The sequence below is a fragment of the Salvelinus sp. IW2-2015 genome, linkage group LG13 (assembly GCF_002910315.2).
Source record: "Salvelinus sp. IW2-2015 linkage group LG13, ASM291031v2, whole genome shotgun sequence".
In the NCBI taxonomy this organism is placed as follows: Eukaryota; Metazoa; Chordata; class Actinopteri; order Salmoniformes; family Salmonidae; genus Salvelinus; species Salvelinus sp. IW2-2015.
The window spans coordinates 4,428,268-4,482,873 of NC_036853.1; the positions used below are offsets into that span (position 1 = coordinate 4,428,268).

Below are 54,606 nucleotides of genomic sequence, written 5' to 3' on the forward strand. Positions count from 1 at the left end.
ATGACCAGGTTTGCACACACTGCGAGCAGGGATTTTGGCCCACTCCTCATACCCAGACCTTCTCCAGATCCTTCAGGTTTCGGCGCTGTCGCTGGGCAATACGGAACTTCTAGCTCCCTCCAAAGATTTCTATGGGTTCAGGTCTGAGACTTGGTTAGGCCACTTCCAGGACTTGAGATACTTCTTACGGAGCCACTCCTTAGTTGCCCTGGCTGTGGGTTTCGGGTCGTTGTTCAGCTGGAAGACCCAGCCACGACCCATCATCAATGCTCTTACTGACGGGAAGGAGGTTTGTTGGCTAAGATCTCGCAATACATGCCCATCCATCCTCCCCTCAATACGGTGCAGCGTTCCTGTCCCCTTTGCAGAAAGGCATCCCCAAAGAATGATTTTTCCACCTCCATGCTTCACGGTTTGGGATGGTGTTCTTTGGGGTGTACTCTCCTTCTTTCTCCTCCAAACACGGCGAGGTGGAGTTTAGACCAAAAACTCTATTTTTGAATTCCATCAGACCAACATGACCTTCTCCCATTCCTCCTCTGGATCATCCAGATGGTCATTGGCAAACTGACGGGCCCTGGACATGCGCCCTGCTTGAGCAGGGGATCTTGTTGCGTGGCAGGATGTTAATCCATGACGCGTAGTGTGTTACTAATGCGTGTTCTTTGAACTGTGGTCCCAGCTCTCTTCAGTCATTGACCAGGTCCTGCCGTTAGTTTTGGCTGATCCCTCCACCTTCCTCATGATCATTGATGCCCACGAGGTGAGATCTTGCATGGAGCCCCAGACCGAGGTATTGACCATCATCTGAACTTCTGGTCTATTTCTTTTATGTTTCTGCCTAGAATTTTGCGGCTCACTAACAGTTGTTGGCCTTTCACCCCAAGCTGCTTGCCCTTATTGGTGTCCGGTAGGCCCATCCCGCCGAGCCTTTGCAGGTCTTCACATTTATTCTCTGATGTCCTTACAACAGCTCTCCTTGTTCTCTGGCCATTGTGTGAGGGTTGGACGTGCTGTTTGATTGAGTGTGGTTGTGGTACAGGTGTTCTTTTATACAGCGTAACGATGTATTTCCCAACAGTGCAGTTAATATACAGGCTAGCTGCAGTGTGAGAACTACGGAGGTCTTTCTTTCAAAGGAAACAATAACAGGTTCTTGAGAGCCGGAATTCCCTTATACTGGTGGTAGGTGAATTCAAATACTTATGTCATGCAATAAAAAGCAAATGAATTACTCTAAAAATCAGTCAATGTGATTTTCCTGGATTTTTGTTTTAGATTCCGTCTCTCACAGTTGAAGTGTACCTATGATAAAAATTACAGACCTCTACATGCTTTGTAAGTAGGGAAAAATCCTGCAAAATCGGCGGTAATCAAATACTTGTTCTCCCCACTGTACATATGTATGAAATAGTATTTGCAGGGGACCAAAGGTATTGAAATCCATCAAGGAAGGTGAGCTATAAATGAGTGGACAAGAAAATCTTACCTCTCCCACAGAGGAAGGGATGCTGTATGGTGGAAGAGAATGGTTGTGAGCAGTACATCTTGTCCATACTGATGAGAAAGGCCATGATGTTACCCTGGAAAAATACTTCAATAGTTTGGAACTAACAAGACAGATGTTCTATAGTAGGTCTAGTCTTCAAGTCACATAATCTGACCACCAAAAAATATATTTTAAATAATCATACTGTGCATGATACATTTTCCCAGATCTGAGCACAAACACAATAGTGATACACTAACAATCCTAGCAGTAGCAGGACTCAACCACTTAGGTTGTGTTTAGACAGGCAGCCCAAATATTATATGTTTTCCACTAATTGGTCTTTCTTGACAATCACATCAGCTCTGAAAAAGATCTGATGTGAAAAGGTCTGATGTGATTTTTCAAAAGACCAATTACTGGAAATAATATCAGAACTGGCTGCTGCCTGTCTAAATAATATCAGAACTGGGCTGCCTGTCTCTATAATTATCAGAACTGGGCTGCCTGTCTAAATAATATCAGAACTGGGCTGCCTGTCTAAATAATAATCAGAACTGGGCTGCCTGTCTAATAATATCAGAACTGGGCTGCCTGTCAAATAATATCAGAACTGGGCTGCCTGTCTAATAATATCAGAACTGGGCTGCCTGTCTAATAATATCAGAACTGGGCTGCCTGTCTAATAATATCAGAACTGGGCTGCCTGTCTAATAATATCAGAACTGGGCTGCTGTCTAATAATATCAGAACTGGGCTGCCTGTCTAAATACAGCCTTAGAAGCCCCTGCAATTGCTCCTCAGATCTAATAGAGAGGAACAAAGAAAGTACTCACCTTGGTCTGGAGTGGCATGAAGCAGAAGATGGACCAGCACCTCAGAGAGAATGTAGGGTCCCTCTCTGGTCGTCTTATGTATCCCTGGACGTTATTGACCCCCTTCACAGAACCGACGCCAGTGATGGCAACCGCCCGCTTCACATTCAGACTGACCCCCTTTGCCCGTCTGACACATATCTATTTATTGTCGTTCATATTTGCTGATGTAATTAAATCTCTGTTATTCGTGTTCTAATCAGGGCATGATGGTCCTGTTTGTGTTACTTTGTTTAATAGAGACAATCACATTGCCGGTCTCACTTCCTTAATTGGTTGAACTGCTGCAGATTGCTACTATTGGCGTGTCACATGGGTGTTTTCACATGATGAAATCAGAGAAAAAAATCTATGTCAGAGAACTGATTGCTTGACATACATTAGACACCTAGGAGTGAATCCCAGATTAATACGTGTTTAGTTTGCCTCATTGGCACTGAAAACGGACACGTCAATGTGGCAGATGATCAATACAAAGTACTGTGTAAGAGTCTCGACGCAGTTTAAGTCTTTTGACAGCCATCATTTTAAGATTCAATCAGCAAATGCCTCTATGAGTGTGAATGGTGTGTGATTGCCTAACTATATCTGGAGGGTCATCAGTCCACAACCTGATCATGCTGGATCTTTGCCGATTATTTCTATATTGTATCTGCAACAATGTAATACTGTTTGGGAACAAAAAACAACCTAGATGGCAGCATGGAGCCACCATAGAGCCAGAATCATCCATGCAGGCTGAACATATACATACCAGTCAAAAGTTTGGGCAAACCAACTCATTCAAGGGTTTTCTTTATTTTTACAATTTTCTACATTGTAGAATAATAGTGAAGACACTAAACTATGAAATAACAATATGGAATCATTGTAGTAACCAAAAAGTGTGAAACAAATCAAAATATATTTATATTGAGATTCTTTCAAAGTAGCCACCCTTTGCCTTGATGACAGTTTTCCACTCTTGGCATTCTCTCAACCAGTCTTCATGAGGAGTCACCTGGATATGCTTTTCCAACACTCTAGAAGGAGTTCCACACATATGCTGAGCACTTGTTGCTGCTTTTACTTCACTCTGCGGTCCACTCATCCAAACCATCTCAATTGGGATGAGGTCATGTGATTTGTGGAGGCCAGGGTCATCTGATGCAGCCCTCCATCACTCTCCTTCTGGTCAAATAGCTCTTACACAGCCTGGAGGTGTGTTTGGCTCATTGTCCTGTTGAAAAGTCCACTAAGCTAGTCCCACTAAGCGGCAAACCAGATGGGACGGCGTATTGCTGCAGATGCTTGTAGCCATGCTGCTTAAGGTGCCTGAGTTCTAAATAATCACATTCAGGTCATCAGCAAGCAATGGTCTGGGAAGCCAATTTGATTAGATGTTCAGGATCTTATGGCTTGGAGTAGGGGCACTCCGTTGCCAGTAGCGAGAGAACAGTCTATGACTAGGGTGCTGGAGTCTTTGACAATTTTAGGGCCTTCCTCTGACACCGCCTGGTATAGAGGTCTGGTGCAGGAAGCTTGGCCGCGTGATGTCCTGGGCCGTAGCGCATTACCTTTGTAGTGCCTTGCTGTCGGGCCGAGCAAGTGCCATACAAGGCAGTGATGCACCAGTCAGATGCTCTCGATGGTGCAGATGTAGGATCTTTTGAGGATCTGAGGACCATGCCAAATCTTTCAGTGTCCTGAGGGGGAATAGGTTTTTCGTGCCCTCTTCACGAATGTCTTGGTGTGCTTGGACCATGTTAGGTTGGTGTATGTGGACACCAAGGAACTTTAAACTCTCAATATATGGCCGATCTAGACGTTATTGCCTCTGTAACCATTCAAGACAGAGAGAGTAATTATAAGGTATTTAGAGCTGCTTCCAGTAACATCTTCTCTCTCTCTGTGTATGTACACTACCGTTCAAAAGTTTGGTGTCATTTAGAAATGTCCTTGTTTTCCATTAAAACATACATGAAATTATTGCAAAAGATAGGAAATATAATCAAGACATTGACATGGTTATAAATAATGCATTGGGAGGGGATCATCAGGAGGGAGATCAGTCATTTAAACACCCAGTCCCTGTTCGCCAGGAACTATGTGGATGCCCTAGTTGAGGCCAGACTGAGGTAGRTTACACAGAAGCCCCATCCATGCTCCTCTTAAAAAACAATTTCTCTCACTATGGGGGCTTATATATATGTGTGACATATACAGTGCCTTGCAAAGGTATTCATCCCCCTGTGCGTTTTTCCTATTGTTGTTGCATTACAACCTGTAATTTAAATGGATTTCATGTAATGGACATACACAAAATAGCAAAAGTGAAATGCAAAAAAATTACTTATTTCAAAAAATGCTAAAAAATCTAAAACGGAAAAGTGGTGTGTGCATATGTATTCACCCCCTTTGCTTTGAAGCCCCTAAATAAGATCTGGTGCAACCAATTACCTTCAGAAGTCACATAATTAGTTAAATAAAGTCCACCTGTGTACAATCTAAGTGTCACATGATCTGTCACATGATCTCAGTATATATACACCTGTTCTGAAAGGCCCCAGAGTCTTCAACACCACTAAGCAAGGGGCAAACACCAAGCAAGCGGCACCATGAAGACCAAGRAGCTCTCCAAACAGGTCAGGGACAAAGTTGTGGAGAAGTACAGATCAGGGTTGGGTTATAAAAAAATATCAAAAACTTTGAACATCCCATGGAGCACCATTAAATMCATTATTMAAAAATKTAAAACATATGGCATCACAACAAACCTKCCAARAGACAGCCACCCACCAAAACTCACGGACCAGGCAAGGACGGCATTAAATAGAGAGGCAACAAAGAGACCAAAGATTACCCTGAAGGAGCTGCAAAGCTCCACAGCRGAGATTGGAGTATCTGTCCATAGAACCACTTTAAGCCGTGCACTCCACAGAGCTGGGCTTTATGGAAGAGTGGCCAGAAAAAAAGCCATTGCTTAAAGAAAACAATGAGCAAACACGTTTGGTGTTCGCCAAAAGGCATGTGGGAGACTCCCCAAACATATGGACGAAGGAACTCTGGTCAGATGAGACAAAAGTTTACTTGTTGGCCATCAAGGAAAACGCTATGTCTGGCAACACCAACACCTCTCATCACCCCGAGAACCTCATCCCAACCAGTATCATGCTGTGGGGATGTTTTTTATCGGCAGGGACTGGGAAACTGGTTCAGAATTGAAGGAATGATGGATGGCGCTAAATACAGAGAAATTCTTGAGGGAAACCTGTTCAGTCTTCCAGAGATTTGAGACCGCTTTCCAGCAGGACAATGACTAAGCATACTGCTAAAGCAACACTCGAGGGGTTAAGGGGAAACGTTTAAATGTCTTGGAATGGCTTAATCAAAGCCCAGACCACAATCCAATTGAGAATCTGTGTATGACTTAAAGATTGCTGTACACCAGCGGAACCCATCCAACTTGAAGGAGCTAGAGCAGTTTTGCCTTGAAAAATGGGCGAATCCCAGTGGCTAGATGTGCCAAGCTTATAGAGTACCCAAGAGACTTGCAGCTGTAATTGCTGCAAAAGGTGTCTCTACAAAGTATTGATTAGGGGGTGAATGATATGTTTTTTGTCTTATTTTTTGTGTTTCACAATAAATCATATTTTGCATCTTCAAAGTGGTAGGCTGTTGTGTAAATCAAATGATACATACCCCCCAAAAATCTATTTTAATTCCAGGTTGTAAGGCAACAAAATAGGAAAAATGCCAAGGGGTGAATACTTTTGCATGCCACTGTAACTGCATTGGTTAATATTCTAATGAGACCATATCAAGATAAGCACTAGTACTAATGTTCTACCACTTCATTGATCTGCCTACTATTCCAGTCAATCTAGAAGATCAGGCCCACAGACGAGACAGTTGGGATATCGAGTTCTCCAACCGATACGCTGAGTACCTGAGGACCAAAGCAAAGCACAGCTCAATCTGCGCCTTCCTCCAACGCATGCCGAGTGTTAAGAAAAGGTTAATGTCACTCATAGAAATATAATTACTATCACGTAACGTTGACTTGAATGTGGATGTCTGTTTTATACATCTATTTTTTTATGACATCACCAGGGTCATCATATTCTCTCTCTCTTCTCTCTCTCTCTCTCTCTCTCTCTCTCTCTCTCCTCTCTCTCTCTCTCTCTTCTCTCTCTCTCTCTCTTCTCTCTCTCTTCTCTCTCTCTCTCTCTCTCTCTCTCTCTCTCTCTCTCAATTCAATTACATTGACTTTATTGACATGGCAAGTTCATTATTACTTACATTGTCAAAGTATACATATCGAAAAATAAAAATCAAATATATATGTATATATATACAAAATATATTATATATTTATATATAAATAAATGGTGGAACCAACAGTAATAATAATAGTAGTAGTGGACATGGGATTACCATTAACAGCAACTACAACAACAATATTAATCAGAACAACAATACATTAAATCAATGGTAGTAGACCAGTGTCAACATGACTTGAGAAGACATATGACCTGGTATGAAAGACAAAACAAACTAAGCTAAATGGGAATATTTATCAACATTACTTTGCATTTTTCACTGGCTGTCCCTCAGTTGTGGCAGGAGGACACATATTGGCTGCTTTTCACCCAATAAATATTTGATTTTTTTCTCATCTTTATATAGTTTCAAATTCTTTGTATTGAGTTATAAATTTTGGGGAAAGAAATATGCTCTTAGGTCTGAGTATTTGTCACAGTGTAGTAGGAAATGCACCTCTGTCTCTACTCTCTCTCTCTCTCTTCTCTCTCTCGCTCTCGCTCTCTCTCTCTCTTTCTCTCTATCTCTCTCTTTCTCTCTCTCTTTCTCTCCATCTCTCTCTCTCTTTCTCTTCTTTCTCTCTCCATCTCTCTCTCTCCCTCTCTTCTCTGTCTCTCTCTCTCTCTCTCTTCTCTCTGTGTAACAGAACATAACAGAGTAAAAACATATTAATTCCATATGTGTTGGTGTTTCCTGCTGTACGTGTCAAAACTCATAATAATTTCATATATCAATGTATCACTGCATGCTTGTCCACAGTGGGTTAGGAGCAGATACAGAGGTCAACCTGCTGTTAAAGCAGTACATGTGTCCCAATGTCTACCACTGGGCAGACTGAGTTATAACTGAGTTGTAACTGGAGGACAACAGGGATGGAAATGCGGGAAACGACTGACGTCTCTCCAACTGGACTRCCATGGAAGACTGACTACCTAATGTTACAGTAGTAAACAATGGATTGTTTAGACATTTTAAGATACTATTCTATTAGATGTGATGTTTAATCAATCATATGCTATTTAGAGGTCTCAGGGTGTAATAAATATATTTTGTGAGTATGAATTAGGCTAATCTGTAGTTATTTATAAGTTGTCATAGTGATTTAGATATCTAGTTTCCCACCTGTATCACCAGTGTCTGTACCACTTTACAATAGCACAGTAACTTTCATGATTAAGCATTAACAAACTATTTATCAATATGTACATTTAAAAACATTTATAAACATTACAAGTAATGAGCATTTATAAAATCTTAAGTAATGGCCAGTTTATTAACGTTATTATAAAGTGTTACCCAAGTATCTGCAGTGGTGTAAAGTACTTAAGTAAAAATACTTTAAAGTACTACTTAAGTCGTTTTTTTGGGTATTTGTACTTTACATTACTATTCACATTTTTTAAACTATTACTTTTACTTCACTACATTCCTAAAGAAAATGATGTACTTTTTACTGCATACTTTTTTCCTGACACCCCAAAGGAACTCGTTACATTTTGAATGCTTAGCAGGACAGAAAAGGGTCCAATTCGCACACTTATCAAGAGAACATCCCTGGTCATCCCAACAGCCTCTGATCTGGCGGACCGCCTAAACACAAATGCTTTGTTGGCTATCTGTAAACAAAACAAACAAGAAAATTGTGCCGTCTGGTTTGCTTAATGTAAGGAATTTTTAATTAATCATACTTTTATTTTTTACTTTTGATACTTTAGTATATTTTAGCGATTACATTTTCTTTGATACTTAAGTGTATTTAAAACCAAATACTTTTAGACTTTTACTCAAGTTGTATTTCACTGGACTTTCACTTTTACTTGAGTCCTTTTCTATGAAGGTATCGTTACTTTTACTCAAGTATGAGAATTGAGTACTTTTTTCACCACTGAGTATCTGTAGACTGGGTGTGTAAAATGATACCTGATACTATATAAAGACTGTCATGGACTGATACCTGATAACATATAAAGACTGTCATGGACTAACCTCTTTTCTTTGCACATTGATCTGATAACAAGTTCCCTGCTTTAAGTGTTGGTTTAAAGTGTCTCAATGGTTATTTTTCCAGTCATCCATCAATGAGCTGCAGGTTCTTTTTTATTGTTGTGAATCGATGTGCTTGGTGACAACAGTCTTCCTCAGGCCAAATGACCAGGGTCAACTAATCTACACCATGCATATAATGAACATGAACATAATGCGCGGAACTGCGAAGGGACTTATGAGTTAAACGTGTACTTGAAGCAACACACATACAGACATCCTGACATGCATAACACAGAGTTGGTTATCAGAGGTCTCACCTGTACTCTGAGTACTTTGCATATAGGYCAGTGGATACTCCTCAGAGGAGGAAGGGGAGGACTATCCTGCTCAGTGAATTTCATAAAAATAGAAATCCTGAAACATTTAAAAAGTTATCCTTTTTAGATAAAACTATACGAAATATATTCACGTCACCAAATAATTGATTAAAACACAGTTTTGAAATGAAAGTCTACAGTTGCCTCAACAGCACTCTGTAGGGTTGCATCATGGTGTAGCCAGACAACAGCTAGCTTCCATTCTCCTCTGGGTACATTGACTTCAATACAAAACCTAGGAGGCTCATGGTCCTCACCCCCTTTCATAGACTTACACAGTAATTATGACAACTTCTGGAGGATGTCCTCCAACCTATCAGAGCTCTTGCAGCATGAACTGACATGTTGTCCATCCAATCAGAGGATCAGAGAATGAATTTAGTACTGAAAGCAAAAGCTTCAGTTAGCTAGCACTGCAGTGCATAAAATGTGGTGAGTAGTTGACTCAAAGAGAGAGACAGACAATAGTTGAACAGTTTKGAACAAATTAATTTCWTCAAAAATTAAGGAGAAGCAAGAGAGAGAAGAGATATACATTTTAAAATGTTTTCTTTCACTTATCTAGCAAATGCAGCTATCTAGTTTAGCCTACTCAAACACCTGGCTCAAACAGAGGGATGCTATATTAGCTAGCTGGCTACGATTATCCAACACAACACTGGAACTCTTCCAAGTCAAGGTAAGCCTTTTACCTAGTATTGTGACAATGATATAGGCTGTGTGTAGCGGTTATGATATGGTTTGGCATGGAAAGATTTTTTGGACCTGGTCACATACAGCTGATGTGTTGTGCATTGAAGTCCACAAGTGAAGGGAAAAGGTAAGAGGAGGAGAGCATGTAGATGCAAGAAGGAATACAACGTAGCTGCTATGAACGTGAACTGTGTTTACGTGTGATCAGGGGTGTATTTATTACGCCGATTCAATTGAAAAAGAAATGGAGATAAACATGCTTGAATTTGTCCAATAGAAACTCTCGTTTGCAACTGTTGGACTAATTATTACACCCTAGATCAGCTAGATGCAGGCAAGAGTGAGCAAGGCAGTATCTGTCACTGTYTGACCATGTGTTACTGTCCATCACCTCAAATTTTTCTCTCGAGCTGTGTGCACCTACTGTGTAAACTTTCATTTATAGGCTGTAGCAACCTCATGATAGGTATTGGGAAAATTTGAGAATCATGTTGTAGCCTAAACCTGTCGCTGTTACATTGAAACAGGCGAATGGAATATTAATGACATCCAAAATGCTGTAATAGAAAAAAAGGCCATGCTCTTGAGAAGAAAACAAATTGTCCTTCCTCATCTTAAACGGCACCGACCGCCGCTAGTATAGGCATACTGGGTTTCTTCTTGCCACTATCTGGTCAGAGTCAGTCCACACACCCGGCCTACATAACTACATAAAACGACATAAAAACAAATAATGAAAATCATCCTAGTATGACAGTGGCACTTGGTGGGTGGAGTTGAATAGTCTTGTGGTGTAGTCACAGATGAGCACATTGAGACTGAACAGGAGTAAAATGATCTCTGAAACTAGGTTATATCCTATAGTATACGCCCTTGTGTTCCACCCATTCAAAGGTCCTCCAGCATTTTTCATCGAAACGATGAAACAATCTTCTCCTAATCATTTCCTTATTATTGTCATGCCCTGATATGTTTCACCTGTCCTTGTGCTTGCCTCCACCCCCCTCCAGGTGTTGCCCATCTTCCCCACTTATYCCCTGGGTATTTATACCTGTATTTTCAATCAGTCTGTGCCAGTTCGTCTTGTTTGTTCAAGTCAACCAGTGGTTTTCTCAGCTCCTGTTTTTCCCCTGTCTCTCTTTTTCTCGTCCTCCTGGTTTTGACCTTTGCCTGTCCTGACTCTGAGCCCGCCTGCTTGACCACTCTGCCTGACCCTGAGCCTGAGCCTGCCTGCCGTCCTGTACCTTTTCCGCTACTCTGGATTATCGACCCCTGCCTGCCTTGACCTGTCGTTTGYCTGCCCCTGTTGAAACCTGATAATTAATCTGATGCCGTTTTGAATTCTGCCTTACGGTGTTTGGCCCAAGTCTTAAATACATTTATGGATGTCATATGGATCTAATTCTCCCCAAATCATTAAAGTAGTGTCTGCAGTAGGTAACRTTGATATTTGGATAGTCAGTAATATGGGCCTTTGTAACTCCTGATATTTGTTGTCCTCATGTGGATGGTTGTTGTACATTTACAGCATACAGTCATGAAGTTTGTTGCTACTGACAAAAGRCCATCACACATTCCTGTTTTCATTGTCATTCAGACCCGGTGGCCGAGTAGTTCCATAATAGAAAATATGACAAATATATCAAATAATTTTTACATGGGCTTAATCCTCCAAGTTTAGGGAGGTCATCATGCCTCACATGATTTCTTCTTACAGGTTATTCACTATACTTTACAACAGTTGTGTTCTATTCTCTGGACACTATAGCTTATAGGACAAAAAGGTCCATCCCTTTCKCCCATACTGCCCTCAAAACAGATAACGTGCAATTTCTCATATAATGATCAGACAAATAGATCTCATCTCAACCTCAAAAACAGATCCGCTTTCATGTAGGAGTGAAACACGAGTCGTGTGGCTCTTATTATTGTATGATTTCTCCACAACAGATTTGTATCTTTATGAGGGTGGAAAGTCCAYCAGAGACATGCTCCTCTCCTCTGATCATAAAACAGCAGATACGCCTTATAGTCACAAAGGTGGAGACTAAAGTCAGTCCTCTCTCCTCAGGCCATATAGTCACTGCTTTATGCGGACAAGTACAAGTCGGTACAAAAGCCCTGCTATTCCTACCTTATTTCATTAGGATTGATCGGACAATTGAACAGGGCAATGGAGAAGAAATATCCACACTTTACTTTGAGGACCTTGTTGAGCTTTCTGCTTGTGTTTTTGCTTCACAGATCAACTGAAGCGCAACAGAGTAAGTATTTCTAAACTGAAATTATTATTGGACATTGACAGRGACACAGCTTCAGGGTCTGCAGCTTTTGAAATATGTTACAGATTGGTTGTCCAATGACTTTTTTACACTTCGAATTTGGAATTCTAATTTTGGAATTGGAATTTGTTCCAAATAAACAGTTCTGATAAAAATATAGCATTTTCTCAGTCCTTAAACACCAATGAAACTAAGGCTATATGTGTATTACCTGTATTTTCTTGTTATTTAATTACACAAACCGTAAGGCTATCCACTTGGCACAAACTGGTTGTTTCAACGTAATTTGCCAATTTATTGTGACGTGGAATCTACGTGGGAAATACATTGGATTTGAAAAAAGTTATCAACGTAAACTGGTGTTTTGAGGGTAAAATTTAAACCACAGGATTATGTCATCCCGGTAACGAATTTTCAACATAGACAAACCTTGTATAAAATATGTTGAATTTGTACATTGGAAACAACATCTGATCTTCAACATAATATCCACTGTAGTTGATCTATCTACAGCTATCCCGAGTTTTAACCAAGTTTTAACCCATCCAGAGTTGTAACCAAGCACGGCTTAGCTTTGATATTTGTTACTGACTATAACCAACGTGCTATCATGAGAATGATTGTTGAGAAATCTTAACTTAATRGATTCACTGTTGCTATCAAAGTCATTCCAAAGGCTAGATTCAACAGAGGGACCGAGCTCCCTGCCATCCAGGACCTCTATACCAGGTGGTGTGTGTTAAAGAATAGAATTAAATCCAAATCCAACTGTATTTAAAGTGCATTTAAAGTTTGATTTGATGTTGTCCTATTCTTTAACTTTGATTTTTGGTTAAAATGAAGATGTGAATCCAACATTTCAGTTACTAATTTGTAGACAAACTGGARTAAAAGGCAGACTCAGTGTCACAGATAGAGCTATCCAAGCAGAAGAAACAACTCCTTCAAATGTTGATATTTGGTTGCATTGACAACCAAACACAATTCAGTATCACTTTTATTTTTTWWWWTTTATTTCACCTTTATTTAACCAGGTAGGCTAGTTGAGAACAAGTTCCCATTTGCAACAGTGACCTGGCCAAGATAAAGCAAAGCAGTTCRACACATACAACAACATAGAGTTACACATGGAATAAACAAACAAACAATCAATAGTACAGTAGAAAAGTCTATATACAGCATGTGCAAATGAGGTAGGATAAGAGGCAATAAATAGGCCATGGTGGCGAAGTAATTACAATATAGCAATTAAACACTGAAATGGTAGAATGTGCAGAAGATGAATGTGCAAGTAAAGATACTGGGGTGCAAAGGAGCAAGATAAATCAAATAAATACAGTATGGGGATGAGGTAGTTGGATGGGCTGTTTACAGATGAGCTATGTACAGGTGCAGTGATCTGTGAGCTGCTCTGACAGCTGGTGCTTAAAGCTAGTGATGGAGGTAAGAGTCTCCAGCTTCAGTGATTTTTGCAGTTCGTTCCAGTCATTGGCAGCAGAGAACTGGAAGGAGAGGCGGCCAAAGGAAGAACTGGCTTTGGGGGTGACCAGTGAGATATACCTGCTGGAGCGCGTGCTACGGGTGGGTGCTGCTATGGTGACCAGTGAGCTGAGATAAGGCGGGGCTTTACCTAGCAGAGACTTGTAGATGACCTGGAGCCAGTGGGTTTGGCGACGAATATGAAGCGAGGGCCAGCCAACGAGAGCGTACAGGTCGCAGTGGTGGGTAGTATATGGGGCTTTGGTGACAAAACGGATGGCACTGTGATAGACTGCAATCCAATTGTTTGTTGAGTAGAGTGTTGAGGCTATTTTGTAAATGACATCGCCGAGTCGAGGATCGGTAGGATGGTCAGTTTTTACGAGGGTACGTTTGGCAGCATGAGTGAAGGTTTTTGTTTGCAAAATAGGAAGCCGATTCTAGATGTAATTTTGTATTGGAGAATGTTTAATGTGAGTCTGGAAGGAGAGTTACAGTCTAAACCAGACACCTAAGGAATTTGTAGTTGTCCACACATTCTATGTCAGAACCGTCCAGACGTGTGATGCTGGACGGGCGGGCAGGTGGGCAGCGATCGGTTGAAGAGCATGCATTTAGTTTTACTTACATTAAAGATCAGTTGTAGGCCACGGAAGGAGTGTTGTAATGGCATTGAAGTTCGTCTGGAGGTTAGTTAACACAGTGTCCAAAGAAGGGCCAGAGGTATACAGAAATGGTGGTTGTCTGCGTAGAGGTGGATCAAGTAATCACCAGCAGCAAAGAGCAAATCATTGATGTATACAGAGAAGAGAGTCGGCCCGAGAATTGAACCCCTGTGGCACCCCCATAGAGACTGCCAGAGGTCCGGACAAACAGCCCCTCCGATTTGACACACCTGAACTCTATCAGAGAAGTAGTTGGTGAACCAGGCAGGCAATCATTTGAGAAACCAAGGCTGTCGAGTCTGCCAATAAGAATGTTGTGATTGACAGAGTCAAAAGCCTTAACCAGGTCGATGAATACGGCTGCACAGTATGTCTCTTATCGATGGCGGTTTTGATATTGTTTAGGAACCTTGGGCGTGGCTGAAGTTGCACCCATGACCAGCTCTGAAACCAGATTGCATAGCGGAGAAGCTACGGTGGGATTCGAAATGGTCGGTAATCTGTTTGTTAACTTGGCATCGAATACCTTAGAAAGGCAGGGTAGAATAGATATAGGTCTGTAGCAGTTTGGCTCTAGAGTGTCTCCCCTTTGAAGAGGGGATGTCCGCGGCAACTTTCCAATCTTTTGGGAATCTCAGACGATACGAAAGAGGTTGAACAGGCTAGCATAGGCGGTTGCAAACAATTTCGGCAGATAATTTTAGAAGAAGAGAGGGTCCAGATTGTCTAGCCCGGCTGATTTGTAGGGTCCAGATTTTGGCAGCTCTTTCAGACATCAGCTATCTGGATTTAGGTGAAGGAGAAGTGGGGGAGGTTTGGGCGAGTTGCTGCGGGGGGTGGAGGGCTGTTTGATCGGGGTAGGGGCAGCCAGGTGGAAAGCAATGGCCAGCCGTAGAAAAAAGTTATTTGAAATTCTCAATTTAGTGGATTTTATCGGTGGTGAAACAGTGTTTCCTAGCCTCAGTGCAGTGGGCAGCTGGGAGGAGGTGCTCTTATTCTCCATGGACTTTACAGTGTCCCAGAACTTTTTTGAGTTTGTGCTACAAGATGCAAATTTCTGCTTGAAAAAGCTAGCCTTAGCTTTCCTAACTGCCTGTGTATATTTGTTCCTAACTTCCCTGAAAAGTTACATATCACGGGGGCTGTTCGATGCTAATGCAGAATGCCACAGGAGGTTTTTGTGCTAGTCAAGGGCAGTCAGGTCTGGATRGAACCAAGGGCTATATCTATTCCTGGTTTTAATGGGGCATGCTTATTTAAGATGGTGAGGAAGGCACTTTAAAGAATAACCAGGCATCCTCTACTGACAGGATGAGGTCAATATCCTTCCAGGATACCCGGGCCAGGTCGAAGTATTTTAGGGAGCGTTTGACAGTGATGAGGGGTGGTCGTTTGACCGCAGACCCATTACGGATGCAGGCAATGAGGCAGTGATCGCTGAGATCTTGGTTGAAAACAGCATAGGTGTATTTGGAGGGCAAGTTGGTTAGGATGATATCTATGAGGGTGCCTGTGTTTACGGATTTGCGGTTGTACCTGGTGGGTTCATTGATAATTTGTGTGAGATTGAGGGCATCAAGCTTAGATTGTAGGATGGCCGGGGTGTTAAGCATGTCACAGTTTAGGTCACCTAGCAGCACGAGCTCTGAAGATAGATGGGGGGCAATCAATTCACATATGGTGTCCAGGGCACAGCTGGGGGCAGAGGGTGGTCTATAGCAAGCGACAACGGTGAGAGACTTGTTTCTGGAAAGTTGGATTTTTAAAAGTAGAAGTTCGAATTGTTTGGGTATATACCTGGATAGTAAGACAGAACTCTGCAGGCTATCTCTGCAGTAGATTGCAACACCGCCCCCTTTGGCAGTTCTATCTTGTCGGAAAATGTTATAGTTAGGGATGGAGATTTCAGGGTTTTTGGTGGACTTCCTAAGCCAGGATTCAGACACGGCTAGGATATCCAGGTTGGCAGAGTGTGCTAAAGCAGTGAATAAAACAAACTTAGGGAGGAGGCTTCTAMTGTTAACATGCATGAAACCAAGGCTTTTACGGTTACAGAAGTCAACAAATGAGAGCACCTGGTGAGTAGGAGTGGRGTTAGGCACTGCAAGGCCTAAATTAACCTCTACATCACCAGAGGAACAGARGARGAGTAGGATGAGGGTACGGCTAAAGGCTATCAGGACTGGTCGTCTAGTGCGTTCAGAGCAGAGAGTAAAAGGAGCAGGTTTCTGGGCGTGAGAGAATAGATTCAAGGCATAATGTACAGACAGAGGTATGGTAGGATGTGAGTACATTGGAGGTAAACCTAGGCATTGAGTRATGATGAGAGAGATATWGTCTCTAGAGATGTTTAAACCAGGTGATGTCAYYGCATATGTRGGAGGTGGAACTAAATGGTAGGTTAAGGCATATTGAGCAGGGCTAGAGGCTCTACAGTGAAATAAGACAGTAATCACTAACCAGGACAGTAATGGACAAGGCATATTGATATTAGTGAGAGGCATGCGTAGCYGGGTGATCAATAGGGGTCCAGTGAGTGGTTGGGCTGGCTGGAGACACAGCTASSAGGCYGGGGCTAGCAAGCTAGCAGACTGGGGMTAGCAAGCTAGCAGAAGGGCCTTAGAGGGACGTCTTGATGGAGGAAAGTCTGTTTTAGCCTCCGCGTGCGGTGACGTCGATAKACCAGTCGTGATGGATTAGTAGGGTTCCGAGTAGCAGAGGGGTCCAAGTCCAATTGGCAAAATAGGTATAGTTGCCCAAGAAATTGTCCGATGGATCTAWACAGCTAACAGTCAAATATGCTCTAGACAGCCAGCGGTCCGCGGCTAGCAGCTAGTGGACCGCGGCTAGCGGATGGGCATTCAGGGGACGTYGCGATGTAGAGGCCAGTTGAGTACCCCCTCGAGCAGATTACGTCATAGTCCAGTCGTGAAGGATCGGCGGGGTTCCGTGCCCTGTACCGGCAGTAGAAGGTGTCCGGTTATTGTAGCCCACTAGTGGCTGATGGGCCTCTTTAGCTAGCCGGGAGAAGGGGCCTAGCATGGGCTAGCTCCAGGCTAATTGGTGCTACTGACTACTGACGTTAGCCAGTAGTCACTCAGATAGCAGCTAGCTAGCGATGATCCATGTTCAGAGCTTACGGTAGGAATCCGGGGATATGGAGAGAAAATAGGTCCGGTATGCTCTGGTTTGAGTCGGGTTGTACAAACTGGCRACAGMTTTCTGAGCTAAAGKTTAGCTGATGACCGCTAGCAGTGGTTAGCTGACTACTAGCTAGTAGCTGGTGAGCTGGCTAGCTTCTGTTGGGGGATTCCGGGTTCGAGGTGAATAAAAATACTTTACAAAAAAACAGATCCGCACCATATTGGGTGAGGCGGGTTGCAGGAGAGTGTTTTGAAGTTGAGGTTTAGAAAAAAATATTAAAAAGATATGCGAAGAAAAATATATAAAGGGATATATACACGGGACACGACAAGACGAGGACAAAAGACGTCTGACTGCTACGTCATCTTGGATTCAGGATTTTTGCAATACATTAAATAGCCTTTTAACTTTTCTACAGGTTAACAAATTATATGTTGGATTCATGTCTCCATCTCAACCTAAAATAAAAGTTAAATACATAAAATAATAGGATTAAGCCAGTGGCCCAGATCTAACTATCCAAGCAGTAGATAAATCTCCTTTAAATGTTGATTTTTGGTTGCGTTGTCAACCAAACACAATTCAATATTACTTTTGTACAGCAGTAAATAGCCTAATGTTAAGGATATCTCACAAACTAATGTAATAGTATTTATTCAACCTTAAAATGAGTAACACATCCATGGCCACATGTTGAGGTTACCGTAATGTAACTATAAATGTCTTCCTATGTAATCATAGAAAGCATGCTTGTTCAGGGTCGCAGGTATGTGGAAATCTTCACAATTGCTGTAATAATCTGCACAGAATCTCGAACAGCATTGATCACTTACAATATGTACTTTAATGTAACACATTAAGTTGTTTTATGAATACAAAAGATCTGACATTGTATTACCATTTGAACTTTGTTGTGCTTTTAAATGGTTGAAAGTGCTGTGATAACACATTGAGACAGTGGGATAATATCCATAGAGTTCAAACACATTTTGCTTGAATGATACTTTCATTGAAAACAGACAATTATTACATAATTTGGGTAGTATTCATTCATTGTTATGCGTGTTTTCTCTCTCCCATTGCAGTATGCTCCAGGCCTGGGGCTACGCCTCCCACTATTAAAGAGAACAACGTTGTTGGTGCTGTTGTGACCACAATCACCACAGAAGAAGGAGTGACCCTAACTATTGCCAGTAATCCTGCAGACTCTTTCGGTCTGAGTGGCAATGATCTTACAGCGGTCAAAGTTTTGGACTATGAGGTATGTTCTCACTATTTAGCATAAATATGTTTTCATTCTTGGATCTAGATTAAGCTAAGAAAGGCACATGCTTTGTTGGGTACACTTAATTCCCTTGGCTCTGTTGGTGCCTTTTCCACATTAATTAGCCCTTTTCTTGCAGTTGATTATGAATATAGTCAATTGTATAATGCAGATGAGACGTTGATGTGTAATTTTGTTTATTTCACAGACTAAAACGTCTTTCACCGTTGACCTTCTTTGTAGCAAAGGTGACCAATTTGTAAGTGCACTTTCTTGTACTTTTAATCATCGATATGTTATGGGAGTGGCTACAGTATGGGCAAGCTGGACCAATAAATAAATAATTTAGAAAAATTATTACAATAAAAAGTAGTGCCCATAATACAATGATCGACATTATAATAAAAATAATTTGGATTTGAGATTCATTCAGTCATAACTGGGGGTTTTGGCTACACACTTGTGTATGGTCATTTTATGGAATAGACATACAGATCTACATTTACACTGTACATTTAGTTTACTATCAAAGTGTAAATGGACAAATATTCCAAACTGCATTCCATGACATTTTCACGTGTAAATAGCACTTGATTTCGATTATACAGTATACCTGTAGTGCTCAAGGGACAACACTCCTTTAGAGCAAAATTAGTTATAAAAGATATATTCAAAGCTACTGTGACCTTTTTTGAGGTAAATCCTTAAATATCGTTAGATTTATAACAGATGGCATGCAATATTAAACCTGAGTTAAACCTAGTTTTACTTGTATACCTCTATGGAGTCAGTAATTCAAATGTGATCTTCATTCCAGCTTACTCTAATAGTAGTGGTACTTATTGAGAATGTGAATGACAACCCGCCAGTATTTGCAGAAAGCCAGTACACTCTCAATGTCGAKGAGGTGAGTGCATATTTCTTTCTCAGTTAGTGTACTTCATTATCAGTCATAGGGCAGTCATATCACGTTTTTAGCTAGTCAGTCAAACAGTGAAGCAGATAAACAGTCTAGCAGTTGGTATACTAGCCATGAGTACTTTACCATATTTCTAGAATCCTGTTAAGGTTTCATGGTAGAATGTCTGATTCCATTTACTCTATTCTATATATAAAAAATATATAAAAAAACTACTCATAGGACAGTGACAGAAATAAATACTGTATGTGTTATTTTCTTTGGACCAGTTGTCACCTGTAGGCAAAAGTGTCGGTGCAATTGTAGCAACAGATGCAGATAAGGATCGACTCTATTACAGCCTAGTGCCAGATACAGTAAGTCTCCATCCTCATCCTGTCTAAATATGAGAGCGAATACTAAAAGAAAATGCTCCTCCCAGCCATACATAACTTATCTTAAGTAAAATAACGTCCTTTTAAATTCTCACAGGATGGTTTTATACTACAAGAAAACAGCCCAATTATACTAGTGCAACAAGTTCTTGACTATGACGCAGTGAGAAGTGTGACACTTATATTATCTGCTCAGGTGAGTGCTTGTTCTGTTTTTATAGTTCTTGTAATGAAAGTGATTGATTGTTTGGGGCCKTGGAATAATAAACTGTATTGGTTGAAACCATCATCTATTTGACGGCATCCAAGCTTTAGATCTTCACCGAGTCCTTTGTTGTGTTTTTTTTTAGGATACCCCCACATCCACACCACCTTCATTCACTGCCACAGCCACTATCCAGGTCAACATCTTGGACATTGACAACCGTCCACCATGGTTCCAGCCCTGCACAGAAACCRTAGTTGACATGTCCAAAATCTGCCTCAGCTCTGGATATACAGGAACAGTCAACCTAACAGAGCAAGAGGTGCGTCCACCATCCTCTCCCCTCAAAAAACAACAACGTTGTTAGAATCTTATAATACATCTGTCTAATATTCACAATCTACTCAGTACAGCTAGCCATCATTATGTGTTTAGCTTAGCCCATGATTTAAATATTATTAACAGTATCCACAGTAAGTAATGCAAAGTCTCATTTACGTCCCAGGTTGGTGCATTGCCATTGCTGCCAGGTCCGGTGCATGCCATTGATGGTGACAAAGGCTTAAATGTRCCGATAATGTACAGATTTCCAACTGGTAAGCATCATGAATATTCAAAATTTTACATGTAAGTACTCTCAGAAATATYACGATCATTGATACTGACAGACTCGGCTATCATTCACAGAGCAACTATCTCACCTATAGGCCTGGCCAACAACACATTTCTTCTCCAATGAAAATACCTCTACTAACAGGGCTCTCACGTTTCTTTTTTTCTCTTTTTAAGGGTCTGAATCTGGCTTTTTTCAGATCAATCMAAACACTGGGGACATCACCATGTCGAAAGCGGCGGATGTAGCGGGTCCACTGACCTTAACAGTTCTGGTAATTAAAAGTTTCTCTGAAATAGTTCATGAATCCATAATGTCCATATAGACCTCTGCCAACCATATAGTCTATACACGCTTAGAAAAAAAGGTGCCATCTAKAATTGAAAAGGGGTTTTCAGTTGTCCCCATAGGAGAACCCTTTGAAGAACTCCTTTTGGTTCGAGGTGGAACCCTTTTGGATTCCCTGTAGAACCCATTTCACAGAGGGTTCTACATGGAACCCAAAATAGTTCTACCTCGAACCTAAAAGGGTTCTCCTATGGGGACAGAAGCAGAACCCTTTTGGAACCCTTTTTTCCTACGAGTGTATAGTTAATAACCTCTTATTGCAATTAATATAATTATGCAGTTGACATCACAGGATTATGTTTTTGCGGCACAGATACAATCATTGATAGCAAATGTTAACACGGTTTTTATTCTCAGGCTTTACAGCTGTCCAACAGAGACCAGTTCGCGACCACAACGGTCACTATYGTTGTTGTGAAAAAGAGTGTGAACCCGCCGCAGTTTGAGAGGATGGAGTATGAGGGCTTCATCTCTGCAGACGCGGGCGTAGACASCATGGTTCTGGAGAGCAAAGCCTCCAACAGGCCACTCAGGGTCCAGGCCAAGGACACAGACTTTGCTAATGTAAGGTCTATCGGTCTATTCCCTTGTGTCGGTAGCAGTGAAAACATATTGCACATGTAAAGTACAGATCTCTGACAAAAGGTTGCTATTAATGTGTGACTTCGATATTTATTGGAGATATTTTATTTTTTATAGAGACCCCAAATATGCTACAGATGATATTGATATTGATCACACTAACTCTAAATATGATCTTTAGTTATCTTACATTTCCCATTTCAGGAACCTTATTGCATGGTTCCCCTATCTAACATTATGGATAACCAATCCTTCTCTACAGGGCTTCAACCCTGATGTGAGATATGAGGTTCAGGGAAGCAATGAATTCTCCATTACCCAGCAAGGCTTCATCCTTATGACTAAAAACGTTATGCCAGGCACTGTTTCCTTGAATGTGAGTGTGTTCTGTTCCCTTTAAGCCAAAACAACAACCTACAAATAAACTGGAGTAAAGTCTACTGTAGGTGTTTGAGTAAGATGTAAAAAAAAAATATATCTTGTACTTAGACTTTCAATGTTTAACTTTTTGTTTGTTTGCTCAGTTGCATGCCATCGACTCATCCAATGCAGAATCAACTACAGCATCTCTCAAGGTGGAGGTCATGCCAGGTAAAACACATTAATGTAGCTAATATACTTACATAGTTATAAATAACGCTGGTTGCCCATTACCCTCCCCGCTCTCCATTAATTACACGCAAATCACGTGCTATTGCGCGCCCTATGTCATTCTCCATGCTGTGCTATTAATAACCATGGTGAGGGACAGGGATGGGGAGGGGGTCCATGATGAACAGCTGCTGACACTGCTCTCCTCCCAGGGATTACAACCATGGCCCCAACCACCACTGACATGGCCACCACTGTTATGGCCACAACTGACATGGCCACCACTGACATGGCCACAACTGACATGGCCACCACTGTTATGGCCACCACTGACATGGGCACCACTGTTATGGCCACAACTGACATGGCCACCACTGACATGGCTACTGCCACCCATGCCGCCATCAACTCCACAACAGGTACCCACATGGAAAAATACTACAGTTTACTGTAGAATATTATAGTATTTACTATAGAATTCTCTAGTAAACTGTAGTAAATGGTAGTATACTGTAGAATACTATACTCCACACTGTAGTATCCCTCRATCATGTCTAGTACTTACTTTAGAATCTTGTAGTATACTGTAGAATATTATACTACACACTGTAGTATCCCCCTTGATTGTGTAGCGCTTACTTTATAATTTAGTAGTATATTGGAGAATACGATAGTAAATACTACAGTATTATCCATATTTAAACACTGTAGTACTAAAGTCAAGTAAATAATGCAAAATCACTACAGTGTCTGAAAAAACACTATAGTTTTTAACTATAGTAATACTACAGTATTTAATTTGCATACACCCCACTCATTCCTATCCACCATATCCCAATTTGTGCCCCCCATGAGTGAGAAACCAACATGCCACATATTGTGTTCCCTACAGGTTACACTGAAACACCTCTGTCCATCATGCTCCAGATGTCAGACTCATATAAACTCAACCTCACATTCCACACAACAGCAACATACCTCACTTATAAACACAACATAACCCTGATTAACATGTGCCCTATCCCCAACCCTTACCCTAATCCGRGTTCGGATCCTCCCCCTCCCCTCCCACTTACTAAACATTACTGACTATTGGCATCTACAAACAGTTCTTTACACTTTTACCTTTCTAAACTCTGCTACTATTTTAACTCTTCTCCCACAAACTACTTTTAACTCATCTCGWTGGCACTCTTCTTTCCTTTATTAACAAAAATAAAGAAATATATAATATATAAATACAATAAAAAATGTTTGAATTTAGATATTAATTAAAATGTTTTTTTTGCTAAACGATATGCATTCAGTGGCCAGTTTATTAGGTACACCTCCCCGTTCATTAAAATGGTTCACTCCTACAGACAGCGAGTCACGTGGCAGACGGGCATCGAGGCATTCAGTTACTGTTCGATTGAAAGTTAGAATGGGAAAAAGGAGTGACCTAAGCGACTTTGAGCTTGGTATGATCGTCAGTGCCAAGCACGCCAGTTCCAGCATCTAAGAAACGGCCAGCCTCCTGGGCTTTTCACACACAACAGTGTCTAGGGTTTACCGAGAATGGTGCGACAAACAAAAAACAYCCAGTCAGCGGCAGTCCTGTGGGCGAAAAAACAGCTCGTTGATGAGAGGTCAAAGAAGAATGGCAAAAATTGTACAAGCTAACAGGCGGGTCACAAACTAGCAAATAACGGTGCAGTACAACAGGAGTGTGCAGAACGTCATCTCGGGAATGCACAACTTGTCGGTCCTTGTCACGGATGGGCTATTGCAGCAGACAACCACACCGGGTTTCACTTCCATCAGCTAAAAACAAGAAGAAGCGGCTCCAGTGGACACGCGATCACCAACACTGGACAACTGAAGAGCGGAAAAACTTTGCCTGGTCCGACAAATCCTGGTTCCTGTTGTGGCATGATTATGGCAGAGTCATCAGCCTATTCCTGACTGAAAATATTTGGCATCAAATCCTCAAAAAGTTATACAGCTGCACCATCGAGAGCATCCTGACTGGTTGCATCGCCGCCTGGTATGGCAACTGCTTAACAGCTTCTACCACCAAGCCATAAGACTGCTGAACAGCTAATCAAATGGCTACACGGACTATTTGCATTGACCCCCCCCCCTAGTACCGCACATTGACTCGGTACTGGTACCCCCTGTATACAGCCTCGTTATTGTTATTTTTAAATATATATTATATATATTTTTTAATTAACCTTTATTTAACTAACCAAGTCAGTTAAGAACAAATTCTTATTTACAATGACTGCCTACACCGGCCAAACCCGGAAGACGCTGGGCCAATTGTGCACCGCCCTATGGGACTCCCAATCACTGCCAGTAGAACCAGGGTGTCTGTAATGACGCCTCTAGCCTTAGACTGCTGCGCCACTCAGGAGCCCTATTTATTGTTGCTCTTTTCTTTTTTACTTTCGTTTATTTAGTAAATATTTTTCTTATCTCGTATTTTTCTTAAAACTGCATTGTTGGTTAACGGCTTGTAAGTAAGCATTTCATTGTAAGGTTTCGGCGAATGTGACAAAGAAAATTTTATTTGTATTTATTTTGAGAGTCAGGATTTAGCGTAAGAAGCATGAGTCCACGGCCCCACCCTRCCTGGTGTCAACGGTACAGGCTGGTGGCGGTGGTGTAATGGTGTGGGGAACGTTTTCCTGGCACACGTTAGGTCCCTTGATACCAATTGAGCAACGATTCCATGTCAAGCTGTTCTGGAGGCAAAGGTGGGTCTGACCCAGAACTAAATTGGTGTACCTAATAAACTCCTCTCTACCCACCCAATGCACCCTTAATAACAAGCCTTGAGTTAAACACATCCTCCCTCCTTGCCCTCTGACTGCCTTGCCTCCCCCTCTCACCCCATGAAATGACATGGATAGAAAAGACTAGAATCTCTGAACTATCCAATCAGGCTCCAGTCCTCCCTACCTACTTACAGGTTATAGAAAAGAGCAGAAGCTCTGAACTATCCATTCAGACTCCTCCAGTCCTACCTACCTACATGTAATGGAAAAATCCTCTTTTTGTATTTGTCCAGTAGGTTTCCTCATGGAGAAAGCCCCCACTTCTATGTCAAAGATAATCAAATAAAAACGCTGTAGTAAATACTACAGAAATGTCCTCAAGAACACTACAGTAATTATTACAGTATACTACAATAATGTCCTCAAGAACACTACAGTAATTACTACAGTATACTACAATAATGTCTGCAAAAACACTACAGTAATTACTACAGTGAATACTATAGTATATAAATATAGCAATACTACAGTACTTATACCATAATATACTATAGTATTTTTTCATRTGGGTATCCCCTAACCACCCTTCTTTTTCTCTCAGGAGACTCCAAACACAACTGATAATGCCTATTGCTGCTGCCTATGCTTCTTAAACAAGGTCACACACAGTCCTTTCGCTTGGCTTGTCAACACCTCCCAAAAGCCATTCACTGATTGTAAACCAATGTCCAAAGGGTGCAAACCTGCGCTTACCCAAGCTTGCTGAAATTATACTCACACATAACGTTAGAGGTATTTCTTTGGACATTCCTGTGGTTATTGTTAAACCCCTTCCCTAATCCCCCTTTTGAAGGTGTTTTAGGGGGGAGTGGGCCATTGAGATGCATATATACAATATTATACAATATTTTACCATATTTGATTAGTCTCTAGAAAGAACGTTTTCCCCGACCAAGATGGCTGTCCTGTAGACATGTTGGCTGGATACCAATGTCCATTCTTGTGTTGTATTTATTTCTGTGAGGGTCGGCATGTTTTAAATATTGTGTTTGACCTTGGCCCTGCAGCAGGGGTTCTTGGGGCCCCAGGTGGGTATGGTCCTGGGGACATGGCTGCCCTGGGTGCTAGCCTGGCTGTGTTACTGGTCATCTCTACGGTCGTCATCGGCCTGCTCATCTTCCGCATCCAGAAGGGCAAGACAGATTGGAGGAAGCTGTCAGAGGCCAACATCTTCCGTAGCTCTGTGAGTTCATTCTACACTGCAAGAAGAAATAGCAATGCAAAGCTTTTAAAAGCAACACTCAGAAAAAAAGGTGCTATCTTGAACCTAAAAGGGTTATTCGACTGTCCCCATATGATAACCCTTTGAAGAACCCTTTTTGGGTCCAGGTAGAACCCTTTTGAGTTCCATGTAGAACCCTTACCACAGAGGGTTCTAYMTGGAAACTAAAAGGGTTCTATCTGGAAACAAAAATGGTTTTACCTGGAAACAAAAAGGGTCATCCTATGTGGACAGCTAAAAACCATTTTGAAGTGTACTAATCAATTGATGGCAAAAAATATATATTTGTGTTAAAGATTTTTGCTCTGCCTCCCTAAATGCAGTCTGTTCTGACTGGTACATTGCTTTTTTACAGCTTGGGAAAGGTCCCGGCGGACTCAAGAACGGGGTGCAGTACACCAACGAGGGCTTCCAGAATGACGGGGACACTAACAGCGTGGGATCCAAAGGCCCAGAGGAGATGGATGGGAAACGGTCCATCGGGAATGGAGTGACCTCCAGAGCTGTGGAGGAGACTGTCATGAAGGTCTCGGCTCCACTGTACTCCAACCTCCTGCTTGACACCGGCAGCCTGGCAGGGTCTGATAAGGCCGACAGCGAGAAGGAGGTGAAGCCCATCCTGACCAAGGAGAGGCGCGTGGAGGAGGGCTACAAGTCAGTCTGGTTCAAAGAGGACATCGACCCCAATGCCAAGGAGGAAGTGGTCATCATACCTGACAATGGGGAGCGGGAAGGTGATGACGATGATGATGATGATGATGATGATGAGGAAGAGGAGGGGTTTAGAGAGGAGGAAGAAGAATATGACAACTCGTCACCACAGACCCCAAAGGTGTTGTTCTCTGATGCTGATGTGGATGATGGCCGTGGGGTGAGGTTTGAGGATTCTGAGAATGAAAAAATCCAGACGTCTGACCTGTGAGGAGTGTGGGGGTAGGCCTGCACTGGATTTAGCTTGCCTTGTCTGTTTGGGTGGGTGAGGTTTTCTTTTTTCGTTCAGTTGTGCCGGGTAAGCTAAATCTTGCGCAACTGGGGCCCCATTTATACTGTAATTGTTGTGTAAATTCCACASTAAATATCTGTGTGCGCCATTTCTGAAAATAATACGTACGTCTAAAAATATTGAGATTTCTAAACTTGGCACATGCCCTACATACACACTTTTACCGCTTTAATTCAGACCTGTCGTTAAACTGTGCACACATGAACAAGCATTCTAACTCTGTCAGAAAAAGTCYCTTCATTCACCTTTTATAGTGACAATAACGCCCTTTATTTGCTGTATAATTTGGAACTGTTGGAATTAGGCCATGTAGGTTTCTGAAAGAAAGAGTAATGGCAAATTTGATCACATTTTGTAGAGGTGTGAGCAGAATGTTTTAGTCTTTTACAGTGACTTTTTCAAACGTAACATTCATGCTGCCTATAGTGAGTGCCAAACACTTTATTGATTGTATATTCAAAACAATTTTACTTTGACAGTATGGGTATAGGCTACAGTATTGCTGTGCAATAGGAGCGTGACATCATAGCCTATTTAAGCCTATACCAAAACAGGAGATAGAAACACAATAATCGATTGATACACAAGATATTGAACAACAATTTGTCTTTTGCATAAAACTGTGGGCTGTAGCATTTTACTTAAAACTACTGGTCTATTTACTGTGTTGGCAGCCTGTTTTAATCTTTTGCAGTAACTTATGCTGTATTTAGCAAAGGACTGTGACAATTTCTGAACAAGAAAACAATGGTAAATTGTTGTGGACCTGTCAGCAGAACGTTTGACTTCAACAATGTTTTACATTGACTTTCCCCCCAACCTAATATGCTGGACTGCCCGGGAAGGCGAGGCATTTATTCTGCAATGGTTATGAAAATTAAATAAATAGGAATAGATTCCTATGTCTAATCATTCAACAAATATTAACAGAAATGGCTTCATCTTGTTATGATGTTTTTTTGAATAAGYGTGTCATAATAGCAACCATTTGCACAAAATACTTATGCCGTGTTCACATGCTAGTCAGAACTAGAAAACTAGCACATTTTTGACTTGCTAACTGGTTGTAGTTATACACGTGTCACGTTCAACCTKTTAGCAAGTCAGACATTTCTGAGTTTCCTAGTTCCAATGAACACGTGGACATGGCATTACTGGTCTGCTTGCAATACAATACTTCAACCACTAGACAATGTGTGTGCGTGCGCATGGCGTAAAGTTTGCGTGGAGGGACATTCTCAAGTTACGGGTTATATTTTGTATCTACGCAACATTTATAAATGAGGCCTCTGAAGTACTGTACTGTATGTGAAAGAAAGAAATGCTTTTTTCTGCACCAGGATCCCACCTGTCTGAAGCATCACATCAACATTTTACTGCAGTGGGCTAAATCAGGGTCACACAGAGTGTTTCTTGGTAGTCTTAAACAAATCTACTTTGAAACAAAGTATACACTTCACACACATGGTTATGGGCTTAAAAAAAGAAGACACCTGTACCATGTCAGATATAGAGTTGAAATKTATTCAATTTTGAGCATCCCAATATTACACTTTATATACATCACAGCAGATTGAAATATAACAAAACCGGTTGACATAGAAACACTGGATTTTCAACAGGTTTTTTWAAATTATGTTTATTAATTATGACATTTTGAAAWATATGAATAACATTTCACCCATGAGGCCACTAGGGTGATTTGGTCATTTGACTGCAGGAATGAGGTTTTAGACTACTATTTTACTGGACAACATGTTAGAACTTCTGCTGCTTTCTCATCAATCCTGGAAACATTTAGTCCTGCCATACTTGCTCTACAGTAGAAGCCATTATTAATCATGTGGAGCTTTGACCCTGGTACACATCGGAGTCATGCTTCCTTGTTGCTTACCGAAACTCTGCTGTTCACTAATCAGTAACTCACTCTATTGCTTGATACAGTACTATTAGAAAATGTGTTATCATACACAAAAACAAACAGAAAAAAATAACATAAAGTGCAATGTTTACTCATTTTGTTTTCCCGTTGTTCGGGTCAGATCATTCATGGCTTGAACTTAAGCTTCAACTTTCTTGTATCTTTGTAAATAATGGATGTTAAAAATAAAATTATTTATGTAATAATAAAGAACTCAAGTATGATTTGACAAACCAAATATCGAATGATCATGTCTCACATGAGTTTGATAATACAGACACCTGAATGTAAGAACGTGGCAGTACAGATGCTGATAGCAACAAGTCCTCCGTTGTTAGTGCTTGTTTATGATAAGGCCCTGGTTACCAGCAGCCAGGGGCTGTAAAGAGCAATAGACTGATGCAAACAAGTGCACTTTGTACTCTAATAAAATAATAATCCATGTACAATAATCATAGATGTTCTATATTTATGAGAACGAGTACATTTTAACCCATGACATACCAGGGGAGAACAAGTCCACTTGTCAATCCAATCCATCACAGGGACTGAATAAAAATGTTAGCTATTTGTCACTGCAGTATTTGTGTCGAATTACCAAAATAATGTTGTGCCTAACGACCCCACACGTATTCATGTATCAGCAATATCAGTATTATCTTAATACCTAATGTCAAATTCCAAATCTGAATAGGAAGTAATATCCTCATAACATTGAATAATACACATGWATAAATGTACGCAGGAAGAAAAGCATGTAGAGGGCATGCTGAGTCCATATAGATGGGGATGTGCTGAAGTGATTCAAAAGTCAAAGGAAAGCACATTCATTTCCTCATGGCAACAGCAAAACCATAACAAATTGTGATAAACATCGCTGTTGGTGCAACTTCACGACTACACCCAATCAGCTGCCATTACTCTGAAATAACACGACATACACACAAATGCCAAATAACTGGGAGTTAAGTCTTTATTTGATTAATTCATCTCTTTACACACAAAAMGATCAAATAGAGGTCATGTTTAAATAGGGAGATTAACCAGGGAAATGAACACAGGAAAATGCACCCACTTACTCATAAAACAAACAAAACTTTGAATGCTGTGAAAATGATTTATGATACAAATGCTATCAGTATGAGAGAAGTTAATTGTCTGCTTATCCTCCTTTTCAAGGACAAATATCATTTTACAAAGTTTGTTATTCTAAAATAATAATTTTAAATCTATGAAAGCACGAGAGACTGAAAAATAGCTTCTATCTCAAGGGCATCAGACTGTTAAACAGCCATCACTAACACAGAGAGGCTGCTGCCAACATACAGACTTGAAATCATGGATCACTAGTCACATGAATGATGCCACTTTAATGATGTTTACATATCTTGCATTACTCATCCCATATGTATATACTGTATTTTATAGCATCAGATGTTTTAGCATTACTCATCCCATATGTATATACTGTATTTTATACAGGTGTTTTAGCATTACACTCTTTTCAACATTATTTCACTGGGCAGGGCTATCTAGAAGGTTTGGATTAAATGCGGATGCAGAAGACACATTTCGGTTGAATGTATTCAGTTGTGCCACTGACGAGGTATCCACTTCCCCTTCCTCTTATATTGCTTTGGCAAATCCCACCCTATCGTTGTCCCGGTCAAAGACTGTGTAGTAAGCTCCAATGAAGATATCTCCCAGGGTCCAGCCAGGGAAGCTTGAGGGGAAAAATCCTAAAAGGCAGACTTTCTTGCCCTTCGTAGTCCACTGCGTACACACACACACACACACACACACACACACACACACACACACACACACACACACACACACACACACACACACACACACACACACACACACACACACACACACACACACACACACACACACACACGACACACACACACACACACACACAACACACAGTTAAGAAGGAGCACCAGCGACATCTACAGATATATTAACAAGGTTTCTATTCTAACAGCCTGTATAATGATGCTACATTATTACACTGTATATTTCCATATGCCTTTTACTTTCCTAGACTCTGACTATGCTAACATTACATTGCAGTATCATATGATATACATGATATATATACAGTAAATATATAGTGCATTTAGTTCTTTACAAACTGCCTGATACGCTATATACTGTACATACCCTGAGAATATACTGTTCTCCAGTCAGAGGGTAGACCTTTCCACTGACAGTGAAGGAGACACTGGGGAGGGAGGACACTTTCTCACAGTCAACCGTGTACTGTGAAACAAGTAACAGATAGTGTTTAACAACAGTAAAACCACCCTCTCACAGCTAACATGCTTCAATGTCAACAGAATCGCTAGAGAGTTGTGAAATGGCTATTCGAGGACCTATTTAGCTTCATGATTACAATTATATTCACCCTCTTTGGTTTGGTAGATACCAGGAGGATATACTCGTCGGTTGGTATGCATTTTCTAAAGAAAAGGATGAGGGAGATACTGTAGAGAGAAGAGATAGAAAATAATAGGTGATTCTAGTTTCTGTCATGTTCTACCTTTCCAYGGTTCCAGGGCACAGCTCCTACAGCCTTCTGCAGAGCACTGATCTCATCATAGGGACCTAGGATCAGGGAGGTGCCAGTGTCCACCACGGCCTCACAGCCACCTTTACACAGCTTGACATCCTCTCCAACGCTCAAACTGCCAAAGACACCCAAATATTTAGTTAGAGAAATATACTGAACAAAAATATAAACGCAACATGCAACAATTTCAACAATTTTACTGAGTTACAGTTCATATAAGGAAATCAGTCAATTGAAATAAATGAATTAGACCTTAATCTATGGATTTCACATGACTGAACAGGAACGCAGCCATGGGTGGGCCTGGAAGGGCATAGGTCCACCCACAGGGGAGACAGGCCCAGCCAATCAAAATAMGTTTTTCCCCACAAAAGGGCTTTATTACAGACAGAAATACTCCTCAGTTTTATCAGCTGTCCGGGTGGCTGGTCTCAGACGATGCTGCAGGTGAAGAAGCCGGATGTGGAGGTCCTAGGCTGACATTGTTACACGTGGTCTGCGGTTGTGAGGCCAGTTGGACATACTGCCAAATTCTATAAAACGACGTTGGAGGCGACTTATGATAGAGAAATGAAAATTAGATTATCTGGCAACAGCTCTAGTGGACATTCCTGCAATCAGCATGCCAATGGCATACTCCCTCAAAACTTGGGACATCTGTGGCATTGTGTTGTGGGGAAAAAATACACATTTTAGAGTGGCCTTTCATTGTTCCCAACACAAGGTGCACCTGAGTAATGATCATGCAGTTTAATCAGCTTCTTGATATGCCACACCTGTCAGGTGGATGGATTATCTTGGCAAAGGAAACATTTTCACCAACAGGGATGTAAACAAATTTGTGCCCAACATTTTAGAGAAATAAGCTTTTTGTGCGTGTGAAAAAATTCTGGGACCTCTGATTTCAGTTCATGAAACTGTCTTATCCGGTGTCCTGTGTGAATTTAAGTATGCTCTCTCTAATTCTTTCTTTCTCTCTCTCRGAGGACCTGAGCCCTAGGACCATGCCTCAGGACTACCTGGCCTGATGACTTCTTGCTGTCCCCAGTCCACCTGGCCGTGCTGCTGCTCCAGTTTCAACTGTTCTGCCTGCGGCTATGGAACCCTGACCTGTTCACCGGACGTGCTACCTGTCCAGACTGCTGTTTTCAACTCTCTAGAGACAGCAGGAGCGGTAGAGATACTCTGAATGATCGGCTATGAAAAGCCAACTGACATTTACTCCTAAGGTGCTGACCTGTTGCACCATCTACAACCACTGTGATTATTATTATTTGACCCTGCTGGTCATTTATGAACATCTGAACATCTTGGCCATGTTCTGCTATAATCTCCACCCGGCACAGCCAGAAGAGGACTGGCCAACACTCAGAGCCTGGTTCCTCTCTAGGTTTCTTCCTAGGTTCTGGCCTTTCTAGGGAGTTTTTCCTAGCCACCATGCTTCTACACCTGCATTGCTTTCTGTTTGGGGTTTTAGGCTGGGTTTCTGTACAGCACTTTGAGATATCAGCTGATGTAAGAAGGGCTTTATAAATGAATTTGATTTGATTTGATTTGGATTTCTGCAATTAAACTGAACGTCTTTACTTCAGATCAACACAAACTTACTCATCCAATCCTCACCTCCGTACATTCGAAATGTGCCTGACACATTCTCAAAGCAACAGTATTCAATACTCAACTGAGGTACGAAACCATATTACTGAACACAGCATCCCCCCAACCCACTCTAGTTCACATAGTCATTAAGCCACGAGGGAGGAGCTATGACCCGTTGGGGTCTCCCAGTGTTCAGAAGTGCAGCTGATGGCAGGGGAACTGCAGGCATTTGAGGCCTGACTGGTGGAAGGGCCCTGAACTGAGCCTGGTGTAGGGTTGGAGGTGCATGAGACCCTTGATCTTGCTCATGCCCATAGTGAGTTGTGGACAGACAGGTCAGGAAAGGATACCCCACAGGCAAATGGACCTTTCTGAGGCGATTTGCATGCCAGCGGAATCCATCAGGAAGTTGGAATGTTGCAAGCCCTAGCTGTCGTTCCACTTTCAGGGGCTTGGACCAAAATGAGGAGAGCTTGTTCCGACAGTTGTCAGTCCTGATCCGCACCCAGTCCTGGGCTTTCAGGCTTAGTTGTTTCACTCTGTGAGACGTGTCATAACGTTGTTTCATCCATTGCTGTGCTGCTCCAACATAGGCTTGCCTTRCTGCAGCAGGCTTGTTCTTTTGTTTTGGGCAGAGACAGTCCAAAGGGAGTTTCAGTTCCCTACCAATCATCAGGGAGGCAGGAGACACCCCAGTGGTGGAGTGCTTGGTAACCCTGATGTGGAGTAGTATAAGGCACACCTGCCCGCCCATCCAGCATCACTACTCTGGACGGTTCTGACTTAGAATATGTGGACAACTACAAATACCTAGGTGTCTGGTTAGACTCTCCTTCCAGACTCACATTAAGCATCTCCAATCCAAAATTAAATCTAGAATTGGCTTCCTATTTTGCAACAAAGCATCCTTCACTCATGCTGCCAAACATACCCTCGTAAAACTGACCATCCTACCGATCCTCGACTTCGGCGATATCATTTACAAAATAGCCTCCAACACTCTACTCTACAAATTGGATGCAGTCTATCACAGTGGCATCCGATTTGTCACCAAAGCCCCATATACTACCACTGCAACCTGTATGCTTTTGTTGGCTGGCCCTCGCTTCATATTCGTCGCCAAACCCACTGGCACCAGGTCATCTATAAGTCTTTGCTAGGTAAAGCCCCGCCTTATCTCAGCTCACTGGTCACCATAGCAGCACCCACCCGTAGCACGTGCTCCAGAAGGTATATTTCACTGGTCACCCCCAAAGCCAATTCCTCCTTCGGCAGCCTCTCCTTCCAGTTCTCTGCTGCCAATGACTGGAACGAACTGCAAAATCACTGAAGCTGGAGACATATCTCCCTCACTAGCTTCAAGCACCAGCTGTCAGAGTAGCTCACAGATCACTGCACCTGTACATAGCCCATCTGTAAAAAGCCCATCCAACTACCTCATCTCCATACTGTTATTTATTTGATTTATTTTGCTCCTTTGCACTCCAGTATCTTTACTTGCACACTCATCTTCTGCACATTTATCACTCCAGGTTAATTGCTATATTGTATTGTTTTAGCCACTATGGCCTATTCATTGCCTTACCTCCCTTATCCTACCTCATTTGCACACACTGCATATAGACTTTTTTTTGTATTTCTTTTTGTTTTATTGACTGTATGTTTGTTATTCCATGTGTAACTCTGTGTTGTTGTTTGTGTCGCACTGCTTTGCTTTATCTTGGCCAGGTCGCAGTTGTAAATGAGAACTTGTTCTCAACTAGCCTACCTGGTTAAATAATGGTGAAATATATATATATTTTTTAAAAGCACAGAGCCACGTCAAAAAGTTATCCCTCAGCCAAGTTGGCTCGTATTCCTTCCTTCAGGGTTCTGTTCAAGCGTTCCATCCCCCTGTTTGCTTGAGGGTGGTACACAGCCGTCCAGATGTGCTTGATGGTTTGCTTTTCAAGGTACACAGACATATTATTCGAGACAAGCTGGGGACCATTGTCTGTCGTAATGGTGCTGGGCAACCCCCACTGACAGAACAGCTTATCCAGTGTTTGGATGATCATCTGTGAGGTAGTAGAGGACAACGGCACGGCTTCTGCCCATTTCGAATGCAAGTCATGAATGACCAGTAGAGCCATAGAGGCTTATGTCCGGAGCCCTGTGTGGCCAGCAGTGCTGTGAGGGCTTGATGGTCTGTGCGGAGTTTGAATGTTCTGCCTTACAATTACAAGTGCCAGTGCTCGCACGCCCACATGCAAGCCATGGCGTCCTACTCTCCCACAGAGTACTTTAGTTCAATCGGAGACAAGGCCCGTGAGGCAAARGCCACTGGCCATTCCACGCCTCCATGCAGTTGAGACAAAACAGCTCCAAGGGCCACTGCCGAGGCATTACAGGGGACAATCGTTTGTGTTGATGTGTCACAGTGAGCCAGTGTTGGTGTCGATGTAAGCTGCACCTTGAGCTCCTGCACAGCATCCCGACAGTCCTGAGTCCATGTCCATGGTGCATCTTTTTTCAGAAGCTGTCAAAGAGGAGCAGTTGTTCACGGCCCTGAGGTCCATGTGTAACCGATGTGAAATGGCTAGCTTGTTAGCGGTGGTGCGCGCTAATAGCGTTTCAATCGGTGACGTCACTTGCTCTGAGGACCTTGAAGTAGTTGTTCCCCTTGCTCTGCAAGGGGCGCGGCTTTTGTGGAGAGAGGGGAACAACTACTTCAGGGTTCTCAGAGCGAGTGACGTCACCGATTGAAACGCTATTAGCGTGCACCACCGCTAACTAGCTAGCCATTTCACATCGGTTACACATACAGATCCAAAGATCGCCATTTTTCTTGGGCACAACGACCAGGTTTGAGACCCATGGCGAGGTGTCAAGGACGTTGTCAAGTCCCTTGTCAATGGGCTCCCGAAGGGTCAGCGGAACCCTCCACAATGGCTGGATTACTGGTTTGACCTCTTTGTTGACTGTAGGCCGGTGGACAAAACCTCTGAGGTGACCTGGCCCCTCAAACAGTTGTGAGTACTCCATAGGCACTAGTGCAGGCAACGTAAAACTGGCTGGCCGGCGTGGTTTTGTTGTTGTAACAGACTGGCAGTGAGACAGTTCCAATGATTGAGATCAGTGTGTGGTTGTAGCTGTAGAGGGATACTGCTGGTCTCTGCAGTGGAACATGTGAGAAGAATTAGTCATAAGTGGCTTTGTTCAAAAGTGACATATTTGCTTCAGTGTCAGTCACCAGTGAGGTTTTAACACCCTCGATGTAGCAGTCACATTGCTTGGCCGCAACTGAGTCATCATGTACAGAGTTAATGGAGACTGGTGAACTTCGACATCTGCATTGCTTGTTGTTTGTTAGGCTGGGTTTCTCTACAGCACTTTGTGATATCTGCTGATGTAAAAAGGGCTTTATGAATACATTTAATTGATTGATTGATCTTCTCGATGCTGTCCTGCCACTGCTGAATTACAACAACGGGCAAAATGATTGTATTTTTGCAGTTCTTGCAGCGTTGCTCTTTTGACATGTAGACTGTTCCACAATTAGAACAACGTCGCCCCCCCAGTGGTTTCCTGCACATTTTGGACTGGTGCCTCAGCCAGTGTGTGAAGCCCTGCCCCTTGAGATGCACTCTGTAGGCCAGTGAGAACAACTTCCATTTGTTTTCCAACAGTAAGTGTTTTCTCCAGTGTCAGATCATCAGTCTTTAACAACAATTTCTCCATCAGTGGAGAACATGACGTTTTTTCAATGATTTGATCATGTACAAATTAGTTTTCTAGTGGTCCCAATCTGCATGGTCCCACTAGGTACTGTGCTACGGACTCACCCGGMAGTTGGGCTCGTTGTCTGAAGAGAAAACAATCCATGATCACACTGAGCTACTGTAGTGTTCCTCCAGAGCTTGGGCAGCCGATGTAAAYTTGTTCTCCACTGGCTGCAAAGTGGAGGAGACACATTGTCCCTCAGCGCCGAGATAGCGGAGGAGAATCGCCCGTTTGTGTGCGTTGGCAGCTCCATGCAGATTGATAGCTACCATATACAACTGAAAGGATTGACACCAGTGATTCCATGGAACAGGTGGATCTCCAAGGACCGGGAGAAATAGAGATGGTGGAGGTAAGCTAAACTCAGCCATCCTAGTSGCCAAATGTTACAAATGCACGGAGGCTTGTTGTGCAATTAAACTGAACGTCTTTACTTCAGATCAACATGTTAACAACTAGTACCAACTCACCCATCCTATCCTCACACCTCCGTACACGCACAATTTGCCTGATACATTCTTAAAGCAACAGTATTCAATACACAACTGAGCTACGACACAAATTACTGAACACAACAGACCGGTATACACCCACATTATTCTGTTGTTGGGATATGCCGATACCCTTACTAAACAGAAAAGTTGATTTTTAACATACTTAATTAAAATATTTTTGGGGAAAAAACTATTTCACACATATTGTAATTTCATAGAAATCTGAAAACAATGGACAGTTACTTTAAAATAAAATACACTGGTTGTAATAAATACACTGGATGTAATAAATACACGGGCTGTAATAAATACACTGGTTAGCAGCACTAACCCGTCCATGTGGATGTTCCAGAGGTCCTTTGTGGTGATGTTGACATAGTGGAAGTCCCCGGTGTAGTATGCAGGGTCAGTCCCTCCCAGCACTAGCTGTCCCCCTGGCTGGTTGGAGGAGATCCTGTCACAGAACAGTAGCGCCCATCAGAAGACAGCATCTGCAGTACATTTCCAGTGGCACAAGTAGATTTCTAAAAGTGCCATGTTAACTTACAGCTCATTCAGATCTCCCTTGGGAAAGAGTTCTTCTCAATGGGACTTTCTGGATAAATAGGTATAAAATACAATAATGATCTGCGTTCCACTTCACTATCGCCACTCACTTGTGGTTGAGGTAGAAGGAGAAAACATTCTCCGCCAACAGCTTCTCTTTCATTATGTTGTCAAAGACAGGGCTCATGGCATCATTTGTTGGGTAAGACAGTCCCAGAACTCCATCGAACTTAGCACCAACGAAGTTCGCTCCATATATCTTGACGGCCTCACCAAACACCTGATCTTTTAYGGATACACTTCCAATCTGACAGAAGAGCAAAGCAGATTATTTAAAACTATATAATCTGTCAGTGGCAGCCATTAATTTCTCCTCCTTTCCAAACTCACTATGCACGTATCCTGGCTGAGGTACCCAGTTACACTTCCCAGTCCATAATCCATTGAAAACTTTCTTCCACCCTTGACATATGTGCTGGACTGGGTATCATTGTATTTCCAGTGAATCACTGCAATACAACGTTAAACATACATTATCAGTTTGATATGGTGTTTTCTGAACAAAAAACTAGCTAAGACAGGAAGTCACAATTCTCATGTTTATTCCTAGTATTGACATAAATGATGTCACTCAGACATGAAATCAGCCTTGGATTTTAACTCTTAACTCTCTATCTTTATTTTTAAACCTTATATCCATTTACTTCAAAATTACAATGAATGTGCAAAACATTAGAAACACCTTCCTATTATTGAGTTGCACCCCCTTTTGCACTCAGAATAGCCTCAATTCATCAGGGCATGAACTCTACAAGGTGTCGAAAGCATTCCACAGGGATGCTGGCCCATGTTGACTCCAATGCTTCCCATAGTTATGTCAAGTTGGCTGGATGTCCTTTGGGTGGTGGACCATTTTTGATACACACAGGAAACTGTTGAGCATGAAAAACCCAGCAGCATTGCAGTTCTTGACACACTCAAACCAATGCACCTGGCACCTACTACCATGCCCTGTTCTAAGGCACTTAAATATTTTGTCTTGCCCATTCACCATTTGAATGGCACACATACACAACCTATATCTAAATTGTCTCAAGGCYTAAAAGTCCTTCTTTAGCCTGTCTCCTCCCCTTCATCTGCACTGATTGAAGTGGTTTTAAAATATGACATCAATAAGGGATCATAGTTTTCACCTGGATTCACCTGGTCAGTCTGTCATGGAAAGAGCAGTGTTCTTAATGTTTTGTACACTCAGTGTATATTTCCATAAGCCTTTAACTTTCCTATACCCTGGCTGTGCTAACATTACATTGCAGTAACATATGATATACATGATATTCCTAAAGTAAAAATGTTTTGTACTTTAAGTGTATATTCTACAGGGAATAGTCTGAGAAAATGCTACCCATGTGCACAGTGCATGATGAGAGACTTACAGCATGTGATGTCAGTGACGGAGCACTTGGAAGAAGGCACCCAGAGATTGTTGGATCCAGTGTCAAAGGTCACCCTGAACATTTGAGGTGGGGTTCCTAAACGAATCTCTCCATAGAACTGAGCCTGAAGACACAATCACATCAACGATGAAGAAGACATATCAAAACCAATGCATAATGAGTAATGCATAATGGGTGAAGTATGACTTGAGTTACTGTGCATAAGGCCACTTACTGTGCAAATTAAATTGGACTTTTATATGACTTATACTGTGCATAAGGCGGGCAGACACTTACATCAACATAGTTCCTCAGAGCCACTTTGCTGGACCCACTGGCGTCATCGTCCTCAAAGTTGTCGGAGTAGGAATCATGGAGTAAACGACTGAAATCCCTCTCTGAGTCAGACATWGATTGTCTCAAGGAGTTACACTTTGTGAGGGGTATACTGGATAGCAAAATAAACAAAAAAGGTACACAGGACATAAGGATATTTTCAGTGCCTCTAGGACCTTTGTCGAGCCTTCACTAAGTATGAACGAAAAAGGTCTCTAGACTAGTAATAATGTTTTAAGCAGTATACTTTTATATAGATCTGCAGCAATCTATTTTTATCACTACATAATTCATATAGAATTAATGCATAATTTAGGTAATGTCCAGTTGCAAACCACACATTACTAATGCAGTTAATAATGTAGTTATATAAATGAACTAGAAATGCTATTAAAAACACATCTGCTGTGTATCATACCGTATGAGTGACTCGGACGTCCACGCACATGCTGCTAACACACAGAGATATAAAATCTTCATTTTGAGGCTTTCTTGTGGTTGTTGTCAATGCAAATTCTGATGGCTTCTCTACCACTGCTCTGGCGTTGGACAGTAGAGTAAGGATCCATACACTGGATAGCGTCTCTCCTGAGAGCAGTTTATACAAATCATTGTTTGCTTGTTTCTGTGTACTTGTCACTCCTGTCATCCAACTCATTACCTACCTGAGGCTAATTCACAGGTTCAAATATTGGAGCTGAGCTAATTCTTATTGATGTTAGACTATGCCGGCTGCAGGCAGCCTAGCAGTTAAGAGTGTTGGGACAGCAACCAAAATGTTGCTGGTTCAAATCCCCAAGCCGACTAGGTGAAAGATCTGTCAATGTGCCCTTGAGCAAGGCATTTAACCCTAATTGCTCCAGGGTCGCCATCAATAATGGCTGATCCCTCCCTGTGACCTCACTCTCAGAGGGTCTCTCAGGGGGAGTTGGGATATGCAAAAATCACATTTCCAATTCACGCATGCATATAAAACACACTTGTGTGAAACTGGACAAATATAAGCACCCACCTAATTATTATCATGCACCGCTCCACCTCAGGAAGAATGTGTGTCATTCAGAATGCATTTTGTGCTTCTGCTCTTGGAGTTTATTCAATATTTTGTCGTTGTGTAAATTAATATTGAAATATTATGTTAATCTTGATTGCTTCACACCGCGTGGCCGCTGCTACTCTAACCTGGTGGTCCCAGCGCGCACGACCCACGTGGAGTTCCAGGTCTCAGGCAGCCTCTGGAACTGCCGATCTGCGGCCAACAAGGCAGAGTTCATCTCAGCCTATGCTTCCCTCCAGTCCCTCGACTTCTTGGCACTGACGGAAACATGGATTACCACTGATAACACTGCTACTCCTACTGCTCTCTCCTCGTCTGCCCACGTGTTCTCGCACACCCCGAGAGCTTCTGGTCAGCGGGGTGGTGGCACTGGGATCCTCATCTCTCCCAAGTGGACATTCTCTCTTTCTCCCCTGACCCATCTGTCTATCGCCTCCTTTGAATTCCATGCTGTCACAGTTACCAGCCCTTTCAAGCTTAACATCCTTATCATTTATCGCCCTCCAGGTTCCCTTGGGAGTTCATCAATGAGCTTGACGCCCTGATAAGTTCCTTTCCTGAGGATGGCTCACCTCTCACAGTTCTGGGTGACTTTAACCTCCCCACGTCTACCTTTGACTCATTCCTCTCTGCCTCCTCTTTCCACTCCTCTCCTCTTTTGACCTCACCCTCTCACCTTCCCCCCTACTCACAAGGCAGGCAATACGCTTGACCTCATCTTTACTAGATGCTGTTCTTCCACTAATCTCATTGCAACTCCCCTCCAAGTCTCTGACCACTACCTTGATCCTTTTCCCTCTCGCTCTCATCCAACACTTCCCACACTGCCCCTACTCGGATGGTATCGCGCCGTCCAACCTTCGCTCTCTCTCCCCCGCTACTCTCTCCTCTTCCATCCTATCATCTCTTCCCTCTGCTCAAACCTTCTCCAACCTATCTCCTGATTCTGCCTCCTCAACCCTCCTCTCCTCCCTTTCTGCATCCTTTGACTCTCTATGTCCCCTATCCTCCAGGCCGGCTCGGTCCTCCCCTCCTGCTCCGTGGCTCGACGACTCATTGCGAGCTCACAGAACAGGGCTCCGGGCACCGAGCGAAATGGAGGAAAACTCGCCTCCCTGCGGACCTGGCATCCTTTCACTCCCTCCTCTCTACATCTCCTCTTCTGTCTCTGCTGCTAAAGCCAATTTCTACCACTCTAAATTCCAAGCATCTGCCTCTAACCCTAGGAAGCTCTTTGCCACCTTCTCCTCCCTCCTGAATCCTCCCCCCCTCCTCCCCCTCCTCCCTCTCTGCTGATGACTTCGTCAACCATTTTGAAAAGAAGGTCGACGACATCCGATCCTCGTTTGCTAAGTCAAACGACACCGCTGGTTCTGCTCACACTGCCCTACCCTGTGCTTTGACCTCTTTCTCCCCTCTCTCTCCAGATGAAATCTCGCGTCTTGTGGACGGCCGGCCGCCCAACAACCGCCCGCTTGACCCTATCCCTCCTCTCTTCTCCAGACCATTTCGGAGACATTCTCCCTTACCTCACCTCGCTCATCAACTCATCCTTGACCGCTGGCTACGTCCCTTCCGTCTTCAAGAGAGCGAGAGTTGCACCCCTTCTGAAAAAACCTACACTCGATCCCTCCGATGTCAACAACTACAGACCAGTATCCCTTCTTTCTTTTCTCTCCAAAACTCTTGAACGTGCCGTCCTTGGCCAGCTCTCCTGCTATCTCTCTAGAATGACCTTCTTGATCCAAATCAGTCAGGTTCAAGACTAGTCATTCAACTGAGACTGCTCTTCTCTTGTGTCACGGAGGCGCTCCGCACTGCTAAAGCTAACTCTCTCTCCTCTGCTCTCATCCTTCTAGACCTATCGGCTGCCTTGATACTGTGAACCATCAGATCCTCCTCTCCACCCTCTCCGAGCTGGGCATCTCCGGCGCGGCCCACGCTTGGATTGCGTCCTACCTGACAGGTCGCTCCTAACAGGTGGCGTGGCGAGAATCTGTCTCCGCACCACGTGCTCTCACCACTGGTGTCCCCCAGGGCTGTTCTAGGCCCTCTCCTATTCTCGCTATACACCAAGTCACTTGGCTCTTGTCATATCCTCACATGGTCTCTCCTATCATTGCTATGCAGACGACACACAATTAATCTTCTCCTTTCCCCCCTGATAACCAGGTGGTGAATCGCATCTCTGCATGTCGGCAGACATATCAGTGTGGATGACGGATCACCACCTCAAGCTGAACCTCGGCAGAACGGAGCTGCTCTTCCTCCCGGGAAGGACTGCCCGTTCCATTATCTCGCCATCACGGTTGACAACTCCATTGTGTCCTCCTCCCAGAGTGCTAAGAACCTTGGCGGGATCCTGGACAACACCCTGTCGTTCTCAACTAACATCAAGGCGGTGACCCGTTCCTGTAGGTTCATGCTCTACAACATTCGCAGAGTACGACCCTGCCTCACGCAGGAAGCGGCGCAGTCCTAATCCAGGCACTTGTCATCTCCCGTCTGGATTACTGCAACTCGCTGTTGGCTGGGCTCCCTGCCTGTGCCATTAAACCCCTACAACTCATCCAGAACGCCGCAGCCCGTCTGGTGTTCAACTTTCCCAAGTTCTCTCACGTCACCCCGCTCCTCCGCTCTCTCCACTGGCTTCCAGTTGAAGCTCGCATCCGTTACAAGACCATGGTGCTTGCCTACGGAACTGTGAGGGGAACGGCACCTCCGTACTTCAGGCTCTGATCAGGCCCTACACCCAAACAAGGGCACTGCGTTCATCCACCTCTGGCCTGCTCGCCTCCCTACCTCTGGGAAGTACAGTTCCCGCTCAGCCCAGTCAAAACTGTTCGCTGCTCTGGCACCCCAATGGTGGAACAAACTCCCTCACGACGCCAGGTCAGCGGAGTCAATCACCACCTTCCGGAGACACCTGAAACCCCACCTCTTTAAGGAATACCTAGGATAGGATAAAGTAATCCTTCTAACCCCCCCCCCCCTTTACAAGAGTTAGATGCACTATTGTAAAGTGGTTGTTCCACTGGATATCATAAGGTGAATGCACCAATTTGTAAGTCGCTCTGGATAAGAGCGTCTGCTAAATGACTTAAATGTAAATGTAATGTAAAATGTTTAATTTGTACAATCTGTTTAAGCAGTTACTTCAATGATATACTGAAGGTGGCAGCTGTTGTATGAATGATGAATGATAAACGCGCCAGTGAAATATGTAAAACTGGATCCAAAAAGCTTGCAAAAAAAAGTTAATCTGAAATTCTAACAGAAAAATATCCCAAAATATGCAGTATCTTCTCCCCATCGGTCTGCCATCAATCATGACATCGTGGTGACCCCCTCCATGTGATACAGGCCGTCGAACAATTTGAAAACTCTAAACAAACAACAACATGAAGCGCTATCTATCCAAAACGGAGATGTATGGATAAACCACTTCTCCAATATTTTGGCTCTATAACAAAGAACAAACAATAAAAACATATACACGATCAAATACAAATATTAGAGACTACCATAACCCACTGAATTCTCCAATTACATTGAGTGAACTACAGGACAAAATACAAACCCTCCAACCCAAAAAGGCATGTGGGGTTGATGGTATCTTAAATTAAATGATAAAATATACAGACTACAAATTCCAATTGGCTATACTTAAACTCTTTAACATCATCCTCAGCTCTGGCATCTTCTCCAATATTCGGAACCAAAGACTGATCACCCCAATACACAAAAGTGGAGACAAATTTGACCCCAATAACCACCGGGGGTCAACAGCAACCTTGGGAAAATCATCTGCATTATCATTAACAGAAGACTCGTACATTTCCTCAGTGAAAACAATGTACTGAGAAAAAAATGTATTGGCTTTTTACCAAATGACCATACAACAGACCACGTAGTCACCCTGCACACCCTAATTGACAATCAAACAAACCAAAACAAAGGCAAAGTCTTCTCATGCTTTGTTGATTTCAAAAGCTTTCGACTCAATTTGGCATGAGGGTCTTCTATATGGAAAGAGGTGTTGTGGGAAAAACAAATAMAACATTAATAAATCCATGTACACAAACAACAAATGTGCGGTTAAAATTGGCAAAAAACACACACATTTCTTTCCACAGGGCAGCTTAAGCCCCACCCTCTTCAACATATATATCAACGAATTGGCAAGGGCACTAGAACAGTCTGCAGCACCCGGCCTCACCCTACTAGAATCTGAAGTCAAATGTCTACTGTTTGCTGATGATCTGGCGCTTCTGTCCCCAACCAGGGCCTACAGCAGCACCTAGATCTTCTGCACAGATTCTGTTAGACCTGGGCCCTGACAGTAAATCTCAGTAAAACAAAAATAATGGTGTTCCAAAAAAGTACCAGTTGCCAGGACCACAAATACAAATTCCATCTAGACACCGTTGCCCTAGAGCACACAAAAAACGATACATACCTCGTCCTAAACATCAGTGCCACAGGTAACTTCCACAAAGCTGTGAACAATCTGAGAGACAAGGGAAGAAGTGGCTTCCATGCCATCAAAAGGAGCATAACATTTCACATACCAATTACGATCTGGCTAAAAAAATACTTCAATCAGGTATAGCACCCATTGCCCTTTATGGTTGTGAGGTCTGGGGTCCGCTCACCAACCAAGAATTCACAAAATGGGACAAACACCGAATTGAGACTCTGCATGCAGAATTCTGCAAAAATATCCTCTTTGTACATCGTAAAACACCAAATAATGCATGCAGAGCAAAATTAGACCAATACCAGCTAATTATCAAAATCCAGGAAAGAGCTGTTAAATTCTCCAACCACCAAAAAGGAAGCGATTCCCAAACCTTCCATAACAAAGCCATCACCTACAGAGAGATTAACCTGGAGAAGAACTCCCTAAGCAAGCTGGTCCTGGAGATCTGTTCACAAACACAAACAGACCCCCAGGACAGCAACACAGTTAGACCCAACCAAATCATGAGAAAACATAGATAATTACTAGACACATTGGAAAGTTTTACAAAAAAACTGAGAGAACTAGAATGCTATTTGGCCCTAAACAGAGAGTACACAGTAGCAGAATACCTGCCACTGTGACTGACCCAAAATTAAGGAAATCTTTGACTTGCTATTGAGAAAGGCTGCCGTAGGCAGACCTGGCTCTCAAGAGAAGACAGGCCATGTGCACATTGGCCATAAAATTAGGTGGAAACTGAGCTGCACTTCCTAACCTCCTGACAAATTGATGACCATATTAGAGACTCATATTTCCCTGAGATTACACAGACCTACAAAGAATTTGAAAACAAATCCAGTTTTTATAAACTCCCATATCTATTGGGTGAAATACCACAGTGTGCCATCACAGCAGCAAGATTTGTGACCTGTTGCCACAAGAAAAGGGCAACCCGTGAAGAACAAACACCATTGTAAATAGAACCTATATTTATATTTAGTTATTTTCCCTTTGTACTTTAACTATTTGAACATCATTACAATACTGTATATAGACATAATATGGCATTTGAAATGTCTTTATTATTTTGGAACTTTTGAGAGTGTAATGATTACTGTGCATTTTCTTAATTATTTATTTCACTTTTGTTTATTATCTATATCACCTGCTTTGGCAATGTAAAAATATTTTTCCCATGCCAACAATGCCCCTTCAATTGAAATTGAATTGAGAGACGGAGAGAAACAGAGAGAGTGTAACGGTTCCGTAACATCAGACGCTGGGAGATGGGAAGCAAGTGCAGGGTGAGGATTTAATAATAAATAGACATGAAACTAAACAACAACAGCGTCTGGACAAGAGAAACAAAACAACATCAATGCAGACACAGGAATGAAACTGAGGAAGTGACAGATATAGGGGAGGCAATCAATGACGTGGTGGAGTCTAGGTGAGTCTGATGAAGCGCTGGTGCGCGCAACGATGGTGACAGGTGTGCGTCATGATGAGCAGCTTGGCTGCCTCGAGCGCAAGAGAAGGGAAGCGGGAGCAGACGTGAGAGAGAGAGAAAGAGAAAGAGAGAGAGAGAGAGAGAGAGAGAGAGAGAGAGAGAGAGAGAGCAAGGGAGAGAGAGATAGACAGGGAGAGAAAGAAAGAGAGACAGAGACAGACAAGAGGCAGAGAAAGAGAGAGAGAGAGTACATTTTTATTTTTTATTTCACTTTTGTTTATAATGTACTTAATATATGTTTCCCATGCCAATAAAGCCCTTAAATTGAATTGAGAGAGAGACCACAGTGACTGATCCAAACTTAAGGAAAGCTTTGACTATGTGCAGACTCAGTGAGCATAACCTTGACAGACCTGGCTCTCAAGAGAAGAAAGGCTATGTGCACACGGCCCACAAAATGAGGTGGAAACTGAGATGCACTTCCTAACCTCCTGCCAAATTTATGACCATATTAGAGACACATATTTCCCTCAGATTACATAAATCCACAAAGAATTCGAAAACAAACCCAATTTTGATAAACTCCCATATCTATTGGGTGAAATACCAGTGTGYCATCACAGCAGCAACATTTGTGACCCATTGCCACAAGAAAAGGGCAACCAGTGAAGAACAAACACCATTGTAAATACAACCCATATTTATGTTAATTTATTTTCCCTTTTGTACTTTAACTAGTTGCACATAATATGACATTTGAAATGTCTTTATTCTTTTGAAACGTTTGTGAGTGTAATTTTACTGTCATTTTATTTCACATTTGTTTATTATCTACTTCACTTGCTTTGGCTATGTTAACATATGTTTCTCATGCCAATAAAGCCCTCACAGTAAATTGAATTGAGAGAGAGTGGTGGGGGGTGGGGGGGGATTTAATCACCATTCATTTTGTAAGGCCTTGCAATCATCATTGATATCTGTTGACAGGTACAGCTTCAGATTATTTGGTTGCAGGCTCTAAATGGAATCCTCCTTGTCGCAGAAGTAAAATCTGCTAATATCAACAACTTTTGGGGAATACAAGAAATACAACAACCAGTTTGTGATAATTACATGTTAACTAGGCCTACACAAGGATGACCTAAAAATGACTACCTAAAAATAAAGTAAGAACACTGTTCTTGAAAATAAGTATTCATCTTACATGTGTTGTTGTCATTCTCTTCCATACCCCTWTTGTAGCTCAACGTTTATGCCATACCATAATGTTTTGCACTGGCAATTATCTTTGAGTGTTTTTCTTTACTGTCATTGGCCAGCAGAATCACATCAAACAGCAATATATCATCAGGGTTCATAGTCAGCAGTCTTTCATTCACTACCTGGATGGTCTGAGGAGGATGAAAGCATGCAAAACAAACTTCCTTTCTGAAGAAAGATGTATTCAAAGTATTCATGTATTCATGAATAAATGAATTGCTACATCTGTGTATTTTACTAACTGTGCATACAGAATGGATGCTTAAAATTGTGAATGTTCACCTTGATGAACGAAAAAGCATCTCCCTTTCTGTTTCTCCATGGACTTGCTCAGCTTCAGCTGCTGGTGCAAACAATTGCATCTGATTACATTTCAACAACCACAGCCTGAGTTGAGTCTCTCTAGAGACAGAAATAAACATGAAATAATATAGTTAAAACATTGACAATACCCCATAGCATTCAAGTAGTTGTTCTGTTGACTATTATGAGAAACTGCAACTAGACGGTTTTGCCGCAGGATATTTGTCTTTGTCTCACCGACCAGACAGTTTTGCAGATTAGGGTTGAATATTTTCCAGGTATTTTACAAATGTTCCATCCCGGGAATAAATCACTTTTCTCCCGGGTAACTCGGTGTTTCCCGCCAAAACCGGAAGTGGAATTCAAATTACAGATTTGATTGAAAATTCAAGCATGATGCTACCTGAGCCCGATGAGCCATACATTAAAGAAATTTTATGAGCCCAAGCCCAAAAAAGCCCAAATGATTGTGCCTTTATCCAATACATATATGATACAGTATACAGGCTACTGCACATTACGCACTACATAAAAACATAAAAGCCCATAGATGTAGCTAGCTACAGTTGAAGTCGGGAGTTTACATACACCTTAGCCAAATACATTTAAACTCAGTTTTTCACAATTCCTGACATTTAATCCTAGTAAAAATTCCCTGTTTTAAGTCAGTTAGGATCACCACTTTATTTTAAGAATGTGAAATGTCAGAATAATAGTAGAGAGAATAGTTTATTTCAGCTTTTATTTCTTTCATCACATTCCCAGTGGGTCAGAAGTTTACATACACTAAATTATTATTTGGTAGCATTGCCTTTAAATTGTTTAACTTGGGTCAAACGTTTCGGGTAGCCTTCCACAAGCTTCACACAATAAGTGGGGTTTTTCATTACTCCTGTGACAGAGCTGGTGTAACTGAGTCAGGTTTGTAGGCCTCCTTGCTCGCTCACCCTTTTTCAGTTCTGTTCACAAATTTTCTATAGGCTTGAGGTCAGGGCATTGTGATGGCCACTCATATACCTTGACTTTGTTGTCTTTAAGCCATTTTGCCACAACTTTGGAAGTATGCTTGGGGTCATTGTCCATTTGGAAGACCCATTTGCGACCAAGCTTTAACTTCCTGACTGATGTCTTGAGATGTTGCTTCAATATATCCACATTATTTTCCTACCTCATCATGCCATCTATTTTGTGAAGTGCACCAGTTGCTCCTGCAGCAAAGCACCCCCACAACATGATGCTGCCACCCCAGTGCTTCACGGTTGGGATGGTGTTCTTCAGCTTGCAAGCCTCCCCTTTATCCTCCAAACATAACGATGGTCCTTATGGCCAAACAGTTGTGTTTTTGTTTCATCAGACCAGAGGACATTTCTCCAAAATGTACGATCTTTGTCCCYATGTGCAGTTGCAAACCGTAGTCTGGCTTTTTTTATGGCGGTTTTGGAGAAGTGGCTTCTTCCTTGCTGAGCGGCCTTTCAGGTTATGTCGATATAGGACTTGTTTTACTGTGGATATAGATACTTTTCTACCTGTTTCCTCTAGGTCCTTTGCTGTTGTTCTGGTATTGATTTGCACTTTTCAGACCAAAGTACGTTCATCTCTAGGAGACAGAACGCGTCTCCTTCCTGAGCGGTATGACGGCTGCGTGGACCCATGATGTTTATACTTGCATACTATTGTTTGTACAGTTGAACGTGGTACCTTCAGGCGTTTGGAAATTGCTCCCAAGGATGAACCAGACTTGTGGAGGTCTACAATTWTTTTTCTGAGGTCTTGGCTGATTTCTTTAGATTTTTCCATGATGTCAAGCAAAGAGGCACTGAGTTTGAAGGTAGGCCTTGAAATACATCAGGTACACCTCCAATTGACTCAAATGATGTAAATGAGCCTATCAGAAGCTTCTAAAGCCATGACATTTTCTGGAGTTCTCGAAGCTGTTTGAAGGCACAGTCAACTTAGAGTATATAAACTTCTGACCCACTGGAATTGTGATACAGTGAATTATAAGTGAAATAATCTGTCTGTAAACAATTGTTGGAAAAATTACTTGTGTCATGCACAAAGTAGATGTCCTAACCGAAGAAATTTGTGGAGTGGTTGAAAAACGAGTTTTAATGACTCCAACCTAAGGGTATGTAAACTTCCAACTTCAACTGTATATGCTCTCTTGGGTAAATAAATGACACAAACTCCAGTAGGCTAATCTTTCTGAGTGTGAACTGTATTACTGTAGGCCTAGTGTATTGTTTTATACTGTATTATATGGACTGGAATTATGCTCCTCGTTCAAACCATGATCAAGTTGGGAGAGAACATGCAATTCTGGTGTAGCACATGCGAATTTGATTTAAATTTTGAATTATAATATAATATTATATATATTATATATACAATATTTCCCCTAATATTATAGCCTACGTCCTCTTTCTCTATTGTTGCTTCATTTGTTCCTCGCTTTCAACAGTTCAATTAAATACGTTTCGTTGTCCTTATCTTCATAATTCTAACGACATGCTTGCATAATATAAAACTAGAATTAGATGCAGACAGCTTCCACTTCTCTTCACGAAGATTGCATGATTATGGGTCTGAATAAATAAATGCTATAGCCTACGGGCCATCGCGCGTTCGCCCTTCTTTCAAACTACCCGTGAGTTCTAAAGGCTGCTTTATTTAACATTCAGCAAACAAGAGCTTGCATCCCTCTTTGAATAGTCTATTGGTATAATAAATGCACACAAAAAAATGACCAGAAAGCTATTCTAGTCTAGCTTTTCTTGCATGGGACTCAAAGAGCTGAGGAGCTATTTTTTAAGGAGAGAGCCCAGCGGAGCACAGGTGCTTGCGTATTGCGCAAGAGACAGAGGCTATAAGTTAGAAGATTATTATGCATAGCCCATCATTCATTGGCTAAATATAAGGCTAATACGGCATTGAATGTATTTCTTGAAAGAGGTAGGCTAGGACATCTATATACAGTATATGCCTATATCCATCTTAAACGGGATCATCTATTTTGGATGATTGACCATACAGGGAGCAGAGATAATTATTATTTTTATTATTGGAGAAACACCAGTACACATACATACAATAAGTATTAAAAAAACAGACTGTCACGCCTGCTCCAGCTCTCCCTCTCTAGCGCTCGAGGGCTGCCCTTCATCATGCACACCTGTCACCATCATTAAGCGCAGGAAAGCTCATTGGACTCACCTGGACTCCTTCCCTTTGTTGATTGCCCGGTCTATAACTGCCATGTTTGTTCCCTGTGTCTGCATTAATGTTGTTATGTGTTTACGTCCAGGCGCTGTCCTGTCCTGTCCCGTCCTGTCCCATGTCGTCGCCATTAAATGTTTCCTCCATGTACCTGCTACTTGTCTCTACCAGCGTCGACCCTTACACAGACAATTATAACATGTGCTAAGGGGTACAACAAATTACAGATTATACAAAGAACTTAAAAGATACACACATATTGATTGTTTGACAGCTTTCTTATTAAAATTATGTAGAATGGTCTTAATGTACTGCTCAATTAGTGAATTTACCACAATTAGATTTATGAGGTAAAATTGTTTTTCTTTATCCTTATTATAGTTAAGGAAACCGACCAGCACGTTCTCCCATAATAAACAAAAGTCATCAACAATATTAACAATTATAAAACTATAATTATCTTGCCATCATTTCTTTACATGTAGACAATGCCAAAATAAATGCAAAACTGTTTCTGGATGCTCAACACAAAAAGTACTGTTAATGTTAATGTCTTTTTTGAATTTCTTCAGGTAATGATTTGCAGGGTAATACTTATGGGTTATTCTGAAAGAGACCTCTTTGACCAAGCAGGTATTTGTTTGGTAATAACCATACTTTTTTCCAACAGATATTATCAAATCAAAATCAAATCAAACTTTATTTGCCACATGCGCCGAATACAACAAGTGTAGACTTTACCGTGAAATGCTTACTTACGAGTCCTTAACCAACAGTACAGTTCAAGAAGAAGAAATATGTACCAAGTAGGCAAAAATAAAAAGTAATAATAAAAAGTAACACAATAAGAATAACAATAACCAGGCTATATACAGGGGGCACCGGTACCGAGTCAGTGTGCAGTCTCCGACAATTTTATGGGCTTTCCTCTGACACCGCCTGTTATATAGGTCCTGGATGGCAGGAAGCTTGGCCCCAGTGATGTACTGGGCCGTTCGCACTACCCTCTGTAGCGCCTTACGGTCAGATGCCGAGCAGTTGCCATACCAGGCGGTGATGCAACCGGTCAGGGTGCTCTCGATGTTGCAGCTGTAGAACCTTTTGAGGATTTGATGCCAAATATTTTCAGTCAGGAATAGGCTGATGACTCTGCCATAATCATGCCACAACAGGAACCAGGATTTGTCGGACCAGGCAAAGTTTTTCCGCTCTTCAGTTGTCCAGTGTTGGTGATCGCGTGTCCACTGGAGCCGCTTCTTCTTGTTTTTAGCTGATGGAAGTGAAACCCGGTGTGGTTGTCTGCTGCAATAGCCCATCCGTGACAAGGATGCCAAATCTTTTCAGTCTCCTGAGGGGGAAAAGGTTTTGTCGTGCCCTCTTCACAACTGTCTTGGTATGTTTGGACTATGATAGTTCGTTGGTGATGTGGACACCAAGGAACTTAACTCTTGACCCGCTCCACTACAGCCCCGTCGATGTTAATGGGGGCCTGTTCGGCCCGCCTTTTCCTGTAGTCCACGATCAGTTCCTTTGTCTTGCTCACATTGAGGGAGAGGTTGTTGTCCTGGCACCACACTGTCAGTTCTCTGATCTCCTCCCTATAGGCCATCTCATCATTGTCGGTGATCAGGCCTACCACTGTTGTCATCAGCAAACTTAATGATGCTGTTGGAGTCGTGTTTGGCCACGCAATCGTGGGTGAACAGGGAATACAGGAGGGGACTAAGTACACACCCCATGAGGGGCCCCAGTGTTAAGGATCAGCGTGGCAGACGTGTTGTTGCCTACTCTTACCACCTGGGGGTGGCCAGTCAGGAAATCCAGGATCCAGTTGCAGAGGGAGGTGTTTAGTCCCAGAGTCCTTAGCTTACTGATGATTTTCGTGGGCACTATGGTGCTGAATGCTGAGCTGTAGTCAATGAACAGCATTCTCACATAGGTGTTCCTTTTGAACAGGTGAGAAAGGGCAGTGTTGAGTGCGATTGAGATTGCATCATCTGTGGATCTGTTGGGGCGGTATGCGAATTGGAGTGGGTCTAGGGTGTCTGTTGATGTGATCCATGACCAGCCTTTCAAAACACTTCATGGCTACCAACATGAGTGCCACGGCTACCGACATGAGTGCCACGGCTACCGACATGAGTGTTGGTAATCCGTCTGGCCCAGCGGCTTTGTGAATGTTGACCTGTTTAAAGGTTTTGTTCACATCGGCTACCGAGAGCGTTATCACACAGTTATCCAGAGCAGCTGGTGCTCTCGTGCATGCTTCTGTGTTGCTTGCCTCGAAGCGATCATAAAAGATTTTAAGCTTGTCTGGTAGGCTCATGTCACTGGGCAGCTCATGGCTGGGTTTCCCTTTGCAGTCTGTAATAGTTTTCAAGCCCTGCCACATCTGACGAGCGTCAGAGCCGGTGTAGTAGGATTCAATCTTAATCCTGTATTGACACTTTGCTTGTTTGATGGTTCGTCTGAGGGCATAGCGGGATTTCTTATAAGTGTCCGGATTCGTCTCCTGCTCCTTGAACGTGGTAGCTCTAGCCTTTAGCTCGATGCGGATGTTGCCTGTAATCCATGGCTTCTGGTTGGGATATGTACGTACAGTCACGATGCACTTATTGATGAAGCCGATGACATACGAGCGTCAGAGCGTATGAGCGTATTCCTCAATGCCATTGGATGAATCCCGGAACATATTCCAGTCTGTGCTAGCAAAAGAGTCTTGTAGTGTAGCATTATAGACAAATGTATTCCAGTAACTTGTGACATAAAGAATAGATACAATATCCCTTGAAATAAAGCATGTGTAATGCCTGTCGGAAGAAGTAGACCAAGGTGCAGCATGGTACGTGTTCATGATTCTTTATTTTCTCAGAACACCAAACAAAACAACAAAAGAATAACGAACGTCACGTTCTGTAGGCTTCACAGAGCTAACAAAAAACAAC

At 42.3% G+C, this 54,606-nt stretch overlaps 2 protein-coding genes and 1 pseudogene across 3 annotated transcripts; 2 read left to right on the plus strand and 1 right to left on the minus strand.

Annotated features, from left to right (window-relative positions):
- Positions 1 to 11,760: 11,760 nt before the first annotated feature.
- Positions 11,761 to 29,380, plus strand: cdhr5b (cadherin-related family member 5b). 2 transcript variants are annotated; one of them, XM_023998137.2, is made up of 15 exons: positions 11,761 to 11,986; positions 18,378 to 18,553; positions 18,765 to 18,815; positions 19,374 to 19,463; positions 19,745 to 19,831; positions 19,947 to 20,045; positions 20,200 to 20,376; positions 20,560 to 20,650; positions 20,844 to 20,941; positions 21,373 to 21,579; positions 21,860 to 21,973; positions 22,122 to 22,188; positions 22,401 to 22,607; positions 26,018 to 26,193; positions 26,588 to 29,380. In XM_023998137.2, the coding sequence occupies exons 1-15, from the start codon at positions 11,896 to 11,898 to the stop codon at positions 27,152 to 27,154; spliced, it is 2,298 nt and encodes a 765-aa protein (XP_023853905.1). In that variant the 5' UTR covers positions 11,761 to 11,895; the 3' UTR covers positions 27,155 to 29,380. The 2 variants fall into 2 exon arrangements, with proteins under 2 accessions (XP_023853905.1, XP_023853906.1); XM_023998138.2 differs by lacking the exon at positions 22,401 to 22,607.
- On the plus strand, positions 25,211 to 25,269 carry LOC111972413 (U7 small nuclear RNA; annotated as a pseudogene).
- Positions 29,381 to 30,104: 724 nt separating the features above from the next.
- LOC111971994 (cathepsin D) lies at positions 30,105 to 40,444 on the minus strand. The gene is made up of 9 exons (XM_023998811.2): positions 40,329 to 40,444; positions 39,872 to 40,022; positions 39,575 to 39,698; positions 38,529 to 38,647; positions 38,249 to 38,445; positions 37,924 to 38,046; positions 31,708 to 31,852; positions 31,329 to 31,427; positions 30,105 to 30,929 (listed from the first exon to the last, which is right to left on the minus strand). Exons 1-9 carry the CDS (start codon positions 40,388 to 40,390, stop codon positions 30,783 to 30,785), a joined length of 1,167 nt encoding a protein of 388 aa, XP_023854579.1. The 5' UTR covers positions 40,391 to 40,444; the 3' UTR covers positions 30,105 to 30,782.
- Positions 40,445 to 54,606: the final 14,162 nt, after the last annotated feature.